At 44.9% G+C, this 72,089-nt stretch overlaps 1 long non-coding RNA gene across 1 annotated transcript; it reads left to right on the forward strand.

The window, feature by feature from the left end:
* The first annotated feature begins 31,892 nt into the window (after positions 1–31,892).
* Positions 31,893–56,975, forward strand: LOC311161298. Its single transcript, XR_014616638.1, has 3 exons — positions 31,893–31,967; positions 34,547–34,637; positions 55,678–56,975. It is a non-coding gene; the product is annotated as an uncharacterized lncRNA (long non-coding RNA).
* The last annotated feature ends 15,114 nt before the right edge of the window (positions 56,976–72,089 follow it).

Raw genomic sequence — 72,089 nt, forward strand, 5'->3', positions numbered from 1 at the left:
GGTGGCTCACAGAACTACAGATTTTTCTGCCTGACATTAATCCTAGACAAAATAATGGAATTGCTGATAGGGCATGTAATTAGTAAAGAATTAAAGGGATTAATGCAAGTAGTGTCAATCAACATGGGCTTATAGAATACAGTTCTTGTCTAATTAGTTTGGGTTTTTTTTAGGGAAGATTACAAATTGTGTTGATAAATGTAATAGTATTGATATGATAAGCTTGTGGGAAGGCCTGAGGATCCTGATCTGATCTCAGACTGACCCTGCAGGTTGGACTAGGTGACCTCCTGAGGCCCCTTCCAACCTGGAACACCAGTGGTCCCTTGCAAGGATTGCCTTTGGCCACAAATAACTTCTTACACAAGTCTGGGATGATAGAAAACCAATTAGGGACCACTGGAATAGATAAGAAACTGCTGCACCCTCCAGTTTTAAATGGAAATTCATCAGGGAATGGACATGCTTCTAATGGAGTCCTGGGGGTTATCACAGAGCTCAAAATCTGAAGATCACTGAAATAAAAGACAGATCACCAGAGCAGAATGATTTGGGTCCTATTAGTGACCTAAATGAGAACAAGGAACATGTTTTAGTAGGAGCCAGGTAGAGCTGAGCCATGTCCAGGGAGCTGTTGGCACTGAAAAAGATGTGTGGAGCATCAGCAATCCCAGACCCCTGTGTGAGAGTGTGACAGAGAAGAAAAATTTCATTTTTGGGGGTATAAACCCAGGAATATTTGAGACAAGGAGGAAGGGACTCCTCCTGCAGTTTCCAGTTGTGACTTTGGCAGTTCAAGGAAAATGTTGTCATCAACAGTTGGAGAAAATGGAGAAAAAGGATTTTTGAAATGGTTGGAAGGCACATCCACCCTCTGGAGACCAGAGGAGACACTTTGCATCATCCAGCAGAGAGTTTTGATCATTCTGGTGCACAGAAACATAAACACAGTGAAAAAGCTGAGTTCAGTCCAGCAAATAAAGGCAATAAACCCCAGTGGAGAGAAACCAAAGGTAGAGGAACTCAGGCTAGACATAAACCACAGTCAGCAGGGAGAGCAATTAACCACTCACAACAGCACACTGAGAAACGTGAAGCTCTCTGTTTCACTGGAAGTTTTTACCTGGTTTTTCTTGTCCTGGTATTTCTGCTCTGCTTTCAGAAGGACTCATTTCTGGGAAGTCCTGTGACCTGTGTTATCCAAGGGGTCAGAAGTCAAAATCCCAGTGGTTTTGTCCTTGATTTCTCCAAGGGTCTCTGACACGAGGTGTGCTCCAGCTCAGCTGTGTCCAGCACAAGGCAGGGCTCACAAAACCAGGCTGGTCTAGAAAAAATTCAGGAGTTTTATTTGTTCCTTAACGGCTTAGATGAGGATTTCAGGAAAATAAGCAATGAACCTGATGGAATTTTCTGCAGACCTTGTTGCTTGCTAGAGCATTGTGGACACAGATTAATTCACTAAATGATTCCTTCCTCTCTTCCACAGAGAAAAGACAGGCTCCACTCCCTCCCTGCTGATGCTTTGCACTGACTGAGGAGATGCCCAAGACTAAATGAAATGTTCAGAAGGTGAAGTGAGGAGAGATGAGCTCCCCCTAAGACTTGTGTCCACACCCCACTGCTCCTCTAATGGAATTTGCAGCCCCTGTGGCTGTTAATCCACATTCTGATTCAGCTCTGAAAGTGACCAAATGTTTTTAATCTCCCAAATATTTTCAAGAATTCACCTAGACACTTGGAAACAGTAGGGAAAAAAAAAAAAAAAATAGCAGCATGTGAATGAATGTGATTAACGGGTCATGGTTATTCCCAGATCCTTCTTTTTAATATAATTACTTCATTAGAGCACAGCCATGTCACAGAACTTCTATAAACAAGTGCTGATGTCTGGCTGCTTGGACTCTTTAAAGTCCAGATCTTGGAGAGGAAAAGAAATTTGGAATGGAGAAAAATAGCAATTAGAGTTTAATGGTAAAATGGAGAATTAATGTGCAGTGAATAAAACTCCTTTTAGTGGAAAACGTTCTTTTTGTGTTAACTTTTGTAAGAAAACAGTTTTCCATACTTGTCAGGCTTGACAGTTAAAGTTAATGGTGTTAGAAAACAGAGTCCTGAAAAATGTTCCCTTTGGTGTGAAAGATTTATTCAATGAGAGTTTGCTTGAAAAGTTCTTTTGGCTAAGGGTGCTGGCCTTTGCCTAATGCTTGGAACAAAGATCCTTGCTGTGTTCCCAGGATGGGGACAGCCCCAAATTTATGATTTCCCAATTAAGATGACATGACCTATTTTGTTGTGTTGTTGACCCCTTTCTGAATAGAATCCTTAAATGTGTATTTTTTTTTTTCCCTTCTGGAAAACCACATCAGGCAAATGCTGATCTCACTCTGCCTGCAGTAAAGCTTGGGACATGCTGGGATGCTCAGGGAGAGAATTTGTGAGTTAATCTGCACTGAAAGCAGACTGAAAAGTGAGTTGGACTGTTTCTACCCATTACATGCTATTTAGCAAGGTAGTTAGAGCCTGAATTTTCTCCTGTCATACTTGTGTGGCCAAAAAAAGGCTCTCCAGTAGCAGAGCTGCCTCTCCCTTGGCTGTGGTGGAGGTCAGGGGTTGTGAAGGAGCTGAGTGGCAGCAGAAGCAGGCTGGGTGCTCTGGGGACCTTTTCTCAGCCATTTCTGGCCTGGTAACACTCTGGGGAGGGAAGGATTTTCCACAACTGCCCATCAGTCCTGCTGACATGGAGCTGCTTGATCTGACAACCTGCCTGCTCCTTACTCACCCCAGAACTCCTAAAAAAATTATTCCTCTGCTCCACAGAGGGTGGAATATTGTATTTGCAGGGAGGAATGATGAACCTGACTCCATGCTCTCAGAAGGCTCATTTATTACTTGATGATACTATATTATATTAAAGAATCTATGCTAAAGAATACAGAAAGGGTAATTACAGAAAGCTAAAAAGATAATAATGAAAACTCATGACTCCTCCCAGATCCCTCACTGTAAACACCTGAGAATGCAATGTGGGCTTGGTTTAAAAGTTTCCCAGTGATGTTTTTAATTTTTCAATAAATTAAACTCTGCATGATATCCCCCAGGGGTATGAGGGACAGCAAAATCTGGAAGTTTTTGGTTGTGAGCTCCTGTAGTGAGAGGTTTGCCAGGCAGAGCTGGAGCCTCTCACCCTCCTCCAGCTACACCTCATGCAATGACCTTGCTGGGATGGATTCTGGGATCACAGCAGCAGCAGAACATTGATTATGTCCTCCTGCACATCTGTCCAAGAGGGGCTTTGTTAATGTGACAGCTGAGTCACATTCCCCTGACCTGCTAGCTGGATCTGTTTAACCTGGAGAAAATGCCACATTCCTCACCTGGTGAGTCCTGAGAACCCAAATTTACCAGTGCAAGGGGCTGGGGAGAGCAAGGAGGTGGCAAAGCCCACATGGAAAATGTCACTGGACTGCTACTTTGGCAGATATTTCTTGAGGAGTGTTGGAAGATTTTCTCATTGACAAGGATTTGAGCAAAAACCTTCACCACATGCTTCCCAGAAGGGTTCCCAAATCCAGCTTTCGGTCCTGTCATGGGAGAAAACTGATTTCTACTGGCACAGAAGGGCTGCATCTCTGAATTGTGAGTGCTGCTGAGAGCCTGAGTGCCCAGAGATGGAGTCAGAGCCCAGCTCTGTGCCCCTACAACTCAAACCCAGGCACCAGATGACTTTTTTCCTGCAAACTACGTCGCTCATGGATGTTTTCACGAGGTGTGAAAGCTTTCTATGAAGACTGAGTTCAAGTTTCATACCTACCCTCTGTGCCAGCTGCCCTTAGGACAAATAAATGACCCCAAAATGAGCTGACCTCCTTGCTGATAGAGAGCTTTTCCTTTATTTCAATTTCTGAGTGTGGATTTAGGCTGGCCATTGTTGTGCCTGGGTGGGTTCAGAGCCATGTGCTGGGTGTTGTTGGGATTCCATGTGCTGCCTGACCCCAGATGGTCCTGCTGGCAGGAGAAGGCCAGGTTCTCACTTAGATGCTGGCAATAAATGGATTTTTAAATGGAGGGAAATGACATTGTTATCTATTTGGAAGCAATGCTGCAGCACTCTGTGTGGAAAGGAAAAACGTTCCCAATATGTTTTTATTATTATTATCATCATCATCATCATCATCATCATCATCATCATCATCATCATCATCATCATCATTCACATACTATATTATAATTAATAATAATGATAATTGTTATTATTATCATAGTTATTATTATTATTATTTTTATTGTTATTGGTATAACCCAGCATCTTCTCTTGAAACTAGATGTGGCCTTCAAAAGACTCCAAACTGCAAGGATTTTAGCTTTTTCCCCCCCACCCCCAGAAATATGTTTGCTTTTAATGACATTTTCATCTATAAAAGCTAAAAATAACATGCCTTATTAAACTCAAAGCACTCTGGGACGCAGTTTGCTCTTTTTTGGCCGAGAAGGTAGAATTTTCCTCCGAGAGGATCACGTTTTCTGTTGGGTTTGGAGTTTTGTCTGCCTGCCAGCTGCAGTTTTGTGTGGCTGTGGAAAATGGAGGGGACCCCTGAAGCATCATTCCCAAACCTGGGGCTCTGAGGAGCTGGAGTTTCCTTTTGCACAGAGAGAGGTTGTGGCTGTCTCCTCCTTTTGAGGAGGAGGGGGAATGATGCCAACACAGCTCAGATCACACTGGTCTGCACCTGGACTTTCCACACCTTTGGTGCCATCAGATGTTTCTCCTTGCAGTCTAGCACTGTACAGCAAAAATCACTGGGAAACAGCTGAGCTGCTCTTTTGGTTTGGGAAGGGAGGGGATGGCTGATACCACAATAATTTCAAATATTTTTGGCACATCAATGCACAGTGCTTCATTTTAGATCCTCGCCTTGGTTCCTGCTCAAGGCTTTGTCACACCTGGGCTCAGGTTGAAGCAGATCAGATTTTTCTCTCACTTACTGAGATGCAGTTGAGTTTTTTCCAGTTTTTCATCTCTTACTGGTTGTTTTAAGACAGTCACAGATGCAGTTCAGGGCAGGTTGCCTGTCTCCTGGAGAGCAGTAAAAGGAACTGGAATATTATCCACAAGGGAAATCTCAGCCCTTCTCTTTTCATTGCAACAACTGGATGTGGTTTTAGAATGTTAAGGTGTATATTAAATAATTTGAAGTCAAAAAGGAATCATAGTAGGCTGATTTTTGCTATTGATGAACTTTGAAGTATTTTCTTCTTTCCCCATGTGAGCTCCTGCCCTGATGAGGAGTCTTGGTGCTCCTCCACAGCATTGTTTTCTTTACATGCTGGTCTGTTTTAGGCTGCATGGGGTGATTAAACAGAGAAAAATATAAAAATCAGCAGCAGGACTCATTTGTGATGGGTGCCCACCACATAACAGTGAGTTGGTCATGGTGTTGCAGGACAGCTCTGTCTCCATAATTAGGATTTGCTCCCCAGGAGACCCTGCGCCCCTTCATGAGTTTCTGAAAGATTGTGCAGGGGGTTGAAATGTTTTTGCAGCTGATCCACATGAAATACCATCAGGTTAAAGGAAAGGAAAAGCCACGTTTGCTGGATTATGGCTTCCAAATCCTTCAACTTCTGGAGAGGGCAGGAAGGGGGTTGGAGAGGGAATCACGACTGCAGCAATTAATCTCTCTGCAGCTTGGACAGCCCTCATCACAGGCTGACACTGATTTATGAACAAGGCTCTCATATTTTTCTGCTCTGTCTTGTGCAGGAGCAAAGTTAGACCTGCCCCAGTGTAAGCTGGGATTGTTCCATGGGAGCTGATGGTCTTTGCCAGCCTTTTGGGGACAGTTTGTGGCCTCCCATCATAGGGTGTTGTATTTGTGGGGTGCCCCATTGCAGGGAGGAATGATGAATCTGACTCCATGCTCTCAGAAGGGTGATTTATTATTTTATGATACTATATTATAATAAAGAATGCTATACTAAACTATACTAAAGAATACAGAAAGGATAATTACAGAAGGCAAAAAAAAGATAATAATGAAAACTGGTGACTCTCTCCAGAGCCCTGACACAGCTTGGCCCTGACTGGCCAAAGAGTGAAAACAACTCCCAGCAGAATGCAATGGAACAATCACCTGTGGGTGAACAATCTCCAAACACATTCCACATGTGAGCAAAACACAGGAGAAGCAGATGAGATAAGAATTGTTTTCCTTTTCTCTGAGGCTCCTCAGCTTCCCAGGAGAAAAATCCTGGGCAAGGGGATTTTTCCAGAAAACATGGTAGTGACACTCAGCTCTCCTTTTGCACCCCATTCAGAGAGACTTTTGCTCAGTTTGGACAGGAGCATGTTTGTTGTGCTGAGGTTAAAGACTGGATGTGAGACTGAGGAATAGAGCTGGGAATCCTTCTTCACCCACCTCCAAACTCAGCTGCTTTGGAGCTTTTACCAGTTCAGACCATCACAGCCGCTGGTGGGACAATCTTTGGTCTAATTTCACCTTTCTCAGCCATTTCGAAATTCAAGATTGCTGAAGCTTTCTGCTGAAATGCAAGCAGCATTTTTGCCTCTGATCTCATTCCTTTCCTGAACCTGCCCTTGCCTCTTTCTTCCACCCAAATCCAGACAAAAGCTTTCACCAGGCCTTAAGCAGATATAACATTGACATTTCCCCAGATGATTTTCATTTCCTTCTGCCCCTGCCCTTCTCCAATCCAGCTGGGAGCTGAGGTTTCCCGATACCTTGAAGAAAATCTGTTCTTGTGGTTTTGCTACAAGCTTCAGGGGAAGTTCAGATGGAATATTTCTCGAGATTTTCAGTCTTCCTGCAGCTTCAGACAACTAATCAAAATGTAGATGTGGAGCTGAATTAGTGAACTACTTGAAGATTTCCTGTCACTAATAATATATTTGGGTGTCAAACTTGGAGCTGATGGGGGGTTTTGTGGGTTAAAACCACTTCTGTGCAGTGCAATGTCCTGTTGAGGTCAGATATCATTCAGAGGAGAAAAGTCAGTCCTGGACACACTCAAATGTCCTTACCACAGCTAAGCCAGTTCTAACTTCCCTGCCAAAACTTTTTTTCATTTAAAAAAAATATAAAATAAAAGAAGTATTTTAATTAAATACAAGTTTCTGTGGAATATATCTGCTGCTTTCCAAAAGCATCCACTCTTTAGCAGTAACTCAAAGCCAGAACATCATGGCTCAACAGAACTATTTACATTTGAAAGCTTTTCAGTTGAAAATGTGTATGTTTTGGAATTGAAAATCTGGTTTATGGCTTTCATTTTTATGGGAACACTGGAAAAATTTCTGCTTCAGGGAAGGACTATTCTGACTCTAGTAAGATTTTTATTCTCAGAACTAAGCACTGTTTTCTCAAAGAGACATTTTTAAATGTCGTTTCTCATATATTTTTCTTCCCTCTTGCCTCTCAGACCATTTCCCTTGACTTGTTTAACCCTACTTGAAAACCAGTATGAGAAATGGGGTTTTGTGTTACTGGCTCTGTTGCCTGGCTCACTGTTTTGGGCAGTTTTAACAAACATCCTGGAGAGTTCTGCAGCCACAAAAATGCAGCTTTCACAGTGGAAGCCAGCTGAAAGGTTATTTCCAGGGCTGAGATATATAGCAGCACTTTACCCACCTGAGCCCAGCCTCTGCTGGATGATCCAGTGCTTTGGGCAGGGCAAGCCCTGATGATTTCAATATAAATGGGTATGACAAGATGAGAGGCCAAATGCTGAGTGGATTTAATCATCTGACAAGTGCAATGATTAATCTTAAATGTTCTCTAGTCAGCCCCAGAGTGGAGTTTCTGCTTAGAAATGAGGCCATCAGCCATGGCCATTGGTTTGCTGGCAGCCTGGCCACGGTGTGCACAGCAGAGTGGGGAAGTTGTGGATGTGTGTACAGCTGTTAGCAGAGACAGACATGAGCTGGGAAATAACTGCACAACTCATCAGGCAGGGCAAGGTGCTCCCAGCCTGGAGTGGGGCTCTGCTGTGGTGGGGATGTGAGGGTCCCCAGGACGAGGTGAGAGAGGAGAATCTGACTCCAAGTTCTCAGAAGGCTGATTATTACATTATATTATATTATATTATATTATATTATATTATATTATATTATATTATATTATATTATATTATATTATATTATATTATATTATATTATATTATATTATATTATATTATATTATATTATATTATATTATATTATATTATATTACATTATATCACATTATATCACATTATATCACATTATATTATATTACATTATATTACATCATATCATATCATATTATATTATATTATATTACATTATATTACATCATATCATATCACATCATAATCATATCATGAAAATGATATCCTTAAACTATACTAAAGAAAGAGAAAGGAGACATCAGAAGGTCAGAAAAGAATGAATAATAAACTCTTGTGACATATTCAGTCTGACACAGCTGGACTGGGATTCACCATTAATTAAAAACAATTCACGTGGTGGGTAAACAGTTCTCCAAATCACATTCCAGAGCAGCAAAACATGGAGAAGTTGAATGTTCTCATCTTGCCAGGAGAAGAAATCCTGGCAAAGGGATTTTTCATAAACTATCATGGTGACAGGGCTCTCCCTTCCTTGGAGAGCCACCCTGGGCTGGGGACACGTGGGCTTTCCACAAATTTAGGTGTGATTTTAGATTTCCAAGCGCTGCTGCCTTTGCTTTCTCCAGGCTGGGGTTCTTTCCCTCAGCTCCTTTCCCTTTAGGGTGTTGCTTACAGGGTATTTTTTGGTTTTTTTTGGCAGAGGTTGACTCTGGCTCCCTGTGCTTGGGAAGACTGAGGGGGAGATGGCAGAAGCAGACTGTGCCTGGTGGGGCACATTTTCATTCTGGAGTTGGCCTCTTGTATTTCTGACACGTGAGTTTGGTTTCCAGCCCAGATCTGGGTCGGAGCAGGCAGTAAAATTACATTTCCAGGGATTTCAGTCGCCCCACACAATCTCCTCTCCCCCACTCTGACCTGGGCTAAGCTGGAACGTGTCCAAAGCAGGGCAGCAAAGCTGGGGAAGGGGCTGAAGCACAAACCTGGTGAGGAAAGCTGGAGGGAAGGAGGCTCAGGAGGGACCTTCTGGCTCTGATGGTGGAGCAGGTGAGGGTGAGACTCTGCTCCCAGGGAACAAGAGTCAGGACAAGGAGAAAAAGCCTAAAGTTGCTCCAAGCAGGGTTTAAATTTGAGATTTCTTCACAGGAAGGGTGGTGCTGGGCAGAGAGTCCTTGCAGAGCCTCCCTTTGAGTGCTCACAAGCACCAATCCAGCAATGCTGGGGCTCAGCAGACAATGTGGAGAAAGCTTGACAAATGAGATTTGTTAGAGCAGACACTGCAGAAAGTCAGGGCCATGAAAAATGTGAGCCTAATGCCGATTATTCATGGCGTGCTGGGATTTCCTGACGGGGTGTTTCAGGAGTCCTGGGTGACCTGGCCTGGGTAAGGAGCTCCTGGAGCAAGGCTGATGAGCTCCTCTGAAACCTGAGGAGGGAAAAACCTGCACTCACTGATGCTGCCTCTGAAGCTGGGCTTCCAAACTCTCGATTGGGGATGGCATTCCAGCCTGGAGCAGGTGAAAGAAAAGCTGGCAGCGCCCTCGAGGCTGTCAGTGTGAAAATGGGTTTATTTAAGAGAGAAAATGCTCTGTACAAATCCTCCATGCTGCCAGGTCAGTGGCATCCACACTGACTGTGGAAACCTGGCTGCAGCCATTCTGCACCAGTTTGATCAAATGATGCCTCTAGTTCATGACTGGGCTTGAACACCACCACTTTTAAGAGAAAAAAGTGATGTGATGCCCTGGATTCTTTCTGCTTGATAGTATCAGGCAGCCTTGCCACCATCTCTTTGAAAAGCAGCACTTGCTGCTCCCACATGACAGGAGAAAAATGTTTTAAAGAGCAGTATTAATAATAATAGCAACATTAAAGTGTGGGGAAGGATTACAAAGGTAATTCTGAGATCTTTCTCAGTAATGCAGGCTATTAACAAAAGATAATCACCTTTAAGTTAGTCACCTTTAGCCCTGGAGTAAAATGGAGGCACAATTATTCAATGCAGTGCAGAAGTAATTCAGAAAGAGATGGATGGACAGTCAGCTCACTCAGTTCTTGCTTGGGAAACCAGCCAGGACCATGTTCAAAAGGGAGGAAAACTCAGTGGAAGCAGTGAGTCATTCCTGGTGTCCTTCTCTCCATTCTTCCATTGAGTCTGAACTTATTCACTCTTCAGAGCATGACAAGTGAAAGGGGGGGAAAAAAATAGGAGAATTATCTTGAAAAGCAGTTTTCATGTTCCTTTTATGAGTAGTGCTGGGAGGCTTTTTTACTCTGGACTGCCATGAAAGATCCAGGTCCATTTTCTGTCAGAGTGCAGGGCTTTTGTCATCAGAAACCTCTGGCCATGTTCACCCTTTCTGTCCTGCTGGGTCTGTGGCAGCCTGAAAAATGAGATGGGGATGAGTTTAGTATGGAAAAGGCACCAAGTACTGGGGTTTTTTGGATGCCCTTGGCCTCCAAAACTGCTGAGGTGGGTGGGGGCCCATGTGAGCTCCTGGAGATGCATTTTGCTGCCTTCTTGCTGTACCACTGTGTTTTACTAGTCTGGTGTAATAGGTGGCACTGAGTTTTCGCTGGGCATTGTGTGGGGGACCCTTTTCCCTGTACAAGCTGGATCAAACCCCAGCAACTTTCCCTGTTGTGTGAAAATGAGGAGCACAGAGGTCTGGGCAGGGTCTTGTAGCTCTCAGAGCTGTGTGTGTACCACACTCCTGTTGAGAGCAGTGTGGTTTTGGGGAAAGAAGAAAGGAGAAGCAGCTCAAAATCAAATCCTTCATGTGCTTTGTTCACCTGAAACCCAAAGCAATTTGTGAGTTCACTTTCAATATCTTTCTATTAAAGCAGACCTTTTTTTATTTTTTTTTCTCTCCCATAGAAATTGCTCTCAGCTTCTTGATCAGCTTGAATAAGCACAATGCCTTCCCTTGTCAGAGGGGCCCGCTCCAGCTGTAAATCTGATGGTGAGAAATTAGATTTCTCTGCTGCTCCCAAGCTGTCATCAGAGCACAGCAGCTCGTGGGGAGGGCTGAGCGTGGCACTGCTGCCTGTCTGCAGGGCAGGGAGGCTCCTCAGGTCTCAGAATCTCTGCTCACAGTGACCCCAGGTGTGTCACAAAGTCTCTTTTCCCAGCCTGGCGGTCCAAGAAGGAGTCAGAGCTCTTCAGTTCTCAGTCTCAAGGTTGTTTATTGCTTCTTATCTATAAAATTCTTTCTCCTGGCCTGCCGAGGTCCATTCAGCAGGACAGACAGAGGCACTCTGGGCTGGTGTTATCTTTTTATACTAAAAACTACTTTTACAATATTTACAATAACTTCCCAATACCCATCACTTATGTCAGACAGTGAGTGCCTACTCTAAACCAGTCTAAAAGTGCCAACATCGCAGCAGAAGGAGGCCAAGAAGAAGAAGAAGGAGAAAGGCTGGGCACACCCAGATCCCTCCATCTTGCCCTTGAACCCCTATTCTAAAAACCCCCCAAAAATCTATTTTTCACCCTGTGACAAACTCACTGTCATTCTACTTAAATTTTGTGGCTTGTAATTCTTCATATAAAGGTTGGTGATTGTTTTTCCATGGGTCAACATCAAAGGCACAGGGGTCCTGGGCTCTGTGCCAAGGTTTCTGAGCCCCTCAGGCAGAGGCTCGAGCCATCCAGGGCAGCCAGAGGGATTTCTTGGTTCCAACACTCAGGGTTCCTGAGCTCTCCAGAAAGGAGTTTGCCCTCTGAATTCTTGCATCATTTGAGAGGAATGAGCTGAGAGAGCTGCAGGCAGAGCCTGGGCACCAGGAGCTGTTTAATTCCTGCTGCATTCAGCTGAGACAAATCAGAGAACCCCCAGCTCGTGTTACCCAAGTTTTAGAGGTGAATAAAGTGTTTTCATCTCTCAGAAGCCACAGAAAAGTTGGTTGGTGGTGTCTCATCTGTGCATGGCAGTTGGTGAAGTTCCCAGCCACCTGCTGACCTTTCAGCCAGAACTCTTTTTAAAATTACCAAGGGACAACTCACAGCATCCCCTGGTCACCAAAATACCATGAAACAGGTGCTCAGCTCCAGAGACTGCTTAACTCCAGAGAAGCTTATAAATACAGACAAGATTAATAATATATAATAGAAATACAGAAAATGGAATATCAATATATATAATATATAATATATAATATATAATATATAATATATATAATAGAGGCTAGAGAATATATAATGAATATACAAATATATATTATATATTATATATTATATATTATATATTATATATTATATGTTATATATTATATATTATATATTATATATTATATATTATATATTATATATTATATAACATACAATATAGAATATATATTATATAAATACAGAATACATAATATAGAATATAAATACAGAAAATATTAATACATTGGTTCTGCTTTTGGTGGCCCTTACTCTTCATGATTTTAGGATTTTCTCTGCAGACATAAAATTCAGAAGAACATTTAAAAAAAAGATAAAGCAGAGATTTTCTTGAAATCACATGTTTTCAACACAGAGGACCTGAGAGTAAAGTTTATAAATACAGAATATATTAATGATTTATAATATAAACAGAGAAAATATAATATTAATATAAATACAGAATACATAATATATAATAGAAATACAGAAAATATTAATACAGAACTCTTTGTTCTGCTTTTGGTGGCCTTTACTCTTCATGTTTTCAGGATTTTCTCTGCAGACATAAAATTCAGAAGAACATAAAAATAACAAAATTAAAGCTGAGATTTTCTTGGAGTCACATGTTTCCAGACACAGAGGACCTGAGAATAAAGCTCCAGATATAATTCTGAGATTTGGCAGTGCTCTTTGTATCATATTAAGTGATGGTCTGCAGCACTCGTTAATTGCTGCAGGCTGAAAACCAACCCTGGCTCCTGCCAGAGATCCTCTGCTCATTCTCAGCACAGAAGTTTCTCCAGTTCTTCTGGGGGAGTGGGAAATATCACTTTCTAAAGGACATAGGTGCAAAATACAGAGTGGTATAACCTGTGTACAGCTCGAACGGTGCCTTTAACTTTTTTATTCAAAACAAAATTTGAGTATATGGAACTAAAATGATCTACTGATGTGTTGCTGAATAACCAAAGAGGTTATTTTGTCTTTATAAGCCTCAAAAATCTGTTGAAGACCAGCAGAAGAGAGTGTAGGGGGCTGGTTAAAACAGGGCAGTCTGAGATCTGGACTGGATGGGTACGCACAGAATGAATCCACATTTCTCTCCCCAATCCTCTGTGAACTCCTGTGCACATCCCAGGAGAAGCAGTTACCTGCCAGGTACAGCAGCACTCTGAAAACAATTCTCTTTTTAATTTCATTAATTTTGGACTCTTGATTTTGTCCTTGAGCACAGTGAGATAATCTCTGGGTCCCACTGGAAAACCCCTGTCCCATGGCTCCCTGCAGATGTGGGACAGATGAGATGGATCAGAAAAGTGATTTGCTGCAGAAGTGTCAAAATCTGTTCTTAGGATGCAGGGGAGTGGAGCTCGTGCTGCTCCAGCCAGCTTCCAGCCAAATCCCCTTTATTATCTATCTATCTATCTATCTATCTATCTATCTATCTATCTATCTATCTCTATCTATCTATCTATCTATCTATCTATCTATCTATCTATCTATATCTATATCTATATCTATATCTATATCTCTCTGTATATCTAGATCTATATCTCTAGATCTATATCTCTAGATCTCTATCTCTATCTATCTATATCTATCTATCTATCTATCTATATCTATATCTATATCTCTCTGTATATCTATATCTATATCTCTAGATCTATATCTCTATATCTCTATCTCTATCTGTATCATTTATATCATCTATATTTATCAATATATCATCTATATTTATCAATATATCATCTATATAATCTATATCTATATATCGATATCTATATTTATATCTACATCTATATAATCTATATATCTATATATCTATATCGATATCTATATCTATATCGATATATCTATATAATCTATATCGATATCTATATATTCTATATAACCTATATATATATCTACATCATCTATATAATCTATATATCTATATATACAATCTATATATCGATATCTATATTTATATCTACATCTATATCATCTATATCTATATCTATATCATCTATATTTATCAATATATCATCTATATAACCTATATCTATATCATCTATATCTATATCTATATAATCTATATAATATATATATCTCTAATTTATTATATATGTGTGTGTGTGTATGTATGTATGTATGTATGTACATATATCCCCTTATAATATATATTTTTACAAGCACCCTCCACCTGTTCCTGGGCCTGGCTCTGCCATTGCCAAGGCTCTGCTGTGGCTGTCTGTCCCTGCTGAGAGCTCTGCCTGTCTGGGGATGTTCCCTTTTGCTTTTTGGCACCGAGCAGGGGAGCAGGGATCTCCCAGGGCTGATACCCTGGAGAGTGAACATCTCCTGTCCTGTGGAGCTTCTCACTCTGGAAAATCAGCAGCAATTCACTGAGCAGGGGAGAACGGGGGCAAAAAGAGGATTTATCTCAGGTGGGGATGGCTGTTCTCCTGTCCCCCTGTTCTCCTGTCCCCCTTTTCTTCTGTCCCCCTGTTCTCCTGTCCTCCTGTTCTCCTTTCCCCCTGTTCTCCTGTCCCCCTGTTCTCCTCTCTTTGTTCTCCAGTCCCTTTGTTCTGTCCCCTTGTTCCTCTGTCCTCCCTTTCTCCTGCCCCCTGTTCTCCTGTCCTTTGTTCTCTTGTCCCCTTGTTCTCCTGCCCCCTTCTCCTGTCCCCTTTTTTCTCTGGTCCCTTTGTTCTCCTCTCCCCCTCTTCTCCCGCTCCCTGCTCTCCTCTCCCCTGTTCTCCTGTCTCCTTGTTCTCCTCTCCCCATTTTCTCCTGCCCCCTGTTCTCCTGACCCTTGTTCTTCTGTCCCCTCTTCTCCTGTCCCCCTGTTCTCCTCTCCCCCTTTTTCTCCTGTCCCCCTGTTCTCCTCTCCCTGTTGTTCTCCTCTCCCCTGTTCTCCTCTCCCCCTTGTTCTTCTCTCCCCTGTTCTCCTCTCCCCCTTGTTCTCCTCTCCCCCTGTTCTCCTGTCCCCTTTTTCTTCTGTCCCCTTTTTCTCCTGTCCCCCTTTTTCTCCTGTCCCCTCTTCTCCTCTCCCTTGTTCTCCTCTCCCCCTTGTTCTCCTGTCCCCCTTTTTCTCCTGTCCTCTCTTCTTCTCTCCCTTGTTCTCCTCTCCCTTGTTCTCCTCTCCCCCTTTTTCTCCTGTCCCCTGTTCTCCTCTCCCTTATTCTCCTCTCCCCCTTGTTCTCCTGTCCCCCTGTTCTCCTCTCTCCCTTTTTCTCCTCTCCCCCTTTTTCTCCTGTCCCCTTTTTCTCCTGTCCCCTTTTTCTGCTGTCCCCCTGTCCCTGTCCTTGCCCTGCTGCTGCATCCAGGGCTGGTGGCTTTGCAGGGTTTTGTCTCCATCACGTTCCAGCAAGCTGCCACACAAACCCAACCATCCACGGGCTGCCACGTGGGTGTTTTTCTGAAGCAGCTCTCTAGGTTTTACTGGGCTGTAAAATACAGCCAGGAGGATATAAAAACAAAGCTGTGATGGACTTAGCAGAGAGCCAAAGCGAGTGAGGGGAGAAATGATGGAAATGAGAAAAAGGGCTATGAGCAAGGAATGATGTATCAGCTCTGTGTCAGGAGGAACAGATTTTGGAATAACTGTGAAGAGCATAAAACTGGTTTAGTCATTAAGGGGGGGGTGGAAAAAAATACAGCAAAAGAAAGAAAAAAGGAAAACAAGAGAAAAAAGCTGAATAAAAATGAGTAAAGGAGGGAACTTCAAAGCATAAATTTCTCAGCTGCATGACACTGATGTTTTGAACAGTTGTTCTGTGTGAGATAGCAGCAGTGATTTTAATGAACTTTAAAGAGCAGTATAAATAGGAGCAAACAAAGAAAGACGATTGCATTAGCTCAGAGCGAGGCACTGAGCTAATTGACTGAACAGGATTTAAATGGCAGGTTATTATTTTTTTATTTATGTGGATAAAGCTGGTTTTTTTTTCTATTTGGGCTTAAGAAAATGGGATAAAATAAACCCGAGCATCTCAATTTGGGTTTTCAAGGGAATCAAATGCTGGCTTGATTTCCGTGGAGAACGTGAGCTGACAAGGCAAAGGGCAGTGAAATGGTGGAGCAGAGAAAGCAGGAGCCCTTTGCTGGCCTGTGAAGGGGCTGGCTGGGTAAAAGAATTCATTTTAGTTTGATGCACAAACTCCCTCTGATGTTTCAAATGGATTTCACAGTGCAGCTGCATGGGGACTCGGAGGATGAGAACCATCAGAAACGGGGTAAAAACAGGTCACCTTGTTCCTGCAGTGGGTCAGCTCATTCTCATCCTGGGCTGGAGATTTTCTTAGGCTTTGGGTTTTCATTTGTTTGTACCCTGGCTTTCCCTGTGGGCTCCACATCCCCACTGCTGGGGGAGGTGAAGCTGCTCCACTCCTGGGCTTGGATAAGGTGGGGTACCACTGATGGCTGCCTTCCAGGGCTTATATATTCAATTAAAAGTCCTTTTGTTGATAAATCATCTCTCACTAATGCTTTCCTGGTGGTTAAAGAACAATTAGAGCATTTCCCCCCCCAGATCTGGTAGGAGTGAGCAAAGAACTCAGTGCAGAAGACTCTTGTGAAGTAAATTAGAAAGTCAAATTAGATGTCTGAAAGTTGGAAAACTCCCAGCCAGATCCACTTGTGGCTCTGACATTTCCAGTCACACCTGTGTCACCTGTTGTACATTTGGGGGACTTGGAATCACTGGTGTGGAGGCAGAAAAAGTGTCACCAACATGTTTTATGAAAAATCCTTTCCTCAGGATTTTTCCCCCTGAGAAGCTGAGAGGCCTCAGGAACAAAATGTGAACAATTATTGTTTGCTGCTGTGGGATGCAACAGGTGGAGCTGGGATTGGTCTCATGTGGTTGTTTCTAATGAATGGCCAATCCCAGTCCAGCTGTCCAGACTGTCTCTGTCAGTCTGAACCTTTGTTATTAATTCCTTTTCTATTCTTAGCCAGCCTTCTGATGAAATCCTTTCTTAATTCTTTTAGTATAGTTTTAATATAATATATATCATAAAATAATAAACCAAGCCTTCTGAACATGGAGTCAAAATTCTCATCTCTCCCCTCATCCTGAGACCCCTGCAATCACCATCACAAAAAAGGGAGCCAGCCCTGAATATTTGCAGTGTCAGAAGCGTGCTGGACTGTGTAGTAAGTGGGTTGTCTTGTTAGACAAATTTGTGGTCCTTCAAGAACTGCTAAGGAAATTAATTAAAAATTACAATCTCTAATTGGGTACATGACTGGAAAGCCAATGTCCTGCACAGCTGAGGTGTAGAGCAGTACAAATTCACATTGCAGTGGCTGCTTTCTAATTCCCACCCTCAGCTGCCCAACAAAATTTGCCCCACTTCAAGCATTCATGAGCTCATCAGCTCCTCCCAAGGCCCATCATCCCTCTGCTGCTTGTCAAACAGGTTTCTTTTGCCCTGGGAAAAAGTTCCCACCCTGCAGCCCCTGCTCTCAGTGTCACCTTTTGAGCTGCCTTTCTGTGTGCCATTTCTCCCTGGAAGAGGCTGTGCAGGGATTTCTGTGCTGACCACCCGCAATCCTTGAGTGTTTTGGCAAAGTCCAGCAGCTGAAGGAGGGGAAATCATGTCCCTGATTTGTTAACCACAGTTCTGGGTGTGGGTCAGAACAGTAGAGCCTGGAGAAAATCCAGCCTTTCTCCATCAGCTTTTCCAACTGTCACCCCCCATCATCATTTTCCTTCTTTGATTAAAGAGCAACGTGGATTGAGAAACCCCCCAAAAAATGCAGCCTTTGGTGGAAATGCCATCAATCTGGACCTGACTCTGTATTTGTTTTAAATTAAAATCCTGGAGGAGCCCATGTGCTTTTCATATTCATTCTTCCTCACCACAAACCGGACCAGCCCGGGATGGACATTTCTGAGCTGCTCAGATGGGCAGGCATTAGAGTAATTACAATTATCAGCACTGAGATTAAGGGATTTGGGTTGAGAACAGAGGGAATTGGGGAATGAAAAAGGAGAAAAAAGGAAAAAATGCTTCAGTGCCTTCCATCAGCTCCTCTTGTGTGCTTTGTTTTTAGTGACCATGGTCTCAGACACCATGAGAAGTCCTTGTGGGTGTGTGCAGAGCTGGAGGAGCCCCCCAGCTCTGCCAGCTTCCAGGACCCAGCCTGACTCCAGTGCTTGCCAAACCTTCAGGGAATGGAAAGGCTCTTGCAGGGCTGGTTGGAGGACGTTTAATAGGTCAGTCTGTTCTTTTTGGCTTTGCTGAGCTGGGTTTCTGAGCCAGGCAATCTGATTTTCGTAGTGCCAAACCCCTGCCACAGTCAGTGGGGCTGACTTATGGGAAGTGCCTGGCCTTGAGGCTCTTGATCTCCCTCTGAGAGATTCAGGTGGGTGGTTCAGAACAGGAATATCAGAGCTCCTGTTCCTGCCCATGCTATCCTTGGGTGCTGGTGTTTAAGTTTTCTCTCTCTACATTGTCAGTAAAAAAGAAAATATTGTAGAGAGAAGTGTCCTAAATGTTTTGTTCTAATTCTTATTACTGCTTCCTTATTTTCTTTACATTTTTTATATTTTTAAATTTTATTTAAAAAAATTTTAAAAAATTTTAGATTTATTTTTATTTTATTTATTTATTTTTATTTTATTTTATTTATTTATTTATTTTTATTTTTTAATTTTTTATGTTCTTTATTCCCTTTTAAAGTTTCAAGCTTGCTTTACCTTTTTCCTAATCCTATATCACAACAAAAAATAAATTAATACATTCTAGTGAACACTCTAGTGATTAGCCAGCATTGAACCCACCACACCACACACTTCTCATCCTCATCCAGTGGAAATCATGTCCTGGGTTTTCTCACTAGCATGAGAAAGGAGGGTTCATTTGGTGCAGGACCCATAAGGATCTTTCCTCCATGAGTCCAGTGATGTGCAGCACTGAATTCTCTTTTACCCTGTGCTCAACGTGCCCCAAGGGGCTGAGGTTTCTGCAAAAACTTTTTTCTGAGCTCATGCAAACCCTGACTTGACAAAACCTTGCCCATGTTTTTCGAAGGACATCCCCAGTAAAAGGCCTGGTCCAAATTGGAAAAGGCAGGGGAGAATTTTTAAGGAAAAATTTGCTTGAACTGTTTAACTCAGCTTAAAGTTATTTTTGTTTCTGTCCTCATCCAAGAAAGAGGCAGGTCATTTTAGATATAAATTAAAGAGAAAATATTGCTGAAGGCAGATTGTTCACCTGTAAAATATCATCTCAAACCATTAAAGTTTGGCAAAGCTGTGTAAACAACTGAGGCTAAAACATTCAGCAGCTTTAAAACTTGATACTGTACTGCAGATATTCACAGGCAATTACATCACATCAAAATAAAAAGTTTTAACCAATATTAAGAAAATTTATGATTTGAACAGGCCAGAATTTAAGTTAGTGCCTTGTGTAAATGTAGATATGATTGCCTTTCATTTCATGGTTACCCACAATTTTTTTCTTCAAATACCCCATCAGAATCTTGTCAAGCATTAAGTGGTAAGAGGGGAATAGCCTGAATAAATCAGATGTTTATGCTGCCCCTGAGAAGCACTGCACAGTTCACTGTCAGTAGCATCTTGGGACTCTTTCTCAGGAATGTAATAAGCCAGATATATGCTAAAATTCAGAATGTATTTGTTTTGGGCCTCTGAGATCTGGAGCTCTGTGATTCACTGCAAAAGCAATGCTGTCCCAAAACTGACCTGAAGAAATTTCTTGCACATTTTGGTGAAATCCTGGAAGTTCAGAATGGCAGAGGTGAGAAGCAGCTTTACCTGCTAAACTGTCTGTGCTTTAAAAAAAAATAAATCCAAACTGTGTAATTAATATTGGACCTAATGAATTTTGAAAACCTTAATTGTTTCTTGCTCTTTTTTGCAGTCATTGCAATCCTTTTGCCCCACTACAAAACGGGTCTGCTAACCTGGTGAAAACAAACCAATTCCGTTATTCTCTGACACCAAAAGCACAACAATGAAGAGAACACAAGTCAGATTTTCTTCAGTGAATTACTGAGAGGCAAATTTAAAATGGTGTTACAAATAATTCCTCATCATGACAATGGAAATGATGAGCACCCAAAATCATGCTCACAGCTCTGTTTGCTGATAAGAAGGCAAAGCAGAGGAGCATTGTGAGGATTTTTGTATTGATGCCTTGAAAGGCTGAGCTGGAGCAGAGGCTGGACAGAGTTAAAGAATAAAGCAGGGATTTATTCAAAGGATCTCCTCCATGGATCCACCCTGGGCAGCACCAGAGCCCAGCCAGGGCTGCACCCAAGATGAACCAAAATGGTCCCAAAATGGTCCCAAAATGAACCCAAAATGAACCAAAATGGTCCCAAGATGAACCAAAATGGCCCCAAAATGCCCGGCCGGGCACGGGGTCTCTCCCTGGGATCAGCTCTGCTCCATTTGCACCTTGCAGTTCATTGTCCCATCCCAGCTTCAGCCCCTGCAGTCCCACCCTGCTTGTTTTTCTCTCTCCAGCCCACGGGGTTTGTGCTCCTGGGCTGAGATTGGGATCATTTGTCCTTGGTGCCCAGCTGGAGCAGGAATTGTTTTGTCTCCCTGCTCTGTGCACAGAGCTCAGCATCCCCTGATGTGAAGCTCAGACACACACACTAAAGCAGCACAGAACCTGAAAAATAGAAAAGCCAAAACCTGAGGCATCAGTATCATTTTTAGTGCAGTCTCCAGTTTTCAGACCAGCTGGAGCAAAAAAACCTTCACAACATAAACAGGCTGAGATGCACTGACCAAACCTCTGACCCTGTTTTGCTTTCCTAGATTATGGTGGTGTTCTCAGGGGTCCCAGGATGAGGGAAGAGATGAGAATGTTTCAGAAGGCTGATTTATTATTTTATTATATATATTTTATTAAAAGAAAATGCTATATTAAAACTATACTAAAAGAATAGAAGTAAGGATTTCATCAGAAGGCTTGAAAGGAAAGGAATGATAATAAAATCTTGTGACTGACCAGAGAGTCTGAGCCAGCTGGACTGGGATTGGCCATTAATTAAAAACAACCACATGAGACAAATCAAAGATGCACCTGTTGCATTCCACAGCAGCAGATAATTATGGTTTTTCTTTTCCTCTGATGCTTCTCAGGAGAAAAAAATCCTAGCAAAGGATTTTTCAGGAAATATGTCTGTGACTATCTTGAGGTCCCTTCCAACCCAAACCTTCTGTGATTCTGTGGTGGTGGCATCAACAAGTGTGGGTTTGTTGCCATCTTTTGGAAGCTGCTGCATCTTTTCCTCATCACCTCAGCTCACAAAGATAAGGCTTGCTGGAGCTGGAGGCTCCACCAGCCCCACACTGCTCTGGTGTGAGCTCTGCCTTGAGCTCAGAGTGCTTTTAGTGCCATTCCTGGAACTGTGGTGTCTGGGGAGAAGCATTTGAGGCTTGCAGAGCATTAGCATGCTGACAGGGAGCTAATGCATGGAAAACATTTGACCTCCCTGGGGCTCCTGTGGCTGGGAGGGCTCTGATCTCATTTGCAGCAACACAAATCCAGAGTAGCCACGTTAAGCACATTAAATTTAGTGGAGTTACTCTGAGTTTATACTTCTGCACCTGGTACATGGGAGATGTCACCAGCAGCCTTTCTGTGATGGAAAGGAAGGGAGGAATGAAGGCAACTTGCAAATGAAAGGATGAAAGCAGCTCCCCACAACAGGACTTTTGCAGGGATGTGAAATTTATTGGGAGCTGCTGCAGGCTCAGCTTTATTTAAAACCAGCTCACACCTTTGGTGCTGGAATACAGAATTGGGAACCTACAGGCATTGAGTTTCTCAAATGGGAAACTGGGACCTGCCTGGAAGAAATGGTTCCTCAGTTTAGAAAAAGTTAAAGTATGGGGAAGGCTGAGCTTTCATCTGAGAAAGTGAGCAGGATTCCTGTGTCCCATGGGATGTGCTACAGGAGCATCAGCATCCTCCTGTCCCATGGGTTGTCCTGCTGAGCAGGATTCCTGTGTCCCAAGAATGGGATGGTCTGCTGGGTGCAAAGGTGGGAGCAGATCATCCTGAGCAGGATTCCTGTGTCCCATGGGATGTCCTGTAGGAGGAGGAGATGCTGAGCAGGATTCCTGTGTCCCATGGGATTCCTTCTGGGTGCTGGTGGAGCAGGAGATGCTGAACAGGATTCCTGTGTCCCATCCAAGCCTTCTGAACACAGAGTCAACTTTCTCATCTCTTCCCTCATCCTGGGAATGATGAGGGAACACAGTCACAGGAACTGGTGGCTCAGCTGGGGTTGGACAGTGACCATGTGAATTATCTTTGCTTTTGGGTGGAATTGGTGGCTCAGCTGGGGTTGGACAAAGCTCCACAGCCCCTCCAGGGCTGCTGAGGCATTGTTGGGAGGGCTCCCATGCTGACTGTCAGCAGTCTGAAGAGGCTGAGCTTCAGCTGATACCCAATTAGCTGATTATCCCAAAGGGAATTGAAAATGAAGGTTATCTTTCAACTTGTGATGAGCTTCCAAATAAATATTCAACATGCATTTAATAAGACAGTTTTATGCATTATTTAAGTATCAATTGATGGGTGGGAGACTAAAGACTGAGCTGCTGATGCTGAGGTTTGAAAGGCAAAAGCAGGAGGAGTCTGGTGAATGAGGCCTTAAAGGAGATTTGCATCTCTCATTTTATTGGAATATTATTTACACAGTAATCACGAAAAGAATTTCAGTGAGAATTCATTTCTGCATTTTGGTTGGTTGGGATTTTTTTCTTTGTTTTCAAAACACTCATAGCAGGGGCACAAAATAGTTTTTAATATAATATATATCATAAAATAATAAATCAGCCTTCTGAACATGGAGTCAACATCCTCATCTCTTCCCTCATCCTGGGACCCCTGCAAACACCATCACTCCCCAGTGCCAGGGGTGTCTGACCTATTTGACAGCAATGCCCATTTCTGACCTGGATTTTCCTCCCCTTTTCCTTCAGAAACATGACCTGAAACCTTGAAGGTTTATTGTAACTTGGTCTCATCCCTGCCAGAAAGGCAGACCTGGGTGATGTCCTGTGGTTCCAGCGCTGTGGAATGTCACTGCCACATTTTTTGGAATAATCCCTTTGCCCAGGATTTCTCTCCTGAGAAGCCTCAGAGAAAAAGGAAAACAATAATTATCTGATTTGCTTCTCCTGTGTTTTGCTGCTTTGGAATGTGGCTGGGCATGGTTTACCAACAGGTGGCTGTTTCATTGGTTTCATGTGAATTGTTTTTATTTATTGCCCAGTTGGGGCCAAGCTGTGTCAGACTCTGGAGAGAGTCAAAAAATTCATTATTATATTTTAGCCTTCTGTCTGTATCCTTTAGTACAGTATTCTTTACTATAATATAGATCATAAAATAATAAATTAGCCTCCTAAGAACGTGGGGTCAGACCCATCATTCCCTCCAACAAAGGGGGGCTCAAAAAATACCACAGTGGAACCTCCCTGCAGCTCTTCTCCTGTGGGATAACCAAGAGGGGAACAAACCCTGCCACCCTGGAGGTGCCACTGGGTTAATTAAATAAATGAACCAGTGACCTCTGAGACTGGGGTGAAAACAAGAAGGAGAGGAGGAAAGTGGCTTTTCTCCCTGCAGTGTTTTTGCCTCTTCAGTGCCTCGTTGTTTGGTTGCCCAGTGGGACTCAGCTCCTCTGTTTTCCCTAACACCCCTGTGGTATTCCAAATATTATTTCCAAATATTGTTTTACGCACCTTTTTTTCTATTTTTTCTTTTTTTTTTTTTTTTTTAGAAATGGTGCTAAAACAAAAGGAACTAAAATAAAAGCAGAAGGACTGTCCTGATTTGTGGGGCTTTTTTTTTTCAGCTCCCTCTTTTAAGTAATTTATTAATCTAGTCGGGATTATTTGTCTTTGCTCTTACAAAATGTTTTTCTCTCTAAAGGAAGAACTGCCAATGTATTATTAAAGGGAGGTCAGATCCCAGTGACCTTTTCCTTGTTGGTTCAATGTTTGTAGAGAAAACATAAAGAGTGGGTTTTGTTAAAGGATGCTGTTGAGAAATAAGAACTTGAGTTCAATTTGCCTTTTCCCTTCAATTTTCTGCTTTTCCCTCCCTCTTTCACTCAGGGCAACATGACCTATTTTCTGTATATATGCATTTTCCCAGACTAATTTATCTACTACTGAGTATTTGCATTTTCATTACTTTTAAGAAAGATTGCATCTCCATTTTAATTGAAAAAATCACCTGTTTTATTTGAAATATAAATAATTGTCAAATGTTTTCACTGATGGTTATGGAGATTTGTTTTGAAGCTTTTATTTTGCATCTGATATTTTGATGCTTCCTTTAATTTGGTGCACACAACCATATTTCTTAATATCTTTAAATGATCTCAAGCATATCAGAAAGGGAGATTTTTCAAGACAGCTCAGAACTAGAACTCTGAATAATTGATTTCTACTTTTAGTTGTTAAACTAAAAAATGTTTCTTAATTCCTTTCTGATAGCACTAAGAGGAAGATTATTCAGCAGAACAAATAGGAGACCCTAAATGTTTAGTTTGATTCATTTTGCTTCAGCTGCCTGCTCTGAGACCATTTAAATCCCTCCCTAGAAATTAAACACTGATGATTTTTCTGAAAGAAGTATATAGGACTGAAAAAACCTAAACATTTCAAAATATCTTCAAGATGCTAAGGAGAAACATTTTTTCTTTTCTCAAATATGACCATTTCTCCTAAATTCCATACTTCCTCCCTTAAAGAAGCTTTGGTCTCTTCCTTACCATGTAGTAATTACTCTGAGATGGTTCCTATTCCTAATTCCTGTAGTTCCCTAAAATAACATCAAAGGAAAAGGTGTTTCTGGAAGGTGATTCAGCCCTTTTGCCTTTCTCTAATAACCACAGGAATTAAACATTATTATCATAACATTATTTAATAAATCATGTCACCTAAATCATATATTTAAGGGAAAGGACAAACCTGGGCTTGTAAATGGGTTCTGTTAAAAATAAAAAATAAAAAATTATATTAAAATTTTAGAAATATAATATTAAAATAAAAATAAAGCTAAATATTAAAATATAAAATTAAAAATAAAACAAAATATTGAAATATTAAACAAACAGAATATTAATATTATGCTGTGCAGTGTTTAAAGAGGCATATTTAGGGTGTAAATGTTCTGTGCCACAGAGCAGAGGCAAGGGGAAACAGTGGAGCTGCTAAGGGAAAGGCATTAGCACCAGCAGCAATATGTAGATTAGTCAATATTAACAACCACATTAATTTAGGGGAGTTGATGAGCCAGCACAGGAGGTTCCTCCTCAGAACCAGCATCGTGCAGGGGCCAGGAGAGGTCACAGAGTGAAATATGGGCACTGCTGAGGGCTCCTGGTGCTCTCAAGGTGCTGCATGTCTGCACCACTGCCAGAGCTTCCCTGAAGTCTAACTGGGGTGTTCATCCTTTTTTCTGTTTCTGCTGGGTACCCCAAAACACCACATTGGGGCAGCTCAGGAGTGGGTGAACTGATTCTCATGGAAGTGAGGTTCAGGTAGTTCAAGGCGTGGTGGAATATTGTATTTGCAAGAAATGATGAATCCATGTTCTCAGAAGGCTAATTTATTATTTTATGATACTGTATTCTATTAAAGAATGCTATACTAAATTATACTAAAGAATACAGGAAGGATACACACAGAAGGCTAAAAGATAATAATGAAAACTGGTGACTCTCTCCAGAGCCCTGACACAGCTTGGCCCTGAGTGGCCAAAGAGTGAAACCAACTCCCAGCAGAATGCAATGGAACAATCACCTGTGGGTGAACAATCTCCAAACACATTCCACAGGAGCACAGCACAGGAGAAGCAAATGAGATAAGAATTGTTTTCCTTTTCTCTGAGACCTCTCAGCTTCCCAGGAGAAAAACCCTGGGCAAAGGAAATTTTCCAGAGAGTGTGAATGCCACAGCAGAAAATATTTAAACCCAAGGTGTCGTAGCAAGTTTGCTGCTTATTTTGGAAGAAGACTAGCAGCGTTTTGATTATCTCTGAGCAAGCTGAGCTGACTCAGTGTAATGTAATTAATGAGGCCACCTTCCATTAGAGGACAGTGGGAAGAGCTATTGGTAATGACTTCAGAGGCACCAGAGAAATATTGCTGAAGCAGGAGCTCTCGGTGCCCAGCTGATGATTCCTCTGCTGCAGGAGCTGTGCTGTGGCTGAGGCAGCACAGGGGAGCAGATGGAGCTGCTGCTGCCTGCCCTGGCTGTGACCCCTCGAGCTTTTTTGGGAGAAGGAGCAGATATTTGCTCACACCAGCATCCCCCCTCTCCACTGTCTGTGTTCTCTGGGACAGCCTGGGCTCAAGCCGTGTTCCTGAGTGAGGATGTGCTTGGTGGGCACAGTTTGGATCCCTGCAGTGACATGGGTGCATTTCAGAGTGCTGGAATCTCATGCAGGGTGTTGAATGCACACAGAAGTGCTGGTTCCCCTTCTGCCAAAAAGTCTGGCTGTGTTATCAGCCTGCCTCAATTTCCATAATTGAACTCACAAGTGGGGTGGCCTGGGAGACAGACCCTCTTTACTGCTTGTTCAGAGACATGGACACATCCCTGCTGGAGACACCTAAAGCCTGTGAACAGCAGACCATAAACCTCTCTCCATTAACCTCAGCCCTGAGCCCACTAACTCATTTCTGCCTCAAACATCTTTTCCACTCTCTGGGAAGACCACGAGGTGGACAACCCACCATTACCCTTAACAGCTTCTTTTAATGGGCAGCCCTGTCTCCAGTTGGAGCAGTAATTATCCCTGCTGCTCCTGCCCTGTGCCTCACTGCCCTTTGCAGCCTGCACACGTGGAGCTCTGGGCTCAGCTGGAAGGGTCCTGTAGGTCAGGAGGGAGGCTGGAGGGGATGGATGCAGGTCAGCTTGCAGGACCCTGGTGTGTTTTGAGCAGCAGCCCGTGGTGCTGGGTTCATTGGTGGCTCACTGAGGGCTCAGTGCTGCTGTCCCAGGGGATGTCAGGGGTGCTGGCAGAGCAGGATGAGATCCTGGGAGTCCCTGGAGCTCTGCAGAGGATGGCAGCTCACTTCTCTCGGGCTGATTCAGCAGTTCCTGATGACTTGCCTTAATCAAACTAGATGAGGAACTGCGGTGGTCCCGCAGGCTTTGCCTGGCTGCAGGGCTTGCCTTTGTTATCACAAGCCTAAATTCACTCACAAAATCATCCAGCTTCTTGTTTATCTGCTTCCTTGGGCTCCATAATTAGACCCGCTGCTGAGACACCACAGCCTGGTTTGGGAGACCACCAGCACAGCCTGGGGGGAAACACAAAAACCCCTCCATGCAGGGAAACACAAAAACCCCTCCATGCAGGGATGTTCTTTCAGCTGAGTGACTCTGGGAGTCAAGGAAGGCATCTGCCTTCCTTGGGGCTGAGCAAACACAGTGAGGCACAGCCTGCTCCACGCTCCTGCAGTGCTGCCTCAGCCAAGGGGCAGCAGCACAGTGGCTCCAGCCAGGAGACCCATCTTTCACTGGGGAAAAACAGTGGGGGAATATTGTGACAGGGGGCCTGGCAGCTGGAGGTGGCCTCATCAACAGCTTTGGGTTGACCATCTCTGTTTTCAGGGTGTGTTTTTTTGGAGCCTGTCATTTTTGAGGGCATTGATTTTAATGTGTTTTTGTTGGCTGAAGGAATTGGCTCCAAGGAGGAATGGCATTCCCTGGATTTTCACCTCAGCATGCCTTGACTGGGAGCTGTAGCTGTCAGTGGTACCCAGAGAGAGTTTTGTTGATGAAAACCGTTCCTTGGACCCCTCCCATGCAAGTGCTGAAAAAATAATGAGCCATTTGTTTGGAGAATTCTCCCTTCCCCACGGGCAGGTGCCATTTTGAGTGAAACCATCTCAAACAGCACACAAAACTCACAGACCTTGCACAGCCCCATGGCACAGAGGAGATTCCAGAGCTCCCTAACAGAGTGGGGATTGCCAGACATGCATGAGCTGATGGAGAACTGAAATCAGTGAATGTCCACAGGGGACTGCTCGTGAAAGCCTTGGAGGAGCTACAGAGGCTGGGATTTCCTTCATGGCATCCCAAAATCATTAAAGGCTGGAAAAACCCTTCAAGATCATTGAGTCCAACCTACACTGCCAGATTCACCAATAAATTGTGTCCCTAAGCACCACATCCACACATTTTTTGAACACTCCCAGGGATGGTGATGTGTGGGCAGCCCATTGCAATGCTGCCCTTCTCACACCCCTCGATTTCATCAGGTTGGCTTTTGTTCTCGTGGATACAGGTTGGAGGGTAGCTCAGCTGTGAAAGGTCTGCAGTGAGAGCCAGGATAAAAGAGCTCAGGCTGCTTGGCTTGCTGGAAAGGAAGTTTGGAGGCAGGGTGGCAGGTAGTGGAAGGGAATTCCCTGCACCACAATGTGCCGTTCACATTCTCTGAACAGAGAGACATAATTTTCTCTCTCAGGGTTTTTTCCTGGAGAAGCACAGAGAGAAGAAGGGAAAACAATTCTTGTCTCTACTTGCTGCTCCTGTTGCTTTGCACACGTAGAATGTGTTAGGAAGATTGTTTACCTGAAGTGATTTGTCAGTTGGATTCTGCTGCAGATTGTTTTGTTTCCTTGGCCCATCACTCAAAGCTGTGTCCTGGCTGTCTCAGACAGTCAGGAGTTTTCTTTAGTATCTTTTAGTACTCTTCAGTATTCTTTGTAGTATAGTATTCTTTAATATAGTATAGTATAATGTAATATAGTTTAATAAAGCAATTGTTCAGCCTTCTGAATCGATGGAGTCAGATGCCAGTCATTCCTTCCTTGGGGGCACCCTGATTTTACTATGCCAGAAGAAGATCTAGAGGGTGGATGTTGAAATTAGGTTGGAGGGACAACTGTGGAGCAGCACAGTAATTACCCAGTGGAGCAGCTGACCAGGACAAAATTCTAGGAAATGAATTCTAGCTGGGATGCTTCACCTCAGACCTGGAGATCCTCCTGGAAGGCATGATCTAGTTCAGCTGTGTGTGAGCTGGATAACATTACACACCAATGGGGAAAACAAACTGAAAAATGTTGTCCTGGATCTTTTCACACGCTGGGCAGCTTTCCCTGGTGTCACTGAGCTCAGCACAGAAACAGATATTTCACCTTTGGAAGGAGCTGCTCTGGGCTCTGCACCTTTTAAGTTAGTTTAATGGCAATGCAGGGTGCTGGGTTTAAACTCCTTAAATTGGGAGACCCTGGTTACCTCTTTGCAAGGTTTTTTATTCTGGAAAACCAAAATAATATCGGCACAACTGGAATGTTTCATTTTACCCCAATATTGTGCTTGAGTCTTGGGATTGTCTTCTGTGTGCATCCATTTTTATTTAAAACACAATCATCAAAAAAAAAAAATCATTTTGAAAGGGAATAGCAAAAAGCCTGGTTCTGAGAATTGGCAGAATGTTGGGTGTCAGGTCTGTGCTGGGTGTCCCCTGCTCTTTCCTCCAGCTGCAGCTGGAGTCTGCTGCTGGATCTCTCAGGGGCAGTGATGCTCTCAGGGGATCTGGTGCTGTGGTTTTTGTTACAGACCGTTCCAGGCTCTGGAGAACCTGGAGGTGGGTGGGCAGGTGCCATCAGTGCACCCAAGGCTTGCATGTGATCCTTCCTTATTGCAGTAATTACCAGTATAGCAGATGGGACCTGCCTGAGCTTGTCTGGCTTTGGTGCTGAACCAAACAGCAGCACTGTGGTGTTTCACCCCAAGGACACTTTTGGCCATGGCTGTGTGGTGTTTCACCCCAAGGACACTTTTGGCCATGGCTGTGTGGTGTTTCACCCCAGGGACACTTTTGGCCATGGCTGTGTGGTGTTCCACCCCAGGAACACTTTTGGCCATGGCTGTGTGGTGTTTCACCCCACAGACACTTTTGGCCATGGCTGGGTGATGTTTCACCCCAAGGACACTTTTGGCCATGGCTGTGTGGTGTTTCACCCCAGGGACACTTTTGGCCATGGCTGTGTGGTGTTTCACCCCAGGGACACTTTTGGCCATGGATGTGTGGTGTTTCACCCCAGGGACACTTTTGGCCATGGCTGTGTGGTGTTTCACCCCAGGGACACTTTTGGCTGGCTGGGTGCTGCCCTGGGCACTTGGGGACAAGTCCAGGTGTGCAGGAGCTCTGGTGGTGCTGGGATGGAGCCTCCCCCCATAGCAGGGGCTGCTCCTCGGGTTTACCTCTGGCAGAGAAACTTTCAGGTGATGGTGAAGGAAAGGAGTCAGTTCTGATGGAAAGTTTGGATCCAGAGCTTTATTCTGAATCCAGCAACTCCAGCAGAACTCCTGAGCCCGTGGCTGCTGCTCCTTTAACCCCGGGAGAGGGCAGGGAAGGGGCAGGAGCCACCAGCCAGGGACAGGAGGGGAGGGCTCAAGGGACAGAGGACACCTGGATGGCCCAGTGCCCACGGGGAAGAGGCATCCTTTGAACCTGCCAATCACCCTACACACCCTTCTGGAATGCCAGGACTGACAGACAGTGCTGGGAGGAGAAAGGAGAGGTGTCTGACACACCTGGCAGGGAATCATCAGGGGAGGGACCTGAGGTTCTGAGGTGAACCCTGAAATCACAGTGCAACCCTTCCTGGTGGGAGCAAGCTCTGGGGTCAGCTGCAGGGCAGCCTGCAGCCCAGGTTGCAGTGATGGGAGGCAGCAGGGCTGCACACACCACACCAAAGGCCACCCCTGTGCAAGGTGTGGTGTTTTCCCCCTAAAACCCAAGATGGAAAGGGGCAAACCCCACCATTAAATGGCACAATGTTGTGTTTTCCCCCCTTTCTCTTTGTTCATCAGCTTTGTAGCTCTGTGCCTGATTCCTGCTGAAGGCTGCAGAGCTCTGCTGGTGCTGGGCAGCTGCTGTGGCTGTGGCAGCAGCTCTGGCTGCAGGTCAGTGCAAAGGGATTTGGGCAGCACAGTTCCATCTGAGGGGCTGTCTTGTTAATTCTGCTTTATTGGATGGCTCCTGGAAGCAGTTTTCCTGAGCTATCACAAGGGTTTGTAATAAATCTTAATGAGGTAGCCCTGCTATGATTAATCATTTGTTTCTCCAGCAGGATCATGGCTCGTGTTCCCCAGGGAGGAGGAAAGGAACCTCCAACCCTGCATCAGGGCAGTGTCAGTGGTTACCTAGCTGTTTACTATCCAGCCTGAAAATGTTGCAGCAGTCACCCCAAATCCCCAGGACGTGTCTGCTGTTTGTAAAAGTCAGTGTTTGCTGCCCAAGGCAAACAACTGCTTTTGAATGAGCTGCTTTGTTTTAAACCAGGCAGGGATTCTTCCCTCTCCCTGCCTCTCATGTTGTAAAGGATCCAGGAGAGATTTACAACAAAGTCCAGAGGAAAGGTGGCAGAGCCAGAGGTAAAGCCCATCTGAGCAAATGCTGGTACTTTTTTCAGGAAAAAATTCTTCACTGAAAGAGTGATTGGGCACTGGAATTTTCTGCTTGTTTGGTGCAGCAGGCAGCAGACACATCCCAGTGCAGGAAGATTTCCACCAGAGGAGGCATGGGAAGCACAAGGTAAAAAAAACCAACTTGGAGAAATGTCTGGGAACTGTGAGAGGTCTAAATTCACTCCTCTGCTAATTTGCTTTTCTCTCAACAGAGATGGTAAAATTGATGGGTGTGATGGAGGACAGATCCTGTCAGAATGATGAGGCCTGGCTGGCCAAGAGAGGGTAATTGTTAAATCATTATTGCCTGATTAAAATATGGACATGGTTTGTAACTAATTTCTGTCCAAAAGGAGCAGAACTAAACCCTGCTGAGTGTACCTAAGTCCTTAATTGACTGTGGTAGATTCTGAATCCAGTCTTGAAGGAACTCCCAATTTGGAACCCTCCAAAAGGGCTGGGCTGGTAAAATCCAGGCTGGATAAATCTCCAAGGACAAAAGATTCATCTACAGGGATCTGCATTGCTTAGCTAAACGCATTCAAGACACAAAATTATCTTAATCCAGGCAATTTTATGTAATCCTGTAAGTGGGTTAGACCTCCAGGATGGCAAAGATTCATCTCATTCAACGTGGGGACTCAGCTGTGGCATCTAAGGTGGAGAGAGAGGGGTGAGCAGGGCTGACCTGCTTCCAGTGGTCTCACTGCTTTGGTAGCTGAGAGCTGGGGCTTCTTTTGATTTTACATGAGCATCAAACCTGGGAACCTGGTCCCTGGTCCTGTCAAACCTGGGAACCTGGTCCCTGGTCCTGTCAAACCTGGGAACCTGGTCCCTGGTCCTGTCAAACCTGGGAACCTGGTCCCTGGTCCTGTCAAACCTGGGAACCTGGTCCCTGGTCCTATCAAACCTGGGAACCTGGTCCCTGGTCCTGTCAAACCTGGGAACCTGGTCCCTGGTCCTGTCAAACCTGGGAACCTGGTCCCACCTCGTGCTGCTGTTTCAAACTGGTTTCATTTTTGAAGCACTTGCAGTAATGCCCTGAGAGGAGGAACAGGCAAATATTGCTGCAACAATTGAATAATTCTCCTTAAAACTGCTCCTTGGATGGTGGCAAGGGAGGAGCCCCTTGGTGATACTGGAGCAGAACTTTTAATGTCAGGCTCAGGAACCTGGTGCAGATAAATGAGACCACGACAGAAGGAGCAGAGCAGGTCAGAGCTGAGTCAGAGCCTGAATTTGTGTGGCAGAGCTGCTGCTGAGGCCAGCAAGCCCCAGGCTGAACTTGCAGCCTTCCCAGTGTGAGTGGCAATATTCCCATCATCTTTTTGCCCCCACGCTTTCAGCAGCTGGATCTCTCCCAGTGATCCCATTAAGGCTCTTCAGGGAACTGCAGAGAAATTATGTTAAGAAGATAATTGCAGGGCAGCCTGGATAAAAAAGGCAGGTCAAGAACAATTTGAAGAGTTGGGGAATGACCTCAGTCAGCTGGAGAGGTGTCATGAGGTCTCCTATTCCCTCTGAGATGTTTCCTCACTGCCTTGGATGTACCTTCAGCTGCAGCTTTGTGTTTGCTGCTCTGTTTTTCACTAACACCCTGGCACAGAAACCTCTCCTTGCTGTGTGTGTGCAGGTACTGGCAGAGCTGAAGTCAGCTATCACAGGATTTAGAGACAGATGGGACCTTTTCCATTCTAATTTTTTTTTTTTTATGATTAGCTCACAACACGTGAGGCAGTCACGTATTTCATATTCACACAACAAATGATGCATCTCGTACGAAATAGCTCGTTTCCTTGCCTGAAATGGAGGATGGATTTCCATCTGGAATACAAAATGTGGTTTCCATATGTACAAACAGATCCTTGTGACTCGTATCAAAGCAGCAAAGAGCTTTTGGATGATGATGTGCCGTGGAAGGGAATGCATGAGAGCTGTCAGGTGATTCACAAACCCTGTGACAGAGCCTGAGCTCAGGGCTGGGTTTTGAGCACAGTAGGGCCTCTGGTTTTCTGGTTAAGGACAATTTAAAAATCTCACAGAATTTAAGACCTCCCATGCTGGAGTGGGCTGTAAGTCCAGTCTGCCCAGACCTTAGGAACAAGAGGCCAAACCTGCTTTTCAGCATGGAAAATCCTTGATTTCTCATCTCCCAAAGCTCATCTGAGGTGGGTGCTGAGCAGAGGTGCTGATTTTGTCCTGGACAGGGGGCTCAGGTCCTTGTTCTCAGCATTATCCTCCCCCAGTGGTGTGTCCATCCTGCAGCCAGCTGGGATTGGCTCAGTCAGACACAGGAGAAGGTTCCAGCAGCTTCTCAGAGCAGCCCCTCCTGTAGCCCACACACCAGCAAACCCTTCCCAGGCAAGCCCAGCAGAGGCACCTCAGTGAGAAAACATCAGTACTGAGGCTGGGGAGAGTTTCTGCTGCTCTTGCCTCCAAGCCAGCCAGACAGTCTGGCCCAGCCACAAGACAAAGGTGCCCTGCCACTAATTTCACATCTTAGTTTCTGGTTAGTTTCCATTACACATAGAACATGTCACGGTTTTCACTTTTTTTTCTTTTTTTCCAAACTTATCATAGCCTCAAAGCCAGTTTCTGAAGGGTGGCTGGGTTATTTATTGCACTGAGCAGTTTTTTTAGGAAATGGAAATGGCATCTGGCCTCCAAATGGAGCCCACCTTCCCCCTGCAGCTCTTTAAGAGAACATGACAGTAATTGAGCAATAATGAAATGTTTCAGGAGGAGTGTCGGAAAGTTCAGAGTGCTGTGGGAGAGTTATAAATCTGGGCTGGTTTTGGCTGGAGGAAGAAATCCTGTTATAAACTTATTAGCTGCTGACACTGTGCTTCTCTCACCTTGCCCAGGATGCAGAATTCACCTCAGCACCATCACCCTGCTGCTCCCCTGCACCTGACTGGGGCTGCTGCTGTCTCAGGCACAGGGATCAGCACCAAGGTTTGTGTCTCTGTTAGATTTTTACATCTATTGCCATTTCTTGATCCACATGAAGAACAGCTTGTAGTGGGCATTGACCAGAGTGTTTTTATTAATAAGTGAAATTTTTATTAATAAGTAAAAATAAGTAAAATAAGTAAAAACCTAAACACTTGACTAATTTGCAATCCATCAAAACCATGGTCCCATCAAAGAAAGAAACCAGGGAAATAATGTGGTGCATCTCTTCCAAACCTGTACTCAGGCATCCTGCATTCAGACAAAATAACTCAGGAACACATAAGGAGTCTAAAAATGTTGGTCTGACTGAAATATCTTTTCTTCCTGTGGCATTGTGAATCCTTTGAACTCCTGTTTCTCCAGCCAGTGGTTACAAAATAATGCTAAGTGTCTTTTGGAGTGAGTTGTGGAGGGACCACACATTTAATTAATTGTGGTTACATATGTCTAAATAAATTTCTGTGAAAAGTGACATTTTTAAGGAGATCTCATGACAAAATTGCTCAGGAGGCAAAGTTAGGGTTTCCCAGTTTCACATTTAATTAACTTAGGCTGGCTTTTATAGGGCTTTGTGTTATGCATTTTGGTCTTCAGTAAACAAATAGCAGAGAATTAAAGCAGAGCAACTGCCAATGAGCAGTAAATTTAATTGAGAAATAATGAGTTGCCATGGGGTGCTGTAGGGTTCTGCAAAGATAATGTTATTTATCTTGGAAAAGCTCCACTTCCATTTGTCAGGACACGATATATATATGTAAGTGGAACAAAAGGAAAAAAATACAACATCAGATAGGAAAGGGCTAAGGCCATATTCCTCACCCTGCATCTGGAGTTTGGTGGAGTGAAAAACTGATTTCCTGCACTCCATGGCAGCTCAGTGCAATTTCCATCCCATGCATCCCTGAGTGAAACGTGGTGTCAGCAGGAGAAGTGACTGGAATTTGTGAGGTCCAGATGAGCAGGAAGGAAGATGGGCATCAATGTCACAGGAGGGAAGGGACCTGTGAAACGGTCTCTGTTCCAACAGTGAAACAAAACCTGGGTCTGAAAACCCTCTGCTTTTCACATCCATTTCAAAGGAAATGCAATGTCTGGGAAACAGCAGACAGAGCCCTCTGATAAAGGTGCTGAATTAAGGCAGCAATAAAATGTCCTGATCTTGGGTTAAAAAGATACATTTGCACCCCTGGCTTTGCTCCTTGTTGTGAAACACTTGAAATGCAGCTCCTGTCCTGTCCTGTCCTGTCCTGTCCTGTCCTGTCCTGTCCTGTCCTGTCCTGTCCTCTCCTCTCCTCTCCTCTCCTCTCCTCTCCTCTCCTCTCCTCTCCTCTCCTCTCCTCTCCTCTCCTCTCCTCTCCTCTCCTCTCCTCTCCTCTCCTCTCCTCTCCTCTCTCACCACATCTGGTTTCCAAGCCCATCATTTCCCAGCACCCTGCAGAAAACCCACCTTATTTACAGCCTTCCCATTTGGAGGGCTCACCAGACCCCAAATTTTGGCTGACATTTTCAGGTTCCTGCTTTTCATTTCTACCCATTCTTGCTTTATTTTTAGCTGTTATAAAATGACACATGTTTCCATCTTTTAGGTAATGAGATGCTTTCCACTTAATTCAATCACTAGTTAATTTGATCCTCTATTTAATTTGTTCCAAACGTCTGGAAGCAAAGTTCCATGTCTTAAATGTATGTATATATTACATATATAGCTTCCACCCTTTGCTCTGATCATTCTCCTTCCTCTAAACAAGCCTTCTAATTCAATCTCAGGCTACTGAAACTTGCCATTTAATTAATAAGAAAAGCCCAAATCAAAGCAAGCCAGAAGGAAAAGGAGAGCTTTCAGGAATGAATCCTGGTCATAAAAGATGACTGTGACTTAAAGTTCCATCATGGACTACCTGCTGTTGGCTGATAGCTCTGCTACAGGCTATCAAATCCATGACAGTGAATTAATGGGAGCAAAATGTCCCAGGAGAACGTTCAGAATAAACGTGAAGAGCCTCTTGGTGCGACATAAACCTAAAAATACGGTGTAGCAAAGTTTGATGCTGTCACCCCGAGCTTGGAAATCAGATGGTGAGGGGACAACAGCGCTGCAAGTCTGTGCTAAATCTGTGCTGCCTCCAGAGCTGCCAGGAGCACCCACCAGCACTCCCTGAAGCTTTCACTCCCATCCCCAAGAGAGCCCTGGAGAACCCTCACCCACCGAGTGTGATGGAGCTCACAGGGGTCCCAGGAAGAGAGGAGAATCTTGACTCCATGCTGAGAAGATTTATTATTTTATGATATATATTATATTAAAACTGTACTAAAAGAATATAAGAATGGATTTCATCAGAAGGCTGGCTGAGAAGTTTTGGGAGGCTTTCCTGTGCCCAGCTGTGTTGGACTCCCCACCAAGGAGGAGAAGCAGGGCAGGAAGGGGTGGGATGCTTCAGGGATGCTCCAGGGGTGGTGGCAATGCCAGGACAGGAGGAGTTGGAGGGTGCAACTGAGGGGAAAACCCCCCAGAACCGAGGGGAGGGTGGGGAGGAAACAAAGCCAGCTTGGTGGGCAGTGAGAGGGGCTGGCTGGGATGCTCCCCCACGAGATGGAGACTGGAGTGCTGCTGGCTTTGGTTGCTTTCCAGCTGGGGTGGAGGAACAATTTGTCTTAATGAATTGTGAGGAATAATGCAAGAGGACAGAGCTCTCGAGAGGGCATGAGGGCTTTTATGGGAGCCATGGGATGGATATTAACAAACAGATTATGTTGTTATTGCTTGCTGTTGCTCTGTGACCTGGGCTTCACAGCTCTTTGTGGCCTGAGTGCCCCAAACTGAGCTGATGGCTTCTGATTCCCAACCAGAGCAGGATCTTCCCTGGTGTCTCTGATTTCTGGGTGGGGGTCTGTTGCTGAGTCAGTGTGTGGAGCTGAGCTCAGCCTCTCACCTGGGTCAGCATGCTGATAGCCTGAGCAGCAGCATCAGGAATTTCCTGATAGGGGAAAGAAGATTTTTTTTCCACCTTCACAGAAATAAAAAAAAATATTTATGCTGCTTTCCTGAAGCAAAATGCTCCAGCCTTCCTCCTGTACTACTGTCCCCATGGATGGGATGACAGCATCAGGACAGCTGAGGATGTCCCTGAGAGCTCAGCCTCAGGAGCAGAGACCACAATGACTGGACAAGAGGGAATGGCTTCAGACTGAAATGCAAATTTGGATTAGCTGTTTTTATTTCCAGCAGTGTCTGGTTGCAGTACCAACAGGTTTGCTCTCACTCTGCCCTGTCTTTACCTCAGCTTAGGTAAGTTTTGGTTTTGTTTTTGAAAACATATGCTGTGTGCAAAATATCACAGAGGAGCTGCCACTCTGCTAAGCTGCTCTTGCAGGAGACTGGACACCCCAGTGTGGTCCAGGGACTCCTCCTGGACCCACCATCACCCCGTGGGCTCTCCACCACAAATTCAGTATGTGCAGGAACACACCCATCATACTCTGGTGGAGTAACCTCCTCTCCTCTCCCCTCCCAGGAATTTTCACCTGTTTTGTTTCTCTTTTGTTTCTGTTTTTTTATTTCTCATCTGTTTTCACCTGCATCTAAATGTCCCTCCTCTTCCCACCCTGGTGGAAAGCAAACCTAATAGAAAAAGCAGTGCTAATGATCATGACCCCACTACTATTTTATTTCCATTTGGCAGCTCATGCAAGCAGCCCTATTTTCTGTTCTAATAGGAAACTTTATGATGTACCAAATTGCCCTGTAACAGCCTGTGCTGAGTTGCCTCCTGAAAGGTAAATGAGTTTGAAATTTTATGATCAGTTACTATGACTTTTCCTGCCTATTCCATAAAAAAGGAGAGGGGGGGATGCATTAAAGGGACCCTAAGGTTGCAAAATGAAGCTGCTGGCAGCCAGATGGTGCCTCTGGAGGGCTGCAGGTGGGAGCAGGGCTGGTCACAGCTGCCTGGTCCTGCCTGGTGGCTGTGTCCCCTTCTCCTGGTGGCTGTCACCTCCCTGATGAACAGGCCTGGATGCTGATGGGTGGAAAGGATGGCTTGGCAGGGACAAAGGGGAGGGGTTTTTGGCCACAAAAATCCCTACAACGTTACAGGCTGGGGACAGAGTGGCTGGACAGTGTTCAGGCAGGAAGGGACCTGGGGGTGCCAGGTTGAATGTGAGCCAGCAGTGTGCCCTGGTGGCCAGGAAGGCCAGTGGCTCCTGGATCAGGAATGGTGTGGCCAGCAGGGTGCCCTGGTGTGCCAGGAAGGCACACCTGGCCTGGATCAGGAATGGTGTGGCCAGCAGGGTGCCCTGGTGGCCAGAAGGGCACACCTGGCCTGGATCAGGAATGGTGTGGCCAGCAGTGTTCCTTGGTGACCAGGAAGGGCACACCTGGCCTGGATCAGGAATGGTGTGGCCAGCAGGGTGCCCTGGTGGCCAGAAGGGCAGTGGCTCCTGGATCAGGAATGGTGTGGCCAGCAGGGTGCCTTGGTGGCCAGCAGGGCAGTGGCTCCTGGGTCAGGAATGGTGTGGCCAGCAGGAGCAGGGAGCTCATCCTGCCCCTGCACTCAGCACAGGTGAGGGCACACCCTGAGTGCTGTGTCCAGCTCTGGCCCCTCATTTTGGGAAGGACCTTGAGGTGCTGGAGCACATCCAGAGGAGGCACCGAGGCTGGAGAGGGGCTGGGGACACAAACCCTGTGAGGAACGTTGGAAGGAGCTGGGGGTGCTCAGCCTGGAGAAGAGGAGGCTCAGAGGTGCCCTTATTGCTCTCTGCACCTTCCTGGAGGGAGGCTGCAGACAGGTGGGGTCGGTCTCTGACAGAACCAGAGGACACAGCCTCCAGCTACAGCAGGGAAGGTACAGGTTAAGTATCAGGAAGAAATTTTTCACTGAAACAATAATAAAGTACTGGAATGCTCTTCCCAGGGAGGTGGTGGAATCACCATCTCTGGATGTGTTTAAAAAAGACCAGACATGGCACTGGGTGCTGTAGTCTGGCTGAGGTGTTAGGGCACAAGTTGGACTCAATGATCTTAAAGGTCTCTTCCAGCCTCATCATTCTGTGATTTTGGGGCATCAAAGCCCAGGCATTACCCCACATTTTATGGAGAGCCATCTCCTGGCTGGATGGGAATCACCTGGGTCTCCCACAGCTTGGTGCCATCCATGGGGAAGCCAGGCAGGTGCTGCTGCTGCCTTTGGGCTGCAGCCTGGGGCAGGAAATTATCCAGAGGCTGGCAGCAGCAGGATGGGGAACTGATCACACAGAGCTGCTCTCCTGTCCTGGTTAGGGAGAGCTCATTTCCCACAAGCTGGAGTCCTGCATGCTGAGAACTTCAGACTTTCTGTGCTGACAGACTCTGACCTCCAGGAGAACACTGCATTTGACCTGAGGCCGTAGAGAAAGCTTCTAAAATTAAAGAATAAAACTAAGATTATGGGTGTGTAGTTTAAATAGAAATGTGCAATATCATGTAGTAGAAAACTTAGAGTTTAAAGTTTTAGAATATAGCAATATCTATAAAGCTAAGGTGGAGGGTTTAGGGCAGTGACTAGTCCTTCTTCTTCATAAGTTTGAGTTGCATTTTGTAATTAAACAAAAAAGTCCACAATGCAGAACACCAGAGATTAGTTATTGAGTTAAGAGTAAAAATAATTTAAGTGTCATTTCTTAATTAAATAGTTTAACCTTAAAAGACCTTGCAAAAAATCCCTGCCTGGCTGGAGCCACCAGCCAATATCTGCCTGACTCATCCCAGTGAGTTTTGGGAAATGTGGGAATCCTCCTTCACCTTCTTCAGAGAGAGCTTTCCTCAGATCTGAGGGGTGCTCTCCTCCTCCTCCAGGAGAGGAATTCCTGCAGACCAGAGGAATCTCACAGCAGAAAGAAATAAAAACCAGATTCTCAAACGGAAAGAGTTTAGTACAGAGGGTGGTGAAAGAAAGGGCAATGATTCTTTTGGATTCTCCTAAAGTCCAACTCTCAGAGACAAGATTACTCTCTCTTTCCCTGTGGGGAGGGTAGAAATGAACATCAGGAGCTCTGACATGATTTGGGCAATTACCCACCCTAGCCTGGCTGTGTGAGGCCAGTGAAGCTCCTTTTTCAGTGATAGCTGTGCAGCTCCTGAGACAGATCTGGCAGGCAGCTGGAGTGCAGCAGAGCCCAGCCACGACTTCACCCACTCTGAACTCATCTCTTGCCTTACAACCAGCCCTGCTTTGGTTTCTTTTAAAGATGTCTGCTTATTATACATGGATGAAATCTGGTCATGCTGTACTCTTTATTAGTCCAAAACTGAGGTCAGGCAGGTTGGATTTCTTTCCCAAGTGCTTTTATAATATTTGTGTTAGCTGGGCAGCTAAGTGCTGTCAGATGTAGCGTCAATGGAGCTTGCTGCTGTTGAAATTTTTATGGTTTCATGCATTTTACAGCATCACCTGTCAGATTCCAACAATCATGATGTCACCTGTAGTGGAATATATAAATTTGAGCAGAGGAGACTGGAGCTAGGGGAGTTATCCAGTAATCTGGGCTCCTTTCTGCCCTCCTCCTCCTCCTCAGGTGGGGAGGCTGGGAGGTCTTCAGATATGGCAAAGGAAAAGGAGCAGATTTCTCCTGCCCTGAGCTGTTCTGCATGATCTGGGCAAAACTGCTGCCCTCACCCAGCCTGTGGTTTCCATACTGCCCCTTTGTTTGCTGGCTGTGGCTCGGGGGGTTTGGCCTCCTGGATCCAGCCCAGATGTGGGAAAGGCTCGGTCAGCACTGGGGAGGCTCCAGAGGCTGTGCTGGAACCTGTGTGTGAGATGGAGAAACAGGAGCCATGGGTGGATGGATGGATGGATGATGGATGGATGAATGATGGATGGATGGATGGATGGATGGATGGATGGATGGATGGATGGATGGATGGATGGATGGATATGAATGGATGGATGGATGGATATGGATGGATGGATGGGTGGATGGATATGGATGGATGGATGGATGGATGGGTGGATGGGTGGGGGGATGGATGGATGGATGGATGGATGGATGGATGGATGGATGGATGGATGGATGGAAGTGGAAGGATGGATGGATGGGTGGAAGGATGGATCAAGGATGGATGGGTATGGATGGATGGATGGTAGATGGATGGATGATGGATGGATGGATAGATGGGGATGGAAGATGGATGGATGGATGGATGATGGACAGAGGGATGGATGGATGGGTGGATGGATGGATGATGGATGGATGATGGACAGATCAATGGATGATGGAGGGATGGACGGATGGATGATAGACAGAGAGATGGATGGATGGATGGATGGATGGATGGATGGATGGATGGATGGATGGACGATGGATGGATGGGGGATGATGGATGGAAGTGGAAGGATGGATGATGGATGGAAGGATGGATCAAGGATGGATGGGTATGGATGGATGGATGGTAGATGGATGGATGATGGATGGATGGATAGATGGGGATGGAAGATGGATGGATGGATGGATGATGGACAGAGGGATGGATGGATGGGTGGATGGATGGATGATGGATGGATGATGGACAGATCGATGGATGATGGAGGGATGGACGGATGGATGATAGACAGAGAGATGGATGGATGGATGGATGGATGGATGGATGGATGGATGGATGGATGGATGGATGGATGGACAGACGGACTAAAGGATGGATGGATGGATGGATGGATGGATGGATGGATGGATGGATGGATGGATGGATGGAGGGATGGATGGCTTTCCTGAGCAAGTGTTCAAACATTCCTGAAGGGAGCAGGAGATGGGACATCTTCTGTGTGAACAAGCACAGCCTGCACATTGGCTCCTTCTGATGGCCACTCACCCTGCCCAGCTCTCCCCTCCCAGGCAGGGTTTGGGCTCAGCCCACTTTTAATGTCACTGCACCTTGGATTTACCATTTACAACAAGAGTACTCAGTGAGATTTGGTAGTGAGAAGGGAGTGTGATGTGAGTTGGTCAAGCCTAGCAGAGGTGTGAGCTGCATGGTGGAGGAGAGGAGGACACGTCCTGCTTGTGGTGCTGGGCACTGGGATGGGTCATATCCTCAGCCCATGGGCTGCACACTCCGCTGAAAGAGGGCTCAGAGATGTGTGAGAAGATTCAACCACAGGTCAAGCAGCAGCAACTCTGCTCTGCATTTCTAGGAGCAGGAAAATGGTTGTGTTTTATCCTGCTTCTCCTTTCTCAGTACAGCCATCCCTGCAAACACTCCCTTAATTACAAATCAAACCAGCAATAAGATGTGGCTTAGATGAAGGCTTGGAGCCCTACTGCTGAGCTGTAAACCCTCAGTAAAAATGGCTTAGGAACAGACTGATTGGGTTTTAAGAGCTCTGTAACTGATACAATCTCACCATATCGTTGGGCCCCAATAAATCTGTTTCTAATAATCACTATTTACTGAGGTTTCACAGCTATGCCAGAGGTACATATCTGTTACCTTGTGGTCCAGCCTCAATAAATGTGTTTTTAATAATCAATTGGTACTTCAATAATAAACAATAATTGCTTTATTATATATGAATTTGAGCAAGTTCTGCATTTCGGTTGTACTGAAATCACTGTCTATTTTTAGTTTTTTTTCACTCTGAAGGAACTTTTACTGACCAGCTTTGGTACTAGTGTGCACCAAATGTTACTGCTCCTTATAAAGCATTGCTGACTTCACCTGATTTATAAATCATGGAAATATTTCAGAGCTTTTTTTTTTTTCTGCCCTGAACTAAGCAGTCTGTCAGGAACTTCCAGGCAATCTTTGTAGGAGGAATGCTGCAGTTCCCCTTATGGATCATTAACTGGAAATGAACTTGGGGCCTTCAGATGTGAACACACTGCCTGCTGCCATAGAACCCAGCAAGCCAACACTTTCAGTTGACAGTACAAGTAATAGAGGTAAAGGATTCTAATCTTTTGCAGAAAAAAACCCCCAAAAAACAACAATAATTGAAGAGGAAAGTTGATTGCTTGCAGTGCCATTGAGGAAGCTTAATTTTTTTCCAGGGTCTGAGCTCAGCTCTGCAGAGCTTGGTTCTCCAGTGTCTGGGACATCTCTGCTCACCTGCCCTGAGTGCCTTTCCTGGGCAGACTTTGCTCTCTAAGAGCTCAGCAGGACTGGAGAGGGCTGCAGGGATGTCCTGTGCCTCGCTGGGCACTCTGTGCTGCTTCCCAAACTGTGGAGAAGAGGGATTTTGGCTGAGAAATGTGGAATTTGTCTCCTTCCCACCAGCATCTAAGGAAAGCTCTTTCCAGGGTTGCACCAGGATTCTGCAGAGTGTGATGACTTTCCTCTGGACTTCAAGGGCTGAACAGGAGGTGAGGATTCACACCACTCTACCCAAACACCCAGTTGATTCATCCTGGATCTCAATCTTCTCTAATCTGAGACCTTTCCAGCCTTGTGTACCACCATGCTGGGAAATATGAGACACTCCTGGGGCACAGCAGCTGGCTGCTGCTGTACCTGTGCAGCAGGGAAACAGGCTCTGCTCCTGCAGCACCTTCTGCCCTGATTTCACTTGAGCAAAGCTTTGAACCCCAGTCCCATCCCTGCTGCTTTTCAGCTTCCTTTTTCTACCTCTGTGAGGGTCAGCATTGAAGGCACTTCAGACAATAGTTTGTGTTCAGACCCAGGTGTTTGTTATTTCTTATCAATGTTACAGTCCCACAGCAGTGAGTTCTGCAGTCCTTCATGAACATGGCACAAAATGGCCAACAATCTCTCCTTACAAGGTCTTTTAAGGCTAAACTGTCCAATTAAGAAATGACACCTAAATTATTTTCCCTTTTAACCCAATAACTGATCACTTGAAGCCCACAATGGGGACTTTTCTGCCCAGTTACAAAATACCACCCAAATCCATGAAGAAGGAAGAACAACCTCAAAAATCTCCACTTTGCTTCAATATCTATTACTATATTCTAAAACCCCAAACTCTAAGTTTTCCACCCTGTGATATCACACACTCCTAACCAACTCCACACCTGTAATCCCTGTGCTATCAATCAATTTTGGAATTGATAGGTCTGTTCTATGGCCTCAGGTCAAATGCAGTGCTCTCCTGGGAGTCAGAGTCTGTCTGTACAAAAAGTCTCAAATTCTCAGCACCCAGAACTCCAACACATCCCCACCTTCCCAAACATCCTTTCCATGTTGGGTCAGTCCATACTTCTCCCCCTGAAATGGAGGAGTATTCCACAGCCTGCAGCCCCCCACCCTGGGAAATCTGCCAGCCTCCAAAAGGGATTCACCCTGCCTGAGTTCAAATCTTGGATCCTGGCTGTTACAGCCAGAGCTGCCTCTGCAGGCAGGAAGGATCAGTCACAGCCAGGGTTAGGATTATATCCCCCAAATTATTCACCCTGCCTGAGTTCAAATCTTGGATCCTGGCTATTTCAGCCAGAGCTGCCTCTGCAGGCAGGAAGGATCAGGCACCCCGGGGTCATGGGAGAGCCCCCAGCTTGAGAACTCAGGGTTTGGAGGATGAACTAGCCCAAAATAACCACAGTGAGGGTCTCCAGAACACAGACTCATTGCATCAGCCAGCTCTGATGGCAATCTGCTTCCTGAGACTTCACCAAAAGCTGCAGCCGGTGGTTATCTCACCTGAGCGGTTTTGAGAAAGATCCTACTTGTCTCAGTGATGTATGCCTCTATAAGCTGAGATCCAGCTCCCAAAACTCCAAGAATTCCTTAGATTTTAGGATTTCTGGTCTGACACCCCCAGAGCCCACCCCAGGGGTGAGGGAGGAGGCAGGGAGGTGCTGGATGCTCAGCAGGAGCCGCGTCCCTCACGCGCGGTGAGCGTCACGTCCAATTAAGGTGCTCCAGCCCTAACGGGAGCAGAGTTCCCTGTCCCTAATTAGTCTGGTCAAAGGCAGGAATTCCCTTCTGCTGGGAGAGTCTGCTCCCATGACAAGAAGATTAGTGGCCTCAGCTTGTGATTGTCGAGCTCGGGGGTTTTCCACCCCACTCGAAGTCGTTTGCGATTTTCTGCTCCTCGTGGCGGCTGCTTGGAGGGGCTGGATGCGTTCCAGGAGGGCAGGGGTTAAATGGTTTTGGTGAAAGGCACGGAGCTCTGTCCCTGCTGCCTGTTTGCTCACTCCTGGGCTACCCCTGGGCTAGCCAGTTTTACATCTGTCAGGATGTAACCGGGAGCCAGGAGCGCACCGGGACCTCCCTGGGCGGTGTCTGGTGGACATCAGCTGGCCCAAAGTGCTGAGAGGTGGAGAATTCAACACCCTGAGGGATACAAATCACAGAACCACAAAATAGTTTGGGTTGGAAGGGACAAAAAGATAATGAAAAATAATTTTTAAAAATAATTAAAATATTTTTTAAAGATAATTTTGCTCCAAAACCCTTGCCATGAGCAGGGACATCTTTCTTTACATGTCCTGAAGCAGAGGATTTGGCTTGGTTGTCCTGAGACTTGTTTGGTTTCCAGAGCTCATTCTGCCTCTCTTGCACTCTTGTAGAGTTTACTTTGTTTTGTTCCTATTCCCTTTTCAGTCCTGTCTGAAAAATCACTGAGCTTTCTAGTACCGTAATAGGCATCATTAATAATAATACCTTTAAATTATTCTAGTTTGTCTTTTTAAAGCATTTTCCTGACTACCTTCTTCTTTGCTAATTGCCTTTCTCCAGTGCCCTGAGGAAACCTGCCTTTTCCAGGAGTTCTGAAGGGAAGGACAGGGAAACTTGACTCTGATATTTATACATTTTTCCTGAATGTAGGAGATTTGTCCGCTGGTGAAGAAGAAATACAATTTTTATGGCCCTGTTTGTGCCCAGAATGGGGAGATAATGGCCACAGAACACCAGTAACCGAGTCAGGAAACACCTAATTCTGAGATGGGAGGTTGGAGGCAGCTCCTGAGAAGGGGCTCTGGGTCAGCCTGCTTGAGGAAGGGGCCAAGTGGAGCAGAAATGCACTTTGCTGTGCTGCCATCATGCAGAGGCACCTCAGAGCCCAGACTGGGGAATTGCTCAGGAATGTGAGGGGGAAGATGTCAGAACCCAGGAAATCCCTCTGGCTGCCCTGGGGGGCTCAGAGACCTTGGCACAGAGCCCAGGACCCTTGTGCCTTTGATCCTGACCCATGGAAAAAACAATCACCAACCTTTCTATGAAGAATTACAAGCCACGAAAGTTTAAGTAGAATGACAGTGAGTTTACTACAGGGTGAAAAAAAGATTTTTTGGGGTTTTTAGAATGGGGGTTCAGAGGGCAAGATGGAGGGATCTGGGTGTGCCCAGCCTTTCTCTTTCTTCTTCTTCTTGGCCTCCATCTTCTGCTGTGATGGTGTCACTTTTGGGATTGGTTTAAGGTAGAAGCTCACTCTCTAACACAGGTGATGGGTATTGGGAAGTTATGGTGAATATTGTACATGTAGTTTTGAGTATAAAAAGATAACACCACCCTGGGGGCAGGCAGAGTGCCTCTGTCTGAATGGACCTCAGCTGGACAGAGAAAGAATTTTATAGATAAGAAACAATAAACAACCTTGAGATTGAGAAATGAAGGGTTCTGACTCCTTCTTCAATTGCCAGGCTGGGAAAAGAGACTTTGTGACACACCTGGGGGTCACTGTGAGCAGCTGGAGACCCCAAGAGGAAGAGACCTGTTTGGAGCTTGGGATGAGTGACCCTGCAGGTGAGGATGCAGGGCAGGGCAGTGGGAATGGCAAACTGTGCCCTGGGCTTCCTTCTGAGCTGGGGTGGAGCAGGAAGATTTGAGAAATCCTTTCCTGTAGCCCACAGAGCTGCAGGGACCCCCCCTTCACCTCTCCACACGTGCACTGGCTGTTCCAGCTGCTCCTCTGATGCCTTTTTAACCCCAGACACGAAATTAGAAACCCCTCAGTCCTGTGTCACTCTAATCTGCCTGGGTGACAAAAATTAGCAAATTATTCTGGGCTTTTCAGACCATCAAAAAATCAGAAGTTCTGGGCTTTTCAGACCATCAAAAAGTCAAAAGTTCTGGGTTTTTCAGACCATCAGAAAGTCATCTGCTGTTCCTCCCCTCTCCCAGCTGCTTGAGGCCAGGTGCCCTGGTTAAACTGGTTAAATTATTGGTTAAATAATGATGGTGATGCCATGAAGGGGCTGGGATGGGGGGTCAATAGCCCTGAAGGTGGGGGAGGAAGGGTTGCTCTTGGTTTGAGGTCCACCTCAGCTTTGTGTCCTCAGCAGGGCCACTCAAGGACTCAGCACTGTTCAGAAATCAGTTTCCAGAGCAGTTTCCCAAAGCCCTCCAGACCTGGACCCTTGAGGTGAGGTGGCACTCAGGGAGTCAAGGCTGGGCAGGAAAATCTGGGGAAGGTTTCACTTGCAGGTGTTTGAAACCAAGGAATTTCTGTGACACTTAAGTGAAAAATGACCATTTTCTGGTAAACCATAATGAAAATCTCCAGCTGACTCTGAATCCAGGTTTCCCTTTCATACAGGATTTTTTTTCTCAGCTGTCTCCCCCCTTGGCTGTGCCCAGGATTCTGAGCTCTGGAGCTGAGGAATTGTTAGTGATCAGGGTGCCCTAAATGCCAGCAGCAGAAGCAATAAAGAAATGTTCCTTTCCACTTGGAATGCCTGTTGCCTTTGCCAGGCAGCCAACGCTGTAAATTCATTCTGACTATTTAAAAAGACCTTTTAGAGCTTTTGGAGTGGTTTCTGGCTTATTCTGTAGCAATAAAACCATAGTGGCTGGGAGTCAGACGTTCAGGACCTCACCAAGTAACTCCATGCAAGATATTTGGGAGCCTTGGGAAGTGCTTAGGAACAAGATAATTATACTGCCCTTTATGCCATGGTTTGCCTGCTCATAACCACTGCCCAGGGCTCTGTCTGGTGGCATTTGGGATTGCTGTGGAACAAAGAAATAGGGCAGGGAATTGCAAAGTGGGAATCCCACCTGCTGGGGGGTGGTGGAACGAGGGGGTGAAGAAAACAGGGGAGGAAGGGAAGTGAGGGGGTGAATTTTCCTTCTTATCCTGCAGAATTTTCCTTTTTATCCTGCAGAATTTCCCTTCTTATCCTGCAGAATTTCCCTTCTTATCCTGCAGAATTTTTCTTCTTATCCTGCAGAATTTCCCCTTCTTATCCTGCAGAATTTTCCTTCTCATCCTGCAGAATTTCCCCTTCTTATCCTGCAGAATTTCCCTTCTCATCCTGCAGAATTTTCCTTTTTATCCTGCAGAATTTCCCTTCTTATCCTGCAGAATTTTTCTTCTTATCCTGCAGAATTTCCCCTTCTCATCCTGCAGAATTTTCCTTCTCATCCTGCAGAATTTCCCTTCTTATCCTGCAGAATTTCCCTTCTCATCCTGCAGAATTTCCCTTCTCATCCTGCAGAATTTTCCTTCTTATCCTGCAGAATTTCCCCTCTTATCCTGCAGAATTTTCCTTCTTATCCTGCAGAATTTTTCTTCTTATCCTGCAGAATTTCCCCTCTTATCCTGCAGAATATTCCTTCTCATCCTGCTGCACACACTCAAAGAGGAGCTCACACGTGGCTTGTCTTGCCTGGCTATGTAAGGGCAGATTTCACCCTTGTTCACAGGATCCCATGGCAGTTTGGGCTGCAGATCCCAATTCTCCCATTCCCTGAGGAATTCAGCCACGAGGAAAGCAGAGCTGAGCAGTGAGGGATTGCACAGCAAGGCTCTGCCTTCCTCTGACACCCCTCACCTGGCAGCTCTGGTGGTCACTCAGGTGGTGGAAGGGATTTTCCTCCCAGTGCATGCCTGACTGGGACCCAGATGGCTCCCTGGCATCTGAGCAGGGCTTTTCCAGGCAGCAGGGAAGAATGTGCTTGAGAAGGCTGATAAATGGTCTGTGAAGATTGGTCTGATACCATTTTGGTCTTCTGGGAATGAGGACCTCATTGCAGATCAAATGTCTGGTCTTTAAACTGGCATAAATCAGCATAACTCGACCAAAGTTAATGGAGTTGTGCTGATTTACACCAGCTGAATTTATACCATCAAAAATCATTCATTTGCTCTGTCTCTTCTCCACTTTTCCTCCCTCCTTGGATTAGAAATGAAGTCTATAAAGCTAATATGGTCCCTGCAGCAGCATAACTTCCACAGAGTGTTTGCTTGAAGAGGTTAAAAGCCCTATAAACTGCTTTACATTCTCTAATAATAAAATGCAGATGCAAAGGGGAAGGATTTGATGGTCAATTAATACAGAAACCATCCAGTGCTTTGCATAGGTCCTGCTCCTTGGCTTTGAAATACTATGCCCAATTAAAACCTTACCCAGAACTATACCAAGATTAAAAAAGTAATAATAACCTGCAGCACTCTAGGTAGCATGCTGCAGTTTTCAGGGTGCCTCTGAGCTATGCCTCATAAACTCTTGGATAAGATTTGTCTGGGTGTTTCCAACTGCAACTGCTCCTGGAGCAAAGCAGCATTCAGAGGGCAAAGCTGGGGATAAAGTTATTTTATGGGGGAAAAGAGGAGGGAGGGTAGGAAGGTGTTGACAGCACCTCGTGCATTCCTCTGAAAGGAAAAGAAAATGGAAGTTCCTGTAAAGGTTCTGCCCTTCAGCTGGGCAGGGCCCACAGAGTGGCTCTGGTAAAACTATACTAAAAGAATAGAAGAAAAGATTTCATCAGAAAGCTGGCTGAGAATAGCAAAAGAATGATAACAAAATCTTGTGACTGACCAGAGAGTCCGAGACAGCTGGACTGGGATTGGCCGTTAATCAGAAACAACCACATGAGACCAATCCCAGACCCACCTGTTGCATCCCACAGCAGCAGACAATCATTGTGTACATTTTGTTCCTGAGGCCTCTCAGCTTCTCAAAAGATCCTAAAGAAAGGATTTTTCATAAAACATGTCGGTGACACACCCACAGTAATCAATCAGTCAATAATCAATAACAACCACCCCCTCCCTGGCTCCAGGGTTTCTCACTGACACCAATATGGAAATATATCACCTTGTTTTAAGGTCCCTAGTAATTTCCTTGCTGTACAGTGTGACAAGAAGGAGGATGAGCAGAGTTCTGCAGGGTGTCTGGAGACACTTCAGGGCTGAGCCTAAGGACAGGGACTGCCTCAGCCAGAGATCTTCCCCTGGGCTGCCAGGCTGGGGTCTGCTCCTTGGTCAGCTCTTGTAGCCAGGATATTTTATGAAAAATCCTTTCTTTAGGATTTTTCCTCCTGAGAAGCTCAGAGGCCTCAGGAACAAAATGCAAATGATTGTCTGCTGCTGTGGGATGCAACAGGTGGGTCTGGGATTGGGCTCATGTGGTTGTTTCTAATTAATGGCCAAGCACAGTCCGGCTGTCCAGACTGTCTGGTCAGTCTGAACCTTTGTTATTCATTCTTTTTCTATTCTTAGCCAGCCTTCTGATGACATCCTTTCTTCTATTCTTTTAGTATAGTTTTTAATATAATATATATCATAAAATAATAAACCAAGCCTTCTGAACATGGAGTCAAGATTCTCATCTCTTCCCTCATCCTGGGACCCCTGTGATCACTGTCACAAGCTCTTGCTGGCTAATGGATCTCTCTGTGCTCATCTGACAGGAGGGATGGGAATTGGATCCCTGATCTCAACCACCACCAACTCAGGTAACTCAGACAGGTGTCTGTTTATTCAGTGCTCACAGAACACCCCTTCAAGGAGAATTAATCCTAAAATTAAAGAGATCCAAGGAAGGCCAGTGTGTCCTTTGCTGTGCACAGAGCCAACTGGTCATCAGCAGAACCAGAGGCCTGGGCAGGCATTTGCTTAACAGTACTCAATGACTTGATAACCAAAAAGATTGTGCCACTAAAGAAGCAAGAACAAAAGGTTCAGAGCAGAAAATTCTGGACAGAACTTAGAGAGATATAAATATGGATGATCAGTGCAATAAACTGGTTTGGCTTGCAGGGCATGGCCCATGTCTGTCAACCCCCACAAGGTGGATCCTCCTGGGTCAGAACAGGAGGCATGGCAGGTCCATCTGTGAGCCATCTAAACCCTGATGGCAGCCCAGCAGGCCCTCTTATTCCCCCTCTGCCTCTTTTTCTCCTTTCATGGTTTTGTAAAGATCAGTAAAATATACAATTTTTTCAAAGGAGCCATCAGAGCAACCAATAGACAGAAAAAACTCAGAGATGGGCTTTGGGCATGGAGAGTCTTCCAGGCAGGTCTTCAAGCTCAGTTTAGATTGAAGGTTTTGGTGTCTTTCTGTCTGAGCTCATGCACCTTCCTCAGCCCCCTGGCTTTAGTCCCAAGCTGTGTAAAAATCTCAGAACAGATTGCCAAGGTCAAGGGGAATTGCCCAGGGCTGGGATACTAAAACTAAATGAATGGAGCATGATATAAAAGCATAATAGGGCTGATTTCTTAATTGCAGAAGGGCCTCTCAACACCGTTTTGACAGCATAAAGGCTCATTTACATCTATTTTGAGCCATGTAAAAGCCTGATCCTCATTTACACATGTTGAAAAGAAAATATAATATGTACCAAGACTAAGCCCCTTCCTACTGCCAAAGCAATGGAAAGAGACTTTAGTGTAAATAAAGCTCAGGCCTGTTTTCAGTTCCAGCACCACAAATGTGCCAGTGCAGAAGCAGGAAAGATGCCAAACATATTTATTTTGGCCCAGCTGGGGGGTTTCTTCAGTTTTCTGTCTGCAGAAGAAAGTGAATGCACACATTTTGGCTCTGTCTTCCACAGGTGTCACATCCCCCCTGCCAGGCAGGGACCAGGGACGTGTCCTGAAGGTCACCCAACAGAGGATGCTCTTGTTGGGCAGGACCTGGATGAGCACTTTTGTGGTGAGGCTTGCAAGTTCTCTGTCTGCAGCTGCTGAGCTGTGTGGTGTTTTTGGGTGGAGGAGGAAAGAATGAATCTGTGTTCTTAAAAGGTTAATTTATTATTTCATGATTTATATTATATTAAAGAATGTCATACTAAGCTGTACTAAAGAATGGAGAAAGGATAGAGACAGAAGGTTAAAAGATAATAATGAAAAGCTGGTGACTCTTTCCTGACACAGATGGATTGTGATTGGTTATGAAGTTAAAATAAGTTACAGGAAAGTAATAAAACATGCACTGTTGGTAAACAACGTCTAAACCACATTCTAAAGTAGTAAAACAGAGGAGAAGCAAATGAGATAATATTGTTTTCTTTTCTCCCTGAGGCTTCTGAGCTTCTGACAGTCACTGACAAATCAGCTGGGCAGTAAGATTGTTGGGATTCAGAAAACACAGTTAATAAAATCTATATTCCTAGACTGTATAAAATAACAAAGTGGGTTTTACTCTCCAGTAGCATTCAAAGGTAAAGACATCTTGACCATAATGTCAGCAGCAGTACCATCCTGTCATTTTAACAGAATATCAGCTGAATACCTTACAGCCATGTACTATAATTGGAAGAATTATTAAAATTTGTTTTATGGAAAATATAACAGTAACAGAGCTGCTCCCAAGGATCAGCAGTGACTTTAAATCAGGCAGAAATCGAGAATGCACCAGCTGACAAACTCTGTTTGTGCCAACTAAAGAAATCCAGTGCTCTGCTGGAAATGGGCTCCAGACTTTCTCCTCAGGTGGAGGAGACGTGGAGTAACTGCTCAAAGGTGTGAGCAGCTCCCTAACAGGATGATGATGATGATGATGATGATGATGATGATGATGATGATGATGATGATGATGATGATGATGATGATGATTATTACAGGCTGGTAGGGGCTCAGTATTTACATCTCCTCAACCAGGCAGACTCTAAACTTTTCCATATATTGATTTTTACGGTAGCAGTGTTAGTAGCAGTGCCTTGGGTACTCCACTGTGCACAGCAGGTGATGAATAAAACCATTAAAGAAGTTTTTTAGAGTTCAAGAAAGAGGGGGAGATGTGAGAAATGTGTTTGTAAGGAATTCTCAAAACCTGACAGAAAGCTCCCACAGCCTTGTAGATCTGAGTGCAAGCTCTGAGATAAGGTGTGCTGGCTTAGCAAGGCCATGGAATAGAGATGACATTGTTGAGAGATTGAGCTAGAAACAAATTTCAACAGGTTTCAAAATACAGCCCTGCAAAAACACCAGACATTTTAGAGAATTAGAACTGTGAAAGATGCATTGTAGCAGGACCACGTGGGGGAAAAATGGAGGTGATTGGTGTAAAATATAGTTAAAATATTGGTAAAAATAGAGGTGATTTTTGTTAAATATAGTTAAAATATTGGTAAAAATAGAGGTGATTGGTGTTAAATATAGTTAAAATATAGGTAAAAATATTGGTGTTAATATAGTTAAAATATAGGTAAAAATAGAGGTGATTGGTGTTAAATATAGGCAAAAATATAGGTAAAAATAGAGGTGATTGGTGTAAAATATAGTTAAAATATAGGTAAGAATATTGGTATTAAATATAGTTAAAATAGAGGTAAAATAGAGGTAAAATAGAGGTGATTGGTATAAAATATAGTTAAAATATAGGTAAAAATATTGGTGTTAAATATAGTTAAAATATAGGTAAAAATAGAGGTAAAAATAGAGGTAAAAATAGAGGTGATTGATGTTAAATATAGGTAAAAATATAGGTAAAAATAGAGGTGATTGGTGTTAAATATAGGCAAAAATATAGGTAAAAATATAGGTAAAAATAGAGGTGATTGGTGTTAAATATGGGTTTAAATATAGGTGATTGATGTTAAATAGAGGTTAAAATATAGGTAAAAATAGAGGTGATTGATGTTAAATATAGTTAAAATATAAGTTAAAATAGAGGTGATTGATGTTAAATATAGGTAAAAATATAGGTAAAAATAGAGGTGATTGATGTTAAATATAGGTAAAAATGTAGGTAAAAATATAGGTGATTTGTGTTAAATATAGGTTTCAAATAGAGGTGATTGGTGTTAAATATACTTAAAATATAGGTAAAATATAGGTGATTTGTGTTAAATATGGGTTTAAATGTAGGTGATTGGTGTTAAATAGAAGTTAAAATATAGGTAAAAATAGAGGTGATTGGTGTTAGAAGTTAACAGCAGCATCGTGGGGCAAAAGCTAATGGGCTGAAAAACATTTCTAAGGTATTGTAAGCAGGAAATGGGTTGGCTGCTGATGGAATGGAGTTGAGTTTTACATCCCTCATGTCCCACCCTTCATCAAGACTGGTCATGGAACAAAACCCTTTAAACCACCTCTCAGCTGCCCTATCCCTGTAAAAGCTGGGAAAAACAAGAGTCTGGGAGAGCACTGCTCCTCCCTGAGCACACAGGAGGCGGCTGCGATTTATCCTGGGGCACGGGGGCAAGTGGCTGATCCTCCAGAGGCTCGGTAACTCAGACCATCTGCACACTGACTGCCAGGCAGCTTCTCCCCATCCCTTTTTTTTCCTCCATGGAGGAGAAGGAACAGCCCAGATCTGAAGGGAGGCTCAGTTCTGAGCAGGGCTGGCGTGCCTCTGTGCCAGCGTGGGGCGGATTAGAATTAGTTTTTGCTAATTTGCTCCACATGGAGCTTTCAGTTTGAATTCTGTCTCCCGAATCAACAGGCAGACCACCCTCTTGGTATCCTGACTGCTGTGTTTCCCAAAGTGGGGGAAGGATTTCTCATCCATCCTGTGCTTCCTGTGGTTCTGGCAGGGCTGTACCCGCTGCTCCAAGGAAAGGAGTGTGTGCATTCAGCTTCCTCAAAGGGATCCAAACTTGGGCAGTCATTTCAGGAAAGTCATCTGGAAGGATGGGACTCCATAAGCTGGAGCTGGAATTGGACCATTAACCCCAATATCTAAATGGACCAAAACTTTTAAGTGTGAAAACTCCCGACTCTGAGTCCATTTTGGGTCCATCCTGGGTGCAGCCCTGGCTGGGCTCTTGTGCTGCCCAAGGTGGATCCTTTGAAGGGTTTTTAATGAATCCCCACTTTATTCTTTAACTCTGCCCATCTCTGTTCCAGGCAGCCTCTCAAGGCATCAGCCTGTCCACTTACCCTCACTCTGCTTTCCTTCTCCATCTGTAACTGAGCAGTCTGATATTTTTGTTTGTGTTTTACAGCACAAAAACCTCATGCAAGCTGGAAAAGCTTTACCATTATTTCCCCAACACTGAAATACGTGTCTGCAGTGTGGTGCTTTTTAGAACAGCATCCACTCAGATGGTGGGGAATTCATCACAGCCCAGGGTGAGTAATTCCAATGGCTCATTACTCTTTCATTTACAAACTGGCACTTTCTTTGCAGTCTGAATTTGTCTAATTTTGGTTCCAGCCACTGGATATTGATATGGCTTTGTCTGTTAGATTAAAGAGAGTTCTGTTATATCTCATCTTTAGTAAGTGCTCTTCATCTTTAACAAGATACTTCTTCCTCTCCTTTTGATAAGCTAAATTATTAAGCACCTTCAGTATCTCAGTGTGCAGCTCTGCTCCACCCCACTGCCCTCAGTCTGTGCCTTCATTTTCCTCCTGAATTCCTGCTTGGATACTGCCTGGTTGCCACTAAGTCCATCATGGCACCATGAGACCTCTGTGTGGAGCTGGCAGATCTGCCACATCTGCAGGGGCACCAGATGAGGCTGTCTGCATTTAGGCACCTGAATCAAGCCCTCCAATTCCAGAAAAATGACAGAAGATCCATCTCCCCTCAACTGAACCCCCAACAGGTGTAGCAGTAGAGCAAACCTGTCCCCTCCTCTCCTGAGGACACCTTGCTCAGTCAAAGCTTGTAAGTGGATTTTTGGTATTTAAATTAACACTGATTTAAGGTGCCAGTGTCCAGAAGGTGGCTGTGGTGGAGCATCTGCTGTGGTTATGGAGCCACTGGTGTGACTGAGAGGTCTGGGCTTCTGTCAGCTTTATCTCTGGGTTTGGGAGGAAATACATGCTGGTGATGCAGGCCCCTGCCCTGCTTTGCCAGTAAAATCCAGCAGAGTTGAAATGTTTGGTGCTGTTTACTCTGGCCTCAAGGACAGAGTGTTGTGTCACCTTCTGTTGTTTGGTTCCTGTGTTCCAGATTGCAAGGCAAGATGTATTCTATTGCCATCTGTATGGCAGTTGTCTGGTGTCAAGTGGGCAATTCTCCTTATCTCTCTTCCTGAGGGATCATAATCAAGGTCCCTCAGCAGGGAACATCTGCTGATAAGGGGCTATTGAATGTCACCACATGACTGATAAGAACTATGACAACCAATTGTGAGATGCTCCGCCCAGAGGGAGGAGCCAAGCATTCCTACCCAGATATAATCTGGAGATTCTGACACACCACACGGCTCTGCTCCACTGGACTCCCCAGAGGAACAGCAGCTGCTTCTACTTCCACGGATCTGGGGGGGAAGAATTCACCCCTTTCCTATAGGACTCCCCTGCTCCAACAGAACCACGCCTGACACTCCAGGAGGACTGCAGCCCCTTTTCCAACCGGACTGCTACCAACACCCTGACCCACAGGGTGTCAGGTTGTGTTCTGACTCTGTCAGTGTTGTTCTGGTGTATTGCATTGTTGTATTTTATCCTTTTATTTTTTTCCTTCCCTATTAAAGAACTGTTATTTCCTGCTCCCATATTTTTTTGCCTGAGAGCCCCTTAATTTAAAATTCATAGCAATTCAGAGGGGTGGGGAGGGTTTGCATTCTCCATCTCAGGGGAGGCTCCTGTCTCCTTTAGCAGGCACCTGTCTTTCCAAATCAAGACATCTTTGTACTTAAGAAACTGTCCCAGCTTTTGTGCTGGGGGTCAGACATTGGCCAGGAGCTTTCAAAGACAGCCACCAGCCATGCTCTCCACCTGCAAGTCTACCTGGGGGAGGACCTGAACAGCACAGCCAACTTTCTCATGGCTCCTCAGAATGCCTGGGCTTGGGATGTTTTGGAGATACCTCTGCTTGCAAAACCCCTTTTCAGGAGCAGCCGAGCTCTGCAGAGCACATTTAGTGAGCACACAACTAAATGAGACGTGAACAGCCTGGTGATGGCAGGGTGAAGCACACAGAGTCATTGCTCAGGTGAGGAGGCAGGGCACTGAGAGAGCCCCAAAGAACAAGCATGAGTGGATCTAATCCATGGTGTGAAAGCTGGGCTATAAATAACGGCCTGATGGAAACCAGATCTCCTCTGCACATGCTTGTCATTTCTGCTCCACAGCAAGAAACTCCTCAGCAGTGAAAGGCTCGTCCATGGCCATGCTTTGGCCTCTGCTCCTTCCCCAAGGCACGTGCTGCTCCTCCTGAGACCTTTAAAAGTTCTGGGAAAGCCATGTGATCTCCTGAAGGATTTCTGACGGGCCACATCATTGTGCAAGGGTAGGCCAGCATTGTTTGTTTGATAGCAGAACTTCTCTCTCTCACTCGTTCCTCCCTGCCCCCATCTTTCAAAATAAAACATTGGGATCCAAACTAACTTGTCTGAAGGCAGAAGATGGCTGTAAAAATGAGTGCTGCTGATATCAACACCCAACAGTATTAATATTTGATATTTTGGTCTCTCCAATTTGCCATTCAAGTAAAGCAGAGAAGGCAGGACTTGCCTCGTATAGCTGTCCTCAACCCTAAATCCTGCTGTGAGCCATCAGAGCAAATAAATTCATTTCTCTCTTACCTTGTGCTCATGCAAATCACCACAGCAGTGGAATTAAGCTTGTGTGAGGCCAGTGTGAGCAGGAAGCAGTGGCACCACAGGCAAGGAGAGCTGAACTTTCAGGGTTTCTCCTGAAAACTACTAGTTTGTAGGGAGTTAAAGAGAAGGAAGCATATTCCCTAAGGCAGAGACCCATTTGGAATAAATCTGCTTGCTGGCTGCACTCCTCACTCTGGCAGTCATCTCATTACAATTCAGGCTAAGTTCTGCAGCATGGTCAGCTTTAACTAATAAAGATCTAGCATGGTACCTTGCTAATCTCATTAAATGGAGAGGTGTATTTTGGTAGTGGTTGCTGGAAGAGGAGAAGAGAAGAGAAGAGAAGAGAAGAGAAGAGAAGAGAAGAGAAGAGAAGAGAAGAGAAGAGAAGAGAAGAGAAGAGAAGAGAAGAGAAGAGAAGAGAAGAGAAGAGAAGAGAAGAGAAGAGAAGAGAAGAGAAGAGGAGAGGAGAAGAGAGGAGAAAAGAGGAGAAAAGAAAAGAAAAGAAAAGAAAAGAAAAGAAAAGAAAAGAAAAGAAAAGAAAAGAAAAGAAAAGAAAAGAAAAGAAAAGAAAAAAGAAAAGAAAAGAAAAGAAAAGAAAAGAAAAGAAAAGAAAAGAAAAGAAAAGAAAAGAAAAGAAGGTTTAGAAATTCCAGATCAAGCCATTTCAGTTTTCTAAAGGTGTGTGTTTGTAGGTATACACAACAAACATATACATACATGTACATTCTGCTAGTTGTTTCTATTTAATTCTTCCACAGAAAATATTCCCCAGGGATAACTGCATTCCAGAACTCCAGTAGTGTCGTTGAGCATGGCTGGGTATCAATCCCAGGGTTCTTTTTGCACCTTGTTGGCGTAAGAACATTCTGACCCTCCCCTCCCAAAGCCCAGGAGTAGCTGCAATGTACAAAACCTGCTGATTTCAGTGCTTTACCCAGTGCCTCGCTGCTTTGTTTTCAGTGACACCAGTGGATGTTTTCCCAGCTCTGAGCTAGGATTTAAAAATCCCATGAATTGGGCATTAATAAATGGCAGCTCTTCCATTTGGAGGATGAAGCATCACCCACCCTACTGAGGGAGAGAAAGGGACAAACCTGGCTTTCTCTGCTTTTTTTCAGTCCCCAGACTGCTGTGGCTCACTTAACTTCAAAGTGCTGTGAGGATCCACTGGGTTTTGGCAGCAACCCTTGGGATGCGTTGGCAGCTTCACTCTCCCCTCCTTCCCCGTGCTGGTATTGGCACAGTTTCAAACCAGCTCCGGGACTGGACACAGCATCCTGCACACCACATTTGGATGCTGAAACTGATGCAAAGAAAGAGGGGGAAACATTGATATCACTTGATGAATCAGCTGGCCAAGGTGGCAGAACGGGCTCTTTGTTGTGTTGCTCCTTCCTTGTGTCACAGCAAGGACGTCGCCGCCTTCTGCTGAGTCCTCCCTTGCTTGGGGCCAGTCATTTATCAACAGAGATTTCCATCTTGGCCTAATAATTCATCTCTTATTGCAGCCCTCGCTGCTCCTTTGTTTCCTCTTATCACAGCCTAATTATTTGGCGGAGGAAAATTTCTGCCTATCTTGGGGCCAGTGGCCAAGAGTTCAGGAAAATCTGAGTGCCAGGTGGGGATGGGAGAGTGGCAGAGGGGCTCCCAGGGCTCAGACCCAGATTCTTCTGAGGCAGGGGGAGGTTGGAAGAGTGCAACATGAAACACAAAGTCTCTTTTCTTTTGGCTCAACCTTCCCTTTGTGCGTTTGTCACCGCCAAACGCTCCCACGTACATCGCACCCACACATCTCCCACCACTTTCTCACACACTCTCACACATTCTGAAAAAAAATCCTGTAAATTCAGGGGTTTGGGTTGGTTTTTTGTGGAGTTTTTTTTATTTGTTCAGTTTGGTGGTTTTTTTTTTTTATTTTATTTTTATTTATGGTTTTTTGGGGATTTTTTGGGTTTTTTTTTTGCGTTTTGTTTTGCTTAGTTTTGGTTTTTTTTTTTTTTGTCTCTGTTTTGGGAGGATATTTTTGGGATATTTTTTTTTATTCTTTGTGGGGTTTTTCTGTTTGTTTCTTTTTTTTTTCTCTTCCTTGAAAACCTGGAACAAAAAGATAGTAAAAATCTGTATTCAAAATCTGCATTCATACATATGTGGCCAGTGCTGGGATGCTAGAAAGGGGAATGAGTGGATGGATGAACAGATAGTAATCACAGTAGCATAATTAATAATAATGACAGAAAGGCATCCTGCTCCTATTAGGAGTACATGCAGAGCTTTAATCAGCTCTCTCCACCATCCAAGAGGAGACTTGAACTAAATCAATTGCTGATTTCTATCAGAAGGGTTGTTCTGACCACATTGAGAGAGGGATCCCCTTGGTTCTTTATTTCAAAAAAAAAGGAGAAATTATTAATGTATTGTTAATTTATATATCTATCCCCAAACCAGGATAATTTCTTTGTTTTATTCAATGACTCCAGTGCAGCTCTGAGGATGTTCCAGGGAGTTTCCCAGTTTGCTCTGCTCCTTTTCTCCTCAATCTGCTGTCTCCAGAGCTCAGTGCAAAGCTCAGAGATGGCCCTGGAGAGCCAGGCTGGGGACAGAACCATTGTGAAGAGCAGCAGGGCTGCATTCCCTGTGCCTCTGCTGTCTTTGTACCACACTCATTGCTTTAGAAAGAATTTTGGAACCACCTGGAGCATGTGAGGCTCACTATAAAATCAAACTCCCTCTCAGTCCATCTCACAGCCATTGCCTGGCTCTGAAAGCAGCAATAAATCCAGCTGGGCTGGTTATGGCCACTCATACCCCTCCAGAACTGTTCTTTAAAGAGAAGTTCTCAAATCTCATTGCTTTATTAAGCATTTCATACATTGGAACTGTCAGTTGATGTATCACACGCAGAAGAGACAGCAACTAGAATAATAACCCTTCCCAGCATTTCATTTTGAAGCCCCATTTACCTGAGCCTGGCTGCTCCCAATAAATATTTCACAACATGTTTCTCCTCCACAAGTGCACTTACAACTTATGAAGCAAGCACAAATGTTTTAATTCTGACAAAATGAGCACTTTTTCATGCACCAGCCTCGATTCAGCACATAGTTTTGTGGCTAAATGGCTTTCTGATTATCGTGTCCCAGGATATTACTTCAACTGAAGTGATATGAAATGTCATTAAAAAGTAATGTTCCTCTGCTTTGACAATCATATTAGTAAACACTGGAGGCTCTGCAGGTTATATGTCAGGCAGGCCGACACTAATGGGTTTATTAACATATACAGCAGCACTTTGTCAAACCTCCTTGTTAATCTAAATTTGCAGGTGACAAAAAAGAAAGTGAGCAGGGGAGCAAGGAGAGGGTGCTCAGGAGCTGTTCAAAGGAGCCAGGGTACCCTGAGCCAGGCTGGACAGTCCCAGGGCTGCTTCCCTGGATTCCACCAGCCCTCCCTCCCAGGGGGAAATCTTTGAGCTGATGGGGAGCACAGGCACCCTGTCACTGTGATATTTTATGAAAAATCCCAGGATTTCTCCTCCTGGGGAGCTTCAGTTTCTCCCTGGTTTGCTGCTTTGGAATGTGATTTGGAGAATTGTCTACCCAGCATGTGAATTGTTTTGATTTAATGGCCAATCCCAGTCCAGCTGTGTCAGACACTCTAAAGTCTGTCACAGGTTTTTATTATTCATTCCTTTCCAGCCTTCTGAGGTATCCTTTCTCTTTCTTTACTGTAGTTTTAGTATAGCATTTCATAATATGATATGATAAAATATAATATTATATAACATATGACATGACATGATATGAGATTATATGAGATGATACAGTATGATATGATATGATATAATACAATATAATAATATTATTATATGATATGAGATGATACAGTATGATATGATATAATATAATATAATATAATATAATATAATATAATATAATATAATATAATATAATATAATATAATATAATATAATATAATATAATATAATATAATATAATATAATATAATATAACATAATATAATATAATATAATATAATATAATATAATATAATATAATATAATATAATATAATATAATATAATATAATATAATATAATATAATATAATATAATATAATATAATATAATATAATATAATACAATATAATATAATACAATATAATACAATATAATATAACCTCCCCCTGCACCCACCTTCCCCCTGCTCCTCCTCCCATGACTGCAGAAATGAACCAGTCGTGCCACAGTGACAGAAAAATGGGTGCTCCAATTCCCAGGAGTGGATCCTGCTTTCTGCTTTGCTGGCAGATAATTACAACGTGGAAGGGAAAAGTGTTTGCTGGAAGCAGGAACTTAATGGGGTTTTACAAAGAATGCTTTGTCCAGGCAGCTACTGGAGTCAATAAAACTCAGTTTGGGCTCCATAAAGCTCTGCAGAGGTAAAAGCCTGAGTGTTGCCAGGCTGGGAATTTGGGGCTGGCATCCACGGCTCCATGGAGAGCTGGGGGGCACAGAGGGTGATGAGGACTTGGGGTTGTACAGGAGCAGCTCCTGAGCCCCCCAGCCCATGCAAGCTGGAGCCAAACTTGTTTGCCAGCATGTCAGAACACAGGACATTGCTCTGGCTGCCCTGGAGGACTCCAGACCCTGGCAGGGGGCTCAGAGACCTTGGCACGGGGTCAAACACACCTGAGCCTTGGATTTTAGCCCATGGAAACAATTCCCAACTTTGTGTGAGGAGTTACAAGCCACAAGGGTTTGAGTAGAATGACAGTGAATTTATCACAGGGTGAAAAAGCAGAATTTTGGGGATGTAGGATAGGGGTTCAGGAGGGAAGATGGAGGAATCTGGGTGTGTCCTGTCCTTCTTCTTCTTCTTCTTTCCCTCCATCTTCTGCTGGGATGGTGACACTTCTGGGTTCGCTTAGAGTAGAGGCAGACTGTCTAACACAGGTGATAGGTGTTGGGAAGTTATTGTAAATAAAACACACATAGTTCTTAGTATAAAAAGCCAACACCACCCCAGGGGCATGGACTGTGCCACAACCCTGGACAGATCTCAGCAGGTCAGAATGAGAATGTAACAGACAAGAGCAAATAAACAACCTTGAGAAGCAGAACCAACAAATCTCGACTTCTTTGGTTGTGGGGCTGGGAAAAAAGAGACTTTGTAATACCTTGGGGGTCATCTCAGCCACAGAAAACCTGAGAGCAGCCAAGGAGTTTTGTTGCTGGATTTTGCAGCAGTAGGAAAGCACCACAAGCTCCCAGAGGTTTTCTGTTTTGGGGATTCATCATTTTGAAGCGCATTTGTCTTTATTTGGTCTCTTCCAGCTTAAGCAGTCAGCAAGACTCAGTAGCAAAGAGGTGAAGAAGGGATGTGGATTTTTAATGCTGGGCTGTTATTTCTATTTTTGTGATGCCATTCCTGGTGCCCAGGTGGGACATTAGTGCAGGGTGTGGGTGCCAATGCATCCCAAAACAGCCCTGGACCCAAAGATGCTCATTTGCAGCACCAGGAGCTCCAGCACCTGCAGCTCTTGGTTTTACTTGGTCCTTCTGGGCTTTGAATTTCTCAATCTGACACAAAGGCAGTGGGAGCTGAGCAGCTGTAGAATAGGTAACTTTTGGGGGAGGGAGTTCCTACTCTTTTCTTGTCTTTTTCTTCTTTTCTCCAGTAGCTGCAGCAGGGAAAAAAAAAATACAGCAAAAGGGAAGAAGGGCCTGGAGGCAACAGGTCAGAAAATAAATAAAGAATGAGAAATTAAGTTACTTGGAAAGCAGAGTTATTTGCTTTGAGAGCCTTTTTTTTTTTTTTTTTTGTAAAAAAAGGGAAAAATAATTTTCTCAAAATAACACTTTTTTTTTTCTTTCTTTCTTTAACAACTTCAGGCAAATTTTTGGTGTTGCCTTTGCTCAGGGTTTGCAATTTAATAACCTTGTTATGCTACAAATCCTGAGACTCCACAACTCCTACCCCAGTCCATCTGCCAAGAGTATTTCTTGACCTTTTAAAGAAAGGGAGATAATGAACCATTTGGACCGTAGGATGCCCTGGCTGCTTGGAATAAAATCAGCATGGCTGTGAATTTTGGAGAGGCACAAACATGCAGCCCTGAGCCAGCAGTGTGGCCTGAGCCTTTGTGGTGATCTCCCACTGCAGAAACAGCCATAAAGTCCTTTAAAACAGTTTATAAATCAGAGGTCATGGGCAGAGTGAGGCCTGGGCTCAGAAAGTGACTTGAAACACCCAGAGAGGGAGGATTTGCCTGGCTGCCATTGAGCTTCAGCTGATAACTGGTGAATTTTTCTCCTTCAGAATTCCCTGGTGAAATCAGCTCTGGTGAAATGTGGATTTCAGCTGAAGAGGCTGATGCTGCCTGAGGGCAGCTGGATGTCAGCATCTGCTTTAGATGGCATTAGAAATGTGCCAGTGTGTGCCATTTATTGTGACCTCAGGTTCTGAGGGGTCACACAGAGAAGGAGTGTGGCTCTCTGGTCCTTTGGTGAGACCAGAAGGTGTTCAGGGATGATCCTGGTCTGTGTTTGCTCATGGATGATCCTTTCTCTGTTCATGGATGGTCCTTTCTGTGTTTGTTCATCTGTGTTTGTTTCCATCTTTCCATGATATTTCCATCTCTGTGTTCATGTATGATCCTGTGTTTGTTCATGGATAATCCTTTCTGTGTTTGTTCATGGATGATCCTTTCTCTGTTCATGGATGGTCCTTTCTGTGTTTGCTCATCTGTGTTTGTTTCCATCTTTCCATGATATTTCCTTCTCTGTGTTCATGGATGGCCCTCTCTGTGTTCATGGATGATTCTGTGTTTTTTCATGGATGATCCTTTCTCTGCTTGTTCATGACCCTTTCTGTGTTCATCCATCTGTGTTTTTTTCCATCTTTCCATGATATTTCTATCTCTCTGCTCATGGATGACCCTCTCTGTGTTTTGTGATGGATAATCCTTTCTCTGTTTGTTCATGGGTGATCTCTCTGTTTTTTCATGGATGATCCTTTCTGTGTTTGTTCATGGATGACCCCCTCTGTGTTTATTCATCTGTGTTTGTTTCCATCATTCCATGATATTTCCATCTCTGTTTTTGTTCATGGATGACCCTCTCTGTGTTCATGGATGGTCCTTTCTGTGTTTGCTCATCTGTGTTTCCATCTTGCCATGATATTTCCATCTCTGTGCTCATGGATGATCCTTCCTCCTTCCTGCACTGTTTCATTCACCAGGTTTCTCCCACTGCCTGGGCTGAGATTTTCCTGCCTGGGCTGAGATTTTCCTACCTGGGCTCTGATTTTCCTGCCTGGGCTCTGATTTTCCTACCTGTGCTCTGATTTTCCTGCCTCCTGCACATGGTTGCTCCTCCCAATGGTCTCTGCTTAGCCCAAGTGGTTTTGCTCTTTCCATATCCACCAGCTGAGCTTCTCTGCCCCTTCTCCTTGCATTTTCCATGGTATTTTTCCCTCTTTGCAGCAAGCACAGCACAGGACCACCAAGCTCCTGCCCAGCTCTCCTCTTGCTCCTCCTGCTGCAGCCAGGTGACGTTCCCTGGTCTGTTTGAAACCTCACTGAGGAGTTGTGTGTCCTCCTAGTGCAGTAAAACCAGAGCCAGGGCCTTGGTCTGTAATTCTTTTAGGGAAAGATGTCATAGTTGGTCTTGATTAAACTTTAAGTTTCATGTTGTTTAAACCATGGTTAAATTATTCATGCGTCTAGCTGCTCATGCAACGCAGGAATTTACTATAATGGGATGGGTTGACATGGCCAGTGTTAAAAACTTGCTGTTGTGCTTGTTAGCAATGAGCATGGAAAAATAAACAAATAGGATTGTAGGGGAAGGCCTTTCTTCATTCCCACCGCAGTGTAAATGGAGCTGCCATTTAAAATGAAACAGCGTTGGGTTTATGGTGATTTTTGGCCACAGATCCCATGTCACAGCCTGCTTTTCTGCCAAGGAAACACAGGCAGGCTTGCTCTCCTCTAATGGGGAAACCCAAAGTGTTACACTGCCATGGAGGTGGCACAGAGCCAGGCTGAGCAGTCGCTCAGTGCCACAGTAAGGAATGATTCAGCTGAGGGAAACCTCCAAAATCAACGCTCACAAGGAAAATCCCAGGGCTGTTTCGGTGTCTGGCAGAGTTAAAGGAACACCAGGCTGAGGGGATTTCTGTGAGAGCTCTCCCACTCTGCACACAGAGTTGGCTTTCTTCCTGTGGAACTGAAAATCTTCACTCACACAACACAGCCCAGGCTGCCAGAGGCATGCTAGTGTCCTTTCTCTATTCCTTAGTATAGTTTCAGTACAGCATTCTTTAATACAATTAAAGTACATAAAATAATAAATTAGCCTTCTAAGAACATGGAGACGGAATCTCAATTCCTCCTTCGTCCTGGGGACCCAGCAAATCCCACGCTAACCGGTAGCTGGGGGAAAAGCTGGAGGTGGTCACACTTTTCAGAGAAATAAAACCATTTTTGAGCATGGTTTGTTAGGAGGAAGGATGATAGGGTGTGTCAGAGTGCCCTGAGCAGCTGTGGCTGCCCCTGAATCCCTCGAAGTGCCCAAGGTCCAGGCTTGGAGCAGCCTGGGACAGTGGAAAGCATCCCTGCCATGGCAAGGGAGTGGAATTTTTCTTTGGAGTCCCTTCCAACCCAAATCATTCTGCAATTCTTTGAATAAATGACCCACCAGGGCCCATAGGAAACCTGTCCTGCTTCTACAGCAAGTGGCCATACACCAATGTGCATGCCCCAGAAGGCAAACCAACCTTATTTTGAGATAAAAAGGAGTGTTTTACTGGAAAACCACACCAGTTTGCTTTGGCTGAGCTGTCACCCATCCCCATGGCCGCCCTTCTCCAGCTGAACTGACCAAGCTGCTCCTTGAGGAGCTTCAGCACCTTCAAGGTCACTTTCTAACAGTTTAATGTCTTTATTTTATTGTGGTGAGGCCACCCCAGAGCAGAGCAGGGTGGGACAATGCCCTCCTTGCCTGGCCAGCAGTGCTGTGCCTGGTGCCCCCAGGACAAGGTTGGCCCTCCTGGCTGCCAGGGTGCTGCTGGCTCATCTCCAGGATTCACCAATGTCTTGGTTTGGAAAAGACAGGTGCCTGCTAAAAGAGACAGGAGCCTCCCCTGAAATGGAGAATGCAAACCCTCCCCACCCCTCTGAATTGCTGTGAATAAGGGGCTCTCAGGCAAAAAACATCGGAGCAGGAAATAACAGTTCTTTAATAGGGAAGGGAAAAAAATATAAAATGATAAAATACAACAATGCAATACACCAGAACAACAGTGACAGAGTCACAACACAACCTGACACCCTGTGGGTCAGGGTGTTGGTAGCAGTCCAGTTGGAAAAGGGGCTGCAGTCCTCCTGGAGTGTCAGGCGTGGTTCTGTTGGAGCAGGGCGGTCCTGTAGGAAAGGGGTGAATTCTTCCTCCGCAGATCCGTGGAAGTAGAAGCAGCTGCTGTTCCTCTGGGGAGTCCAGTGGAGAAGAGCTGTGCTGGTGTGTCAGAATCTCCAGATTATATCTGGGTAGGAATGCTTGGCTCCTCCCTCTGGGCGGAGCATCTCACAATGGGATGTTACAGTTCTTATCAGCCATGTGGTGACATTCAATAGCCCCTTATCAGCAGATGTCCCCTTGTTGATTATGATCACTCAGGAAGAGAGATAAGGAGAATTGCCCACTTGACACCAGCCAACTGCCACACAGATGGCAATAGAATACATCTTGCCTTGCAATCTGGAACAACCAGGATTCCCAGGCCCCTTTCCCTGCTTTCCAGCAGCTCTCCATCCTCATGTGGATGGCCCTGTGTGGTTCCCCCTCTCGCTGGTGAGCCTTGAGTGCATCTCCTGGGGCTGGAGGGGGACAGAGCACTCGTGCTGAGCTAATGACAATCTCTGGAGTGGGAGCTCTGAGGATTCCCTCTGGTTGGTGCTCTGCCCCCAGAATGAGTAAATAAAAGCCTCCTCATTTATTTATGATGCAAATAGGAACTGTGCATTCAGCTCTAGGATTTGTTATTATTTATTTAGAGCCTCTTGTCTCCGAGGCACTGGCAGTTTGCATGCAGGGGGCATCTGTCTGCCTTTATTACCCACAAATAGACATTTTTGTTTGCAGGCTTTGGCTGCTGAAAGTCTGCTGTGGGGATGTAAATCCTTCCAGGGAGACACAGATCCCTTGGTCCTTCCTCTTCAGAGCAGTAGCAGCAGCTCGAGGTCCCCCCAAGCCACTTTTCCACACAGGGGAAGAGCTGAGCACTGAGCTCCTCTGGGTGTGAAGGTTTCCACTGTGACAGCACCAAAGAGGGATGATTAAAATCTGCTTGCTGTAGGTTTGGCAAAAAGCTGAGGGGAAGATGAGTAGGTGATGGATATGGGCAGGCACAAAAACAAGGAGGCAGCATTTGGGTAAATATATCAGCTTTAGGGAGCTGGTGACTCTCCTTTGGCCCATCTCAGGCCACCCCCTTGGCTTTGACAGCTGATGGAGCACCAGCATCCCTGCAGACAGCCCCCCATCAGTGCTGCATGGCAGGGACCAGCTCCAGAGCCCTGGTGAGCTCCGTCCTGGGCAGCATTTCCAGCCAGGGCCAAGGTGGGGAGGGCTGGGCTTGTCCCAGGGATGGACTGTGGGATTCACATTCTCTGGAAAAAATCCCTTTGCCCAGGATTGTTCTGCTGGGAAGCTGAGAAGCCTCAGAGAAAAAGGAAAACAATTCTTATCTCATTTGCTTCTCCTGTGTTGTGCTCCTGTGGAAAGTGTTTGGAGATTGTTCACCCACAGGTGATTGTTCCATTGCATTCTGCTGGGAGTTGTTTTCACTCTTTGGCCAGTCAGGACCAAGCTGTGTCAGGGCTCTGGAGAGAGTCACCAGTTTTCATTATTATCTTTTTAGCCTTCTGTAAGTATCCTTGCTGTATTCTTTAGTATAGTTTAGTACAGCATTCTTTAATATAATATAGTATTATAAAATAAAAAATCAGCCTTCTGAGAACATGGAGTCAGATCCATCATTCCTTCCTTCTTCAGGGCACCCTGCAAACACAATAATGGACAAGCCCAGAAATGTGAGATTGTGAGGAAGGAATTCTGTACTTTCCTCCTGATCCCAGCTGTGGCACCATCACAGGACTCTGTGAGGAAAGGCCCTGGCAGCTCACCCTGCCACCATCTCTGAAATCTCTGTCAGTGCCCTCTGCAGGAACCCCTTCCCTGTAAAATGGTGCCACAGTCAGGGTTTTGGAGGTAAGAATTGGTTTCTTTGAGATTTCTCTTTAAAAAGCTGTATTTACCCTTCCCTTTGACAGTTTAGGGCCCATGGGTAGGAATTCTTTTCCTGGTAGTTAGGTGGTGTGTTTCTGCAGAGCAAAGTCATTCACATCCATTAAGTCTCAGAACTGGGAGGTATAAATAGAAGAATTAATTCCCACTCCATAGCATAGCTGGCCAGCTTGATTAAATCCAGACCTAGAGGATCAAACTCAGCACCAAAATGAGTGACCAAAGTCCCTGGTCCAAGCCCAGCTTGTTGTAGGTCTTGGATCTCTTCTCTCACAGACTGAGAAATGGCTCCTCTTAAGATAGATTTTGCTTGGCTCCTTCATTCAGGGTTTTCCAGGGCTTCACCATTCTCATGGGTCTTGTCTGAACCCTTCTGCAGCTTCTCTGCCTACATCTCAAGGTGTGCAGCTGCCCAGGACCTACAGACAGGATCCTCCCTAAATTCCAGATCCTTTCTGCAGGCAGCCACCCCAGGAATTTGATGTAAAAGCAGAAATTTCCTCCAGTTGTCTTGGAATGCAAAATCCTCCTGAGCTGGCTCGCAGATCACTTTGCAGAGCTCAGCTGTCCACCCATCCACCAAAACCTCCCAAACCTGGCAGGATGTCTCGTGAAAGGAGCAGGAGGATGATGGAGTGTCTCTGCTTCCAGTTGAGTGTGGGGTAGAGTGCCTGAAAACCCTGTGTGCACGGGGGTTTGCAGGAGCTCTTGGTGTCATGTCTGGTTGGACATGGGTGTGGTGGTGCTGGAAAGGAAGGAGAGCTTGGGAAAGGAGTTTCCAACAGGGAGTAACCAAGGGAAACTGCTGGTTTGCATGCCAATAAATTGGAGATGAGATTACTAAGGCAGGGAGTAATTTTTATGCCCTGGAGCTCATTTATCTGCTTAGTTCTTGGTTTGGGTGGTTGGCACATGGAGGGGTGAGGGCCAGGGGCTGGGCATGGAAATCCCCAAAGCCTGTATCTTGTCAGAACCCAGGAAATTCCTCTGGCTGCCCTGGAGGGCTCGTGCCCCTGCCCAGGGGCTCAGAGACCTTGGCACAGAGCCCAAGACCCCTGTGCCTTTCATCTTGACCCATGGAAAAAATTACTAACCTTTATGTAAAGAATTACGAGTCAAGTTGTAAGAAAGTTTAAGTAGAATAATAGTTAGTCATGGGGTGAAAACCAGATTTTTTTGGTTTTTAAGAATGGGGGCTTGGGGTCCCAAGATGGAGGAATTTGGGTGTGCCCTGTCCTTTTTTCTTCTTCTTCTTGGCCTCCATCTTCTGGGTGATGCTGGCATTTTTAGATTTGTTTAGAGTAGAAGCTCACTGTCTAACACAGGTGATGGGTATTGGGAAGTTATTGTAAATAATGTATATGTAGTTTTTTGTATAAAAAGACAACACCAGTGAGCCTCAAACCAACCTGCCAGACAGACCTCGACGGGTTGGAGAAAGAATTTTATAGATAAGAAACAATAAACAGCCTTGAGAATGAGAACTGAAGAGCTCTGACTCCTTCTTCGATTGCCAGGCTGGGAAAAGAGAATTTGTGATACACCTGGGGGTCACTGTGAGCAGCAGAGATTCCGAGATTATCTGACAGAACAGCCAGTGTTTGGTCAGTGTTTGTTTGGTCAGTGTTTGGTCAGTTTTTGGTCAATTTTTGGTCAATTTTTGGTCAGTGTCTGGTCAATTTTTGGTCAATTTTTGATCAGTGTTTGGTCAGTGTTTGGTCAGTTTTTGGTCAATTTTTGGTCAGTTTTTGGTGTTTGGTCAGTGTTTGGTCAGTGTTTGGTCAATGTCTGGTCAGTGTCTGGTCAGTGTCTGGTCAGTGTTTGGTCAATGTTTGGCCAATGTTTGGTCAGTGTTTGGTCAGTGTTTGGTCAGTGTCTGGTCACTGTTTGGTCAGTGTTTGGTCAATGTTTGGTCAGTGTTTGGCCAATTTTTGGTCAATTTTTGGTCAGTGTTTGGTCAGTGTTTGGTCAGTGTTTGGTCAGTGTTTGGTCAGTGTCTGGTCAGTGTCTGGTCAATGTTTGGTCAGTGTTTGGTCAGTGTTTGGTCAATTTTTGGTCAGTGTTTGGTCAGTGTCTGGTCAGTGTTTGGCCAATGTTTGGTCAGTGTTTGGTCAGTGTTTTCTCCAAGCACTGTGTGGGTGAGCAGTGTGCCCAGCCTTAGCCAGTGCCCAAACCCACAGTGAGTGCCTGGGTGTGAGGGGGAGAAGGGCTGGGTGGAAGGAAGGGTGAAAACATCTCTAATTCCTGGAGAAGGAATGGGAAAAGGGGTGAAGCACAAATTCTGCAGGACTGAGCCCTACAGAGACAGCTGCTGCTCTCCAGTTATGTGAGGTCTCCCCACCTGCAGCTCTCTGGAACCTTCCCTTTCATCCCTCCAATCTTTATTTCATTTGATGAACAAAAAAAAACCCTCTCCTCTCAGCAGAGATACTGGAGCACAGCCTACGGGCTGGGAGAGGAAGGAGGAAATAGCTGCAGCTTGGCTTCTCCTCCCTGAGCACCAGCCAGCTCCCAGCTTGGGATGGATCTAACAGGAGCAGGGGAGCTCGCAT

The sequence above is a fragment of the Fringilla coelebs genome (genome assembly GCF_963513975.1).
Source record: "Fringilla coelebs genome assembly, chromosome: 19".
NCBI lineage: Eukaryota > Metazoa > Chordata > Aves > Passeriformes > Fringillidae > Fringilla > Fringilla coelebs.